Genomic DNA, 72089 nt, shown 5'->3' on the forward strand with positions numbered 1-72089 from the left:
CACGCGGCTCCGCTCCGTACACCTCGTACACACGCGGCTCCGCTCCGTACACCTCGTACACACGCGGCTCCGCTCCGTACACCTCGTACACACGCGGCTCCCCTCCGTACACCTCGTACACACTCGGCTCTGCTCCGTACACCTCGTACACACACGGCTCTGCTACATCCACACTGTAAACCCCTCCTGACCCCACACATAAACTTCAGCTCATCCAGCACAATGACAACCAGCACAGCAGAGTCCTGCATCCACTGAGGCCACTGATCATGTGACCCCTGACTCCTCCCCTCCTGTGACCTCATCACAGGTCCTGTGTGCACAGAACAGCCATATATGTGGTGGCGGCTCTGCAGGTGGAGGTATGTGGAGACCCCATTACTGGGCGCAGGGGCATTAACCCCTTCAGCACAGAGACTATTTTGGGGTCTTGTGTTGCCCCTTTATAAGAATCATAAGGTTTTTGTTCTGTTTCCTGTAATAGATACATACGACCCAACTATGGAGACAGGAAGGGAGGAAACGTATTGTCCTCATAGTACAGGACCCCTTTCTTGGCCCCACGTAGTGTAATGTTCCCATAGTACCGCCACCCCCCCCCCCACAGTATAATCAGAGGTATAGCTAAGGTCTGATGAGACCCGTTGTGAGATTTCGACCACCCCCCCATCCTGATATATACAGTGGGTACGGAAAGCATTCAGACCCCTTTACATTTTTCACTCTTTGTTTCATTGCAGCTATTTGGTAAATTCTAAAAGTTCATTTTTTTCTCATTAAAGTACACTCTGCACCCCATCTTGACTGAAAAAAACAGAAATGTAGAAATTTTTGCAAATTTATTAAAAAAGAAAACTGAAATATCACATGATCATAAGTATTCAGACACTTTGCTCAGACACTCATATTTAAGTCACATGCTGTCCATTTCCTTGTGATCCTCCTTGAGATGGTTCTACTCCTTCATTAGAGTCCAGCTGTGTTTAATTAAACTGATAGGTGTGTGCCTTTCCAAATCAAGTCCTGTCTATATAAGACCTCATAGCTCACAGTGCATGTCAGACCAAATGAGAATCATGAGCTCAAAGGAACACACCAAGGAGCTCAGAGACAGAATTGTGGCAAGGCACAGATCTGGCCAAGGTTACAAAAGAATTTCTGCAGTACTCAAGGTCCCTAAGAGCACAGTGGCCTCCATCATCCTTAAATGGAAGAAGTTTGGGACCACCAGAAGCCTTCCTTGACCTGGTGAGAATGGTAAAGAAGAACCCCAAGATCACTGTGGTTGAGCTCCAAAGATGCAGTAAGGAGATGGGAGAAAGCTCCACAAAGTTAACTATCACTGCAGCGCTCCACCAGTCGGGCCTTTATGGCAGAGTGGCCCGACGGAAGCCTCTCCTCAGTGCAAGACATATGAAAGCCCGCATAGAGTTTGAACAAAAACACATGAAGGACTCCCAGACTATGAGATATTAAGATTCTCTGTTCTGATCAGACGAAGATAGAACTTTTTGGTGATAATTCTAAGAGGTATGTGTGGAGAAAACCAGGCACTGCTCATCACCTGCTCAATACAATCCCAACAGTGAAACATGGTGGCAGCATCATGCTATGGGGGAGTTTTTCAGCTGCAGGGACAGGACGACTGCTTGCAATTGAAGGAAACATGAATGCGGCCAAGTACAGACATATCCTGGATGAAAACCTCTTCCAGAGTGCTCTGGACCTCAGACTTGGCCAAAGGTTCACCTTCCAACAAGACAATGACCCTAAGTACACAGCTAAAATAACAAAGGAGTGGCTTCAGAACAACTCTGTGACCATTCTTGACTGTCCCAGCCACAGCCCTGACCTAAACCCAATTGAGCATCTCTGGAGAGACCTGAAAATGGCTGTCCACCAACGATCACCATCCAACCTGATGGAACTGGAGAGAATCTGCAAGGAAGAATGGCAGAGGATCCCCAAATCCAGGTGTGAAAAAGTTGTTGCATCATTCCTAAGAAGACTCATGGCTGTACTAGCTCAAGAGGGTGCTTCTACTCAATACTGAGCAAAGGGTCTGAATACTTATGACCATGTAATATTTCAGTTTTTCTTTTTTAATAAATTTGCAAAAATTTCTACATTTCTGTTTTTTTCTGTCAACATGGGGTGCAGAGTGTACTTTAACCCCTTAAAAGCCCAGGGCGTACTAATACGCAACTGTGCCCTGGGCTTTAAGAGCCAGGTACGTATTAGTACGCCCTGTTGATTTCGTCCACAAAGCCTGGGTGTCAGCTATGTGCTAGGAGCGGTCCTGCAACGCTGCGATTGAAGTCGATCGCAGCATTGCGGGGGCAAGGGGAGGTGATCGCCGATACTCACCTCTCCTGCCGGCGTCCAACGCTGTCTGCCGCGGTTTCCCGGATGTTGCCATGACGACCCGATGCCGTCATAACATCTGGGTCACCAGACTGCAGGAGGATACTTTGGTCATGTGCAGTGCATGACCAAAGTATCTTCTGCATCTGCAGCACTGACAGCCTGTATAGCACAGGGATGGTGCTCCATCCCTATGCTATACAGGCGATCAGAGTAAAAAAAGTGAAAGTCCCATTGTGGGAAAAAGTATAAAAGTAAAAAAAAAGTGTTAAACAATGAAAAAAAAATAAAATAAATTTGTAAAAATATTTAAAAAAATCAAAAAAAGAATCCACCAAAAATAAAAATATAATGTACCCATCAATAAATATTATTATGAAAACAATAAAAGTTCACATATTTGGTATCGCCGCGTCCGGAACGACCTGACCTACAAAACTGTTCCACTAGTTAACCCCTTTAGTGAACACTGTAGAAAAAATAAATAAAAAAAATGAAGCAGAAAACAATGCTTTATCATCATACCGCCAAAACAAAAAATGGAATAACACGCAATCAAAAAGACGAATATAAATAAAAATGGTACCGCTGAAAACTTCATCTTGTCCCACAAAAAATAAGCTGCCATACAACTCCATCAGCCAAAAAATAGAAAAGTTATAGCTCTCAGAATAAAGCGATGCAAAATTTTTTTTTTTTCCATAAAATAGCTTTTATTGTGTAAAAGCACCAAAACATAGAAAAACTATATAAATGTGGTACCGCTGTAAACGTACTGACCCGAAGAATAAAGCTGCCTTATCAATTTTACGACATGCTGAACTCCATAAAAAAATGAAAAAAAACTCAATTCCTGAATTGTTGTTTATTGTTTATTCTGCCTCCCAAAAATCGGAATAGAAAGCGATCAAAAAACGTCACATGCCTGAAAATGGTACCAATAAAAACATCAACTCATCCCGCAAAAAAACAAGCCGTCACATGACTCTGTCGGCCAAAATATGGAAAAATTATAGCTCTCAAAATATGGCGATGCAAAAACTAGATTTTGCAACAAATGTGTCTTTTAGTGTGTGACAGCTGTCAATCATAAAAATCTGATATGATTCTGGTATCGCTGTAATCGCACCAACCTGAAGCTTAAAGTTGTCTAATCACTTATACCGCATGAGGAACGGCGTAAAATGTAAACTCTAGGGTTAAGGTTAGGGTTGGGCTAGGGTTAGGGTTGGGGTTAAGGTTGGGATTTTTTTCAAAAGTAAAAAAAAAAAAAATGACGATATGGCGACTAGTGTTGAGCACAAGTGCTCGCTACTTGAGTTTGCATTGGGTGCTCAGCTATGCACTGAGTATCGCGGGTGCTCGAGTGACATGCTCGAGTCTCTGCCCCATATGCTTCGCGGCCAAAAAACATTGCGGGGATTGCCTGTCATGCACGAGCGATCCCTATATGTTTTTTTTCGGGTGTCTAATAACCGTGAAACATGCCGGCGGGGACTCGAGCATGTCACTCAAGCACACACGATACATGGTGCATACCTGAGTACCCGATGCAAACTCAAGTAGCGAGCACTTGCGCTCAAGACTAATGACAACTTATTCAATATGATGACCTAATGTTATCAAATTCTGTGTCGTACCTCTGGGTTCAAAATGTTCACTATACCCCTTGAAGGGTGTAGTTTCCAAAATGGGGTCACTTGTGGGGGGTTTCTACTATTTAGGCACCCTACTATTTAGGCGTCCACTCTCAGTTCCGCCAATTTTGCGTTTAAAAGACCACGCAGTGCTCCTCCCCTTATAAACTCTGCCATGCGCCCAAACACTGTATTTTCCCCACAAATGGGGTATTGGCGTACTCAGGAGAAATTGCACAAAAGTTTTTGGGGTCCATTTTCTCCTCTTACCTTTGTGAAAATAAAAAAATTGAGGCTAAAACATCATTTTTGTGGAAAAAGTTTGATTTTTTTATTTTCACGGCTCCATGTTATAAACTTCTGTAAAGCACTTGGGGGTTCAGGGTGCTCACCACACATCTAGATAAGTTCCCTGAGGGGTCTAGTTTCCAAAATGGTGTGACTTGTGGGGGGTTTCCACTGTTTAGGCACATCAGGGGAACATCCGCTAATTAGTCAAGCAAATTTTACATTCAAAAAGTCAAATGGTGCTCCTTCCCTTCCGAACCCTGCCGAATGCCCAAACAGTGGTTTTCCCCCACATATGGCATATGGAGTATCAGTTTACTCTGGAGAGATTGCACAACAAGTTGCATGGTGCAATTTCTCCTGTTACCCTTGTAAAAATGCAAAACTAGGGTCTGAAAAACATTTTTGTGGGAAAAATGTGAACATTTTATTTTTACGGCTCAATAATATAAACTTCTGTGAAGCACCTGGGGGTTTAAGGTGCTCACCACACATCTAGATAAGTTCCCTGAGGGGTCTAGTTTCCACAATGGTGTCACTTGTGGGGGGTTTCCACTGTTTAGGCACATCAGGGGCTCTCCAACGCAACATGGCGTCCGCTAATTATTCAAGCAAATTTTACATTCAAAAAGTCAAATGGCGCTCCTTCCCTTCCGAGCATTGCCGTGCGCCAAAACAGTGTTTTTTCCCCACATATAGGGTATCTGCGTGCTCAGGGGAAATTGCACAACAAATTTTGGGGTCTATTTTTTCCTGTTACCCCTGCAAAAATAAAAAAAAATTGGGTCTAAAGTAACATTTTTGTGAAAAAAGTTAAATATTAATTTTTTTCTTCCACATTCCAAAAATTCCTGTGAAGCACCTGAAGGGTTAATAAAGTTCTTAAATGTGGTTTTGAGCACCTTGAGGGGTGCAGTTTTTAGAATGGTGTAACTTTTGGGTATTTTCTGTCATAAAGACCCCTCAAATTGACTTCAAATGTGATGTGGTCCCTAAAAAAATGGTTTTGTAAATTTTGTTGGAAAAATGAGAAATCGCTGGTCAACTTTTAACCCTTATAGCTCCCTAATAAAAAACTATTTTGGTTCCAAAATTGTGCAGATGTAAAGTAGATATGTGGGAAATGTTATTTATTAACTATTTTGTGAGATATATCTGTCTGATTTATGGGCATAAAAATTAAATTTTTGAAAAAGTGATATCGATGAAATTTTACCAGAATCATGAAGTACAATATGTCACGAAGAAACAACCACAGAATCAGGGGGATCCGGTGATGCGTTCCAGAGTAATTACCTCATAAAGTGACAGTGGTCAGAATTGTAAAAATTGGCCTGATCATTAACGTTCAAACCACCTTTGGTTGTAAAGGGGTTAATGAGAAAAAAAAATGAACTTTTTAGAATTTACCAAATGACTGCAATGAAACGAAGAGTGAAAAATTTAAAGGGGTCTGAATACTTTCCGTACCCACTGTATATGTATGTCGCTTATCATTGACCCCAACCTGGTATATGTCCCCTGTTCTCCTCTGTTCTTCAGTGTATAGAAAAAAATAAACTATTACACTCACCAGGGGCGAACATAGAAGTGATGGGGCCCCATAACAGAAGTGTAATGCACTCCCCATAATCCTCCATACAGTATAATGCACAGCCCATAGTCATTCATGCAGTATAACGCACAGCCCATAGTCATCCATGTAGTATAATGCACAGCCCATAGTCCGTACATGTAGTATAATGCACAGCCCATAGTCCGTACATGTAGTATAATGCACAGCCCATAGTCCGTACATGTAGTATAATGCACAGCCCATAGTCCGTACATGTAGTATAATGCACAGCCCATAGTCCGTACATGTAGTATAATGCACAGCCCATAGTTTGTACATGTAGTATATTGCACAGCCCATACTCCGTACATGTAGTATAATGCACAGCCCATAGTTTGTACATGTAGTATATTGCACAGCCCATAGTCCGTACACGTAGTATAATGCACAGCCCATAGTCCGTACACGTAGTATAATGCACAGCCCATAGTCCGTACACGTAGTATAATGCACAGCCCATAGTTTGTACATGTAGTATAATGCACAGCCCCTGGTCCGTACATGTAGTATAATGCACAGCCCCTGGTCCGTACATGTAGTGTAATGCACAGCCCATAGTCCGTACATGTGGTATAATGCACAGCCCACAGTCATCCATGTAGTATAATGCACAGCCCATAGTCCGTACATGTAGTATAATGCACAGCCCACAGTCATCCATGTAGTATAATGCACAGCCCACAGTCATCCATGTAGTATAATGCACCGCCCATAGTCATACATGTAGTATAATGCACAGCCCATAGTCCGTACATGTAGTATAATGCACAGCCCATAGTCCGTACATGTAGTATAATGCACAGTCCATAGTCATACATAGTAGTATAATGCACAGCCCATAGTCCATACATGTAGTATAATGCACAGCCCATAGTTTGTACATGTAGTATAATGCACAGCCCACAGTCTGTACATGTAGTATAATGCACAGCCCATATTCTGTACATGTAGTATAATGCACAGCCCTTAGTCCGTACATGTAGTGTAATGCACAGCCCATAGTCCGTACATGTAGTGTAATGCACAGCCCATAGTCCGTACATGTAGTATAATGCATAGCCCATAGTCCGTACATGTAGTATATTGCACAGCCCATAGTCCGTACATGTAGTGTATTGCACAGCCCATAGTCTGTACATGTAGTATAATGCACAGCCCATATTCTGTACATGTAGTATAATGCACAGCCCTTAGTCCGTACATGTAGTGTAATGCACAGCCCACAGTCATCCATGTAGTATAATGCACAGCCCATAGTCCATACATGTAGTATAATGCACAGCCCATAGTCTGTACATGTAGTATAATGCACAGCCCATATTCTGTACATGTAGTATAATGCACAGCCCACAGTTATCCATGTAGTATAATGCACAGCCCATAGTCCGTACATATAGTATAATGCACAGCCCACAGTCATCCATGTAGTATAATGCACAGCCCATAGTCCATACACGTAGTATAATGCACAGCCCATAGTCATACATGTAGTATAATGCACAGCCCACAGTCATCCATGTAGTATAATGCACAGCCCATAGTCATCCATGTAGTATAATGCACAGCCCATAGTCATCCATGTAGTATAATGCACAGCCCATAGTCATCCATGTAGTATAATGCACAGCCCACAGTCATCCATGTAGCGTAATGCACAGCCGATAGTCCGTACATGTAGTATAATGCACAGCCCATAGTCCGTACATGTAGTATAATGCACAGCCCATAGTCCGTACATGTAGTATAATGCACAGCCCATAGTCCGTACATGTAGTATAATGCACAGCCCATAGTCCGTACATGTAGTATAATGCACAGCCCATAGTCCGTACATGTAGCATAATGCACAGCCCATAGTCCGTACATGTAGTATAATGCACAGCCCATAGTCCGTACATGTAGTATAATGCACAGCCCATAGTCCGTACATGTAGTGTATTGCACAGCCCATAGTCCGTACATGTAGTATAATGCACAGCCCATAGTCCGTACATGTAGTATAATACACAGCCCATAGTCCGTACATGTAGTATAATGCACAGCCCATAGTCCATACATGTAGTATAAAGCACAGCCCCTGGTCCGTACATGTAATATAATGCACAGCCCATAGTTTGTGCATGTAGTATAATGCACAGCCCATACTCTGTACATGTAGTATAATGCACAGCCCATAGTCCGTACATGTAGTATAATGCACAGCCCATACTCTGTACATGTAGTATAATGCACAGCCCATAGTCCGTACATGTAGAATAATGCACAGCCCATAGTCCGTACGTGTAGTATAATGCACAGCCCATAGTATGTGCATGTAGTATAATGCACAGCCCATAGTCCGTACATGTAGTATAATGCACAGCCCATATTCTGTACATGTAGTATAATGCACAGCCCATAGTCCGTACATGTGGTATAATGCACAGCCCATAGTTTGTACATGTAGTATAATGCACAGCCCACAGTCATCCATGTAGTGTAATGCACAGCCCATAGTCTGTACATGTAGTATAATGCACAGCCCATAGTCCATACATGTAGTATAATGCACAGCCCATAGTCCGTACATGTAGTATAATGCACAGCCCCTGGTCCGTACATGTAATATAATGCACAGCCCATAGTTTGTGCATGTAGTATAATGCACAGCCCATAGTCCGTACATGTAGTATAATGCACAGCCCATATTCTGTACATGTAGTATAATGCACAGCCCATAGTCCGTACATGTAGTGTATTGCACAGCCCACAGTCATCCATGTAGTATAATGCACAGCCCACACTCTTACATGTAGTATAATGCACAGCCCATAGTCCGTACATGTAGTATAATGCACAGCCCATAGTCCGTACATGTAGTATAATGCACAGCCCATAGTCCGTACATGTAGTATAATGCACAGCCCATAGTCCGTACATGTAGTATAATGCACAGCCCATAGTCCGTACATGTAGTATAATGCACAGCCCATAGTCCGTACATATAGTATAATGCACAGCCCATAGTCCGTATATGTAGTATAATGCACAGCCCATAGTCCGTACATGTAGTATAATGCACAGCCCATAGTTTGTACATGTAGTATAATGCACAGCCCATAGTCCGTACACGTAGTATAATGCACAGCCCATAGTCCGTACACGTAGTATAATGCACAGCCCATAGTCCGTACACGTAGTATAATGCACAGCCCATAGTTTGTACATGTAGTATAATGCACAGCCCCTGGTCCGTACATGTAGTATAATGCACAGCCCCTGGTCCGTACATGTAGTATAATGCACAGCCCATAGTCCGTACATATAGTATAATGCACAGCCCATAGTCCGTACATGTAGTATAATGCACAGCCCATAGTCCGTACATGTAGTATAATGCACAGCCCATAGTCCGTACATAGTAGTATAATGCACAGCCCATAGTCCATACATGTAGTATAATGCACAGCCCATAGTTTGTACATGTAGTATAATGCACAGCCCATAGTCTGTACATGTAGTATAATGCACAGCCCATATTCTGTACATGTAGTATAATGCACAGCCCATAGTCTGTACATGTAGTATAATGCACAGCCCATAGTCTGTACATGTAGTATAATGCACAGCCCATAGTCATCCATGTAGTATAATGCACAGCCCATAGTCCGTACATGTAGTGTAATGCACAGCCCACAGTCATCCATGTAGTATAATGCACAGCCCATAATCCATACACGTAGTATAATGCACAGCCCATAGTCCGTACATGTAGTATAATGCACAGCCCACAGTCATCCATGTAGTATAATGCACAGCCCACGGTCATCTATGTAGTATAATGCACAGCCCATAGTCCATACATGTAGTATAATGCACAGCCCATAGTCCGTACATGTAGCATAATGCACAGCCCATAGTCCGTACATGTAGTATAATGCACAGCCCATAGTCCATACATGTAGTATAATGCACAGCCCATACTCTTACATGTAGTATAATGCACAGCCCATAGTCCGTACATGTAGTATAATGCACAGCCCATTGTCCGTACATGTAGTATAATACACAGCCCATAGTCCGTACATGTAGTATAATGCACAGCCCATAGTCCGTACATGTAGTATAATGCGCAGCCCCTGGTCCGTACATGTAATATAATGCACAGCCCATAGTTTGTGCATGTAGTATAATGCACAGCCCATATTCTGTACATGTAGTATAATGCACAGCCCATAGTCCGTGCATGTAATATAATGCACAGCCAATAGTTTGTGCATGTAGTATAATGCACAGCCCATAGTCCGTACATGTAGTATAATGCACAGCCCATATTCTGTACATGTAGTATAATGCACAGCCCATAGTCCGTACATGTAGTATAATGCACAGCCCATATTCTGTACATGTAGTATAATGCACAGCCCATAGTCCGTACATGTAATATAATGCACAGCCCATAGTTTGTGCATGTAGTATAATGCACAGCCCATAGTCCGTACATGTAGTATAATGCACAGCCCATATTCTGTACATGTAGTATAATGCACAGCCCATAGTACGTACATGTAGTGTATTGCACAGCCCATAGTCCGTACATGTAGTGTATTGCACAGCCCACAGTCCGTACATGTAGTATAATGCACAGCCCATAGTCATCTATGTAGTATAATGCACAGCCCATAGTCCGTGCATGTAGTATAATGCACAGCCCATAGTCCGTACATGTAGTATAATGCACAGCCCATAGTCCGTACATGTAGTATAATGCACAGCCCATAGTCTGTACATGTAGTATAATACACAGCCCATAGTCCGTACATGTAGTATAATGCACAGCCCATAGTCCGTGCATGTAGTATAATGCACAGCCCATAGTCTGTACATGTAGTATAATGCGCAGCCCGTAGTCCGTACATGTAGTATAATGCACAGCCCACAGTCATCCATGTAGTATAATGCACAGCCCATAGTCATCCATGTAGTATAATGCGCAGCCCATAGTCCGTACATGTAGTATAATACACAGCCCATAGTCCGTACACGTAGTATAATGCACAGCCCATAGTTTGTACATGTAGTATAATGCACAGCCCCTGGTCCGTACATGTAGTATAATGCACAGCCCCTGGTCCGTACATGTAGTATAATGCACAGCCCATAGTCCGTACATATAGTATAATGCACAGCCCATAGTCCGTACATGTAGTATAATGCACAGCCCATAGTCCGTACATGTAGTATAATGCACAGCCCATAGTCCGTACATAGTAGTATAATGCACAGCCCATAGTCCATACATGTAGTATAATGCACAGCCCATAGTTTGTACATGTAGTATAATGCACAGCCCATAGTCTGTACATGTAGTATAATGCACAGCCCATATTCTGTACATGTAGTATAATGCACAGCCCATAGTCTGTACATGTAGTATAATGCACAGCCCATAGTTATCCATGTAGTATAATGCACAGCCCATAGTCCGTACATGTAGTGTAATGCACAGCCCACAGTCATCCATGTAGTATAATGCACAGCCCATAATCCATACACGTAGTATAATGCACAGCCCATAGTCCGTACATGTAGTATAATGCACAGCCCACAGTCATCCATGTAGTATAATGCACAGCCCACGGTCATCTATGTAGTATAATGCACAGCCCATAGTCCATACATGTAGTATAATGCACAGCCCATAGTCCGTACATGTAGCATAATGCACAGCCCATAGTCCGTACATGTAGTATAATGCACAGCCCATAGTCCATACATGTAGTATAATGCACAGCCCATACTCTTACATGTAGTATAATGCACAGCCCATAGTCCGTACATGTAGTATAATGCACAGCCCATTGTCCGTACATGTAGTATAATACACAGCCCATAGTCCGTACATGTAGTATAATGCACAGCCCATAGTCCGTACATGTAGTATAATGCGCAGCCCCTGGTCCGTACATGTAATATAATGCACAGCCCATAGTTTGTGCATGTAGTATAATGCACAGCCCATATTCTGTACATGTAGTATAATGCACAGCCCATAGTCCGTACATGTAATATAATGCACAGCCCATAGTTTGTGCATGTAGTATAATGCACAGCCCATAGTCCGTACATGTAGTATAATGCACAGCCCATATTCTGTACATGTAGTATAATGCACAGCCCATAGTACGTACATGTAGTGTATTGCACAGCCCATAGTCCGTACATGTAGTGTATTGCACAGCCCACAGTCCGTACATGTAGTATAATGCACAGCCCATAGTCCGTACATGTAGTATAATGCACAGCCCATAGTCTGTACATGTAGTATAATACACAGCCCATAGTCCGTACATGTAGTATAATGCACAGCCCATAGTCTGTACATGTAGTAGTATAATGCACAGCCCATAGTCTGTACATGTAGTATAATACACAGCCCATAGTCCGTACATGTAGTATAATGCACAGCCCATAGTCTGTACATGTAGTAGTATAATGCGCAGCCCGTAGTCCGTACATGTAGTATAATGCACAGCCCACAGTCATCCATGTAGTATAATGCACAGCCCATAGTCATCCATGTAGTATAATGCGCAGCCCATAGTCCGTACATGTAGTATAATACACAGCCCATAGTCCGTACATGTAGAATAATGCACAGCCCATAGTCCGTACATGTAGTATAATGCACTGCCCATAGTCCGTACATGTAGTATAATGCACAGCCCATAGTCCGTACATGTAGTATAATGCACAGCCCACAGTCCGTACATGTAGTGTATTGCACAGCCCATAGTCATCCATGTAGTATAATGCACAGCCCATAGTCATCTATGTAGTATAATGCACAGCCCATAGTCCGTACATGTAGTATAATGCACAGCCCATAGTCCGTACATGTAGTATAATGCACAGCCCATAGTCTGTACATGTAGTATAATACACAGCCCATAGTCCGTACATGTAGTATAATGCACAGCCCATAGTCCGTACACGTAGTATAATGCACAGCCCACAGTCATCCATGTAGTATAATGCACAGCCCATAGTCCGTACATGTAGTATAATGCGCAGCCCATAGTCTGTACATGTAGTATAATACACAGCCCATAGTCCATACATGTAGTATAATGCACAGCCCATAGTCCGTACATGTAGTGTAATGCACAGCCCATAGTCCGTACATGTAGTATAATGCGCAGCCCATAGTCCGTACATGTAGTATAATGCACAGCCCATAGTCCGTACACGTAGTATAATGCACAGCCCCTGGTCCGTACATGTAATATAATACACAGCCCATAGTCCTTAGATGTAGTATAATGCACAGCCCATAGACCGTACATGTAGTATAATGCACAGCCCCTGGTCCGTACATGTAGTATAATGCAGAGCCCATATTCTGTACATGTAGTGTAATGCACAGCCCATAGTCCGTACACACAGTATAATACACAGCCCATAGTCCGTACATGTAGTATAATGCACAGTCCATAGTCCATACATGTAGTATAATGCACAGCCCATATTCCATACATGTAGTATAATGCACAGCCCATAGTCATACATGTAGTATAATGCACAGCCCCTAGTCCGTACATGTAGTGTAATGCATAGCCCATAGTCCGTACATGTAGTATAATGCACAGCCCATAGTCATACATGTAGTATAATGCACAGCCCACAGTCATCCATGTAGTATAATGCACAGCCCATAGTCTGTACACGTAGTATAATGCACAGCCCATAGTCATACATAGTAGTATAATGCACAGCCCATAGTCATACATGTAGTATAATGCACAGCCCATAGTCATCCATGTAGTATAATGCACAGCCCACAGTCATCCATGTAGTATAATGCACAGCCCATAGTCATACATGTAGTATAATGCACAGCCCATAGTCATCCATGTAGTATAATGCACAGCCCACAGTCATCCATGTAGTATAATGCACAGCCCATAGTCCGTACATGTAGTATAATGCACAGTCCATAGTCATACATGTAGTATAATGCACAGCCCACAGTCATCCATGTAGTATAATGCACAGCCCACAGTCCGTACATGTAGTATAATGCACAGCCCATAGTCCGTACATGTAGTATAATGCACAGCCCACAGTCATACATAGTAGTATAATGCACAGCCCACAGTCATCCATGTAGTATAATGCACAGCCCATAGTCATACATGTAGTATAATGCACAGCCCACAGTCATCCATGTAGTATAATGCACAGCCCATAGTCCGTGCATGTAGTATAATGCACAGTCCATAGTCATACATGTAGTTTAATGCACAGCCCACAGTCATCCATGTAGTATAATGCACAGCCCATAGGCATCTATGTAGTGTATTGCACAGCCCATAGTCATACATGTAGTATAATGCACAGCCCACAGTCATCCATGTAGTATAATGCACAGCCCACAGTCCGTACATGTAGTATAATGCACAGCCCATAGTCCGTACATGTAGTATAATGCACAGCCCATAGTCCGTACATGTAGCATAATGCACAGCCCATAGTCCGTACATGTAGTATAATGCACAGCCCATAGTCCGTACATGTAGTATAATGCACAGCCCATAGTCCATACATGTAGTATAATGCACAGCCCATAGTCCGTACATGTAGTGTATTGAACAGCCCATAGTCCGTACATGTAGTATAATACACAGCCCATAGTCATCCATGTAGTGTAATGCGCAGCCCATAGTCCATACATGTAGTATAATGCACAGCCCATAGTCCGTACATGTAGTATAATGCACAGTCCATACTCTTACATGTAGTATAATACACAGCCCATAGTCCATACATGTAGTATAATGCACAGCCCATAGTCCGTACATGTAGTATAATGCACAGCCCATACTCTTACATGTAGTATAATACACAGCCCATAGTCCATACATGTAGTATAATGCACAGCCCATAGTCCGTACATGTAGTATAATGCACAGCCCATAGTCCGTACATGTAGTATAATGCACAGCCCATAGTCCGTACATGTAGTATAATGCACAGCCCATAGTCCATACATGTAGTATAATGCACAGCCCATAGTCCCTACATGTAGTATAATGCACAGCCCATAGTCCCTACATGTAGTATAATGCACAGCCCATAGTCCATACATGTAGTATAATGCACAGCCCATAGTCCCTACATGTAGTATAATGCACAGCCCATAGTCCGTACATGTAGTATAATACACAGCCCATAGTCCGTACATGTAGTATAATGCACAGCCCATAGTCCGTACATGTAGTATAATGCACAGCCCATAGTCCGTACATGTAGTATAATGCACAGCCCATAGTCATACATAGTAGTATAATGCACAGCCCACAGTCATCCATGTAGTATAATGCACGGCACATAGTCATCCATGTAGTATAATGCACAGCCCATAGTCCATACATGTAGTATAATGCACAGCCTATAGTCATCCATGTAGTATAATGCACAGCCCACAGTCATCCATGTAGTATAATGCACAGCCCACAGTCATCCATGTAGTATAATGCACAGCCCATAGTCTTACATGTAGTATAATGCACAGCCCATAGTCATCCATGTAGTATAATGCACAGCCCACAGTCATCCATGTAGTATAATGCACAGCCCACAGTCATCCATGTAGTATAATGCACAGCCCACAGTCATTCATGTAGTATAATGCACAGCCCACAGTCATTCATGTAGTATAATGCACAGCCCACAGTCATTCATGTAGTATAATGCACAGCCCACAGTCATCCATGTAGTATAATGCACAGCCCATAGTCCGTACATGTAGTATAATGCACAGCCCATAGTCATACATAGTAGTATAATGCACAGCCCACCGTCATCCATGTAGTATAATGCACGGCACATAGTCATCCATGTAGTATAATGCACAGCCCATAGTCCATACATGTAGTATAATGCACAGCCTATAGTCATCCATGTAGTATAATGCACAGCGCACAGTCATCCATGTAGTATAATGCACAGCCCATAGTCCGTACATGTAGTATAATGAACAACCCATAGTCCGTACATGTAGTATAATGCACAGCCCATAGTCTGTACATGAAGTATAATACACAGCCCATAGTCCGTACATGTAGTATAATGCACAGCCCATAGTCCGTACACGTAGTATAATGCACAGCCCCTGGTCCGTACATGTAATATAATACACAGCCCATAGTCCTTACATGTAGTATAATGCACAGCCCATAGTCCGTACACGTAGTATAATGCACAGCCCCTGGTCCGTACATGTAATATAATGCACAGCCCCTGGTCCGTACATGTAATATAATGCACAGCCCATAGTTTGTACATGTAGTATAATGCACAGCCCATATTCTGTACATGTATAATGCACAGCCCATAGTCCGTACATGTAGTGTAATGCACAGCCCATAGTCCGTACATGTAGTATAATGCACAGCCCATAGTCATCCATGTAGTATAATGCACAGCCCATAGTCTGTACACGTAGTATAATGGATAGCCCATAGTCATACATGTAGTATAATGCACAGCCCACAGTCATCCATGTAGTATAATGCACAGCCCATAGTCCGTACATGTAGTATAATGCACAGCCCATAGTCCGTACATGTAGTATAATGCACAGTCCCTAGTCATACATGTAGTATAATGCACAGCCCACAGTCATCCATGTAGTATAATGCACAGCCCATAGTCATCCATGTAGTATAATGCACAGCCCACAGTCCGTACATGTAATATAATGCACAGCCCATAGTCATACATGTAGTATAATGCACCGCCCATAGTCATACATGTAGTATAATGCACAGCCCATAGTCCATACATGTAGTATAATGCACAGCCCATAGTCCGTACATGTAGCATAATGCACAGCCCATAGTCCGTACATGTAGTATAATGCACAGCCCATAGTCCGTACATGTAGTATAATGCACAGCCCATAGTCCATACATGTAGTATAATGCACAGCCCATAGTCCATACATGTAGTATAATGCACAGCCCATAGTCCATACATGTAGTATAATGCACAGCCCATTGTCCGTACATGTAGTGTATTGCACAGCCCATAGTCCGTACATTTAGTATAATGCACAGCCCATAGTCCGTACATGTAGTATAATGCACAGTCCATACTCTTACATGTAGTATAATACACAGCCCATAGTCCATACATGTAGTATAATGCACAGTCCATACTCTTACATGTAGTATAATACACAGCCCATAGTCCATACATGTAGTATAATGCACAGCCCATAGTCCATACATGTAGTATAATGCACAGCCCATAGTCCATACATGTAGTATAATGCACAGCCCATAGTCCGTACATGTAGTATAATGCACAGCCCACAGTCATACATAGTAGTATAATGCATGGCACATAGTCATCCATGTAGTATAATGCACGGCACATAGTCATCCATGTAGTATAATGCACAGCCCATAGTCCATACATGTAGTATAATGCACAGCCTATAGTCATCCATGTAGTATAATGCACAGCCCACAGTCATCCATGTAGTATAATGCACAGCCCACAGTCATCCATGTAGTATAATGCACAGCCCACAGTCATTCATGTAGTATAATGCACAGCCCACAGTCATTCATGTAGTATAATGCACAGCCCACAGTCATTCATGTAGTATAATGCACAGCCCACAGTCATCCATGTAGTATAATGCACAGCCCATAGTCCGTACATGTAGTATAATGCACAGCCCACAGTCATTCATGTAGTATAATGCACAGCCCATAGTCATCCATGTAGTATAATGCACAGCCCATAGTCATCCATGTAGTATAATGCACAGCCCACAGTCATTCATGTAGTATAATGCACAGCCCACAGTCATTCATGTAGTATAATGCACAGCCCATAGTCATACATGTAGTATAATGCACAGCCCACAGTCATCCATGTAGTATAATGCACAGCCCATAGTCCGTACATGTAGTAGTATAATGCACAGCCCATAGTCCACACATGTAGTATAATGCACAGCCCATAGTCCGTACATGTAGTATAATGCACAGCCCATAGTCATACATGTAGTATAATGCACAGCCCACAGTCATTCATGTAGTATAATGCACAGCCCACAGTCATTCATGTAGTATAATGCACAGCCCACAGTCATCCATGTAGTATAATGCACAGCCCATAATCATCCATGTAGTATAATACACAGCCCATAGTCCTCCATGTAGTATAATACACAGCCCATAGTCCGTACATGTAGTAGTATAATGCACAGCCCATAGTCATCCATACAGTATAATGCACAGCCCATAGTCATTCATGTAGTATAATGCACAGCCCATAGTCATACATGTAGTATAATGCACAGCCCACAGTCATCCATGTAGTATAATGCACAGCCCATAGTCATCCATGTAGTATAATGCACAGCTCATAGTCCACACATGTAGTATAATGCACAGCCCATAGTCATCCATACAGTATAATGCACAGACCATAGTCATCCATGTATTATAATGCACAGTCCACAGTCATCCATGTAGTATAATGCACAGCCCATAGTCCGTACATGTAGTATAATGCACAGTCCATAGTCATCCATGTAGTATAATGCACAGCCCACAGTCATCCATGTAGTATAATACACAGCCCATAGTCATCCATGTAGTATAATGCACAGCCCATAGTCATCCATGTAGTATAATGCACAGCCCACAGTCCATACATGTAGTATAATGCACAGCCCATAGTCATCCATGTAGTATAATGCACAGCCCATAGTCATACATGTAGTATAATGCACAGCCCACAGTCATCCATGTATTATAATGCACAGTCCACAGTCATCCATGTAGTATAATGCACAGCCCATAGTCCGTACATGTAGTATAATGCACAGCCCATAGTCATCCATGTAGTATAATGCACAGCCCACAGTCATCCATGTAGTATAATACACAGCCCATAGTCATCCATGTAGTATAATGCACAGCCCATAGTCATCCATGTAGTATAATGCACAGCCCACAGTCCATACATGTAGTATAATGCACAGCCCATAGTCATCCATGTAGTATAATGCACAGCCCATAGTCCATACATGTAGTATAATGCACAGCCCATAGTCATCCATGTAGTATAATACACAGCCCATAGTCCTCCATGTAGTATAATACACAGCCCATAGTCCGTACATGTAGTATAATGCACAGCCCATAGTCATCCATACAGTATAATACACAGCCCATAGTCATCCATGTAGTATAATGCACAGCCCACAGTCCATACATGTAGTATAATGCACAGCCCATAGTCATCCATGTAGTATAATGCACAGCCCATAGTCCATACATGTAGTATAATGCGCAGCCCATAGTCCTCCATGTAGTGTAATACACAGCCCATAGTCCGTACATGTAGTAGTATAATGCACAGCCCATAGTCATCCATGTAGTATAATACACAGCCCATAGTCCGTACATGTAGTAGTATAATGCACAGCCTATAGTCATCCATGTAGTATAATGCACAGCCCATAGTCATCCATGTAGTATAATGCACAGCCCATAGTCATCCATGTAGTATAATACACAGCCCATAGTCTTACATGTAGTATAATGCACAGCCCACAGTCATCCATGTAGTATAATGCACAGCCCATAGTCATCCATGTAGTATAATGCACAGCCCACAGTCATTCATGTAGTATAATGCACAGCCCACAGTCATCCATGTAGTATAATGCACAGCCCACAGTCATTCATGTAGTATAATTCACAGCCCATAGTCCATACATAGTAGTATAATGCACAGCCCACAGTCATCCATGTAGTATAATGCACAGCCCACAGTCATTCATGTAGTATAATGCACAGCCCACAGTCATTCATGTAGTATAATGCACAGCCCATAGTCCGTACATGTAGTATAATGCACAGCCCATAGTCATACATAGTAGTATAATGCACAGCCCACAGTCATCCATGTAGTATAATGCACGGCTCATAGTCATCCATGTAGTATAATGCACAGCCCATAGTCCATACATGTAGCATAATGCACAGCCCATAGTCCCTACATGTAGTATAATGCACAGCCCATAGTCCGTACATGTAGTATAATACACAGCCCATAGTCCATACATGTAGAATAATGCACAGCCCATAGTCCCTACATGTAGTATAATGCACAGCCCATAGTCCATACATGTAGCATAATGCACAGCCCATAGTCCCTACATGTAGTATAATGCACAGCCCATAGTCCGTACATGTAGTATAATGCACTGCCCATAGTCCGTACATGTAGTATAATGCACAGCCCATAGTCCGTACATGTAGTATAATGCACAGCCCCTGGTCCGTACATGTAATATAATGCACAGCCCATAGTCCGTACATGTAGTATAATGCGCAGCTCATAGTCCGTACATGTAGTATAATGCACAGCCCACAGTCATCCATGTAGTATAATGCACAGCCCACAGTCATCCATGTAGTATAATGCACAGCCCATAGTCCGTACATGTAGTATAATGCACAGCCCATAGTCATACATAGTAGTATAATGCACAGCCCACAGTCATCCATGTAGTATAATGCACGGCACATAGTCATCCATGTAGTATAATGCACAGCCCATAGTCCATACATGTAGTATAATGCACAGCCCATAGTCCCTACATGTAGTATAATGCACAGCCCATAGTCCGTACATGTAGTATAATACACAGCCCATAGTCCATACATGTAGTATAATGCACAGCCCATAGTCCGTACATGTAGTATAATGCACAGCCCACAGTCATCCATGTAGTATAATGCACGGCACATAGTCATCCATGTAGTATAATGCACAGCCCACAGTCATCCATGTAGTATAATGCACAGCCCACAGTCATCCATGTAGTATAATGCACAGCCCATAGTCCATACATGTAGTATAATGCACAGCCCATAGTCCGTACATGTAGTATAATGCACAGCCCACAGTCATCCATGTAGTATAATGCACAGCCCATAGTCATACATGTAGTATAATGCACAGCCCACAGTCATGCATGTAGTATAATGCACAGCCCATAGTCATACATGTAGTATAATGCACAGCCCACAGTCATCCATGTAGTATAATACACAGCCCATAGTCATCCATGTAGTATAATGCACAGCCCACAGTCATTCATGTAGTATATTGCACAGCCCATAGTCATCCATGTAGTATAATGCACAGCCCACAGTCATTCATGTAGTATAATGCACAGCCCATAGTCATACATGTAGTATAATGCACAGCCCACAGTCATCCATGTAGTATAATGCACAGCCCATAGTGCGTACATGTAGTATAATGCACAGCCCATAGTCATACATGTAGTATAATGCACAGCCCACAGTCATTCATGTAGTATAATGCACAGCCCACAGTCATCCATGTAGTATAATGCACAGCCCATAGTCATCCATGTAGTATAATACACAGCCCATAGTCCTCCATGTAGTATAATACACAGCCCATAGTCCGTACATGTAGTAGTATAATGCACAGCCCATAGTCATCCATACAGTATAATGCACAGCCCATAGTCATTCATGTAGTATAATGCACAGCCCATAGTCATACATGTAGTATAATGCACAGCCCACAGTCATCCATGTAGTATAATGCACAGCCCATAGTCATACATGTGGTATAATGCACAGCTCACAGTCATTCATGTAGTATAATGCACAGCCCACAGTCATACATGTAGTATAATGCACAGCCCATAGTCATCCATGTAGTATAATGCACAGCTCATAGTCCACACATGTAGTATAATGCACAGCCCATAGTCATCCATACAGTATAATGCACAGCCCATAGTCATTCATGTAGTATAATGCACAGCCCATAGTCATACATGTAGTATAATGCACAGCCCACAGTCATCCATGTAGTATAATGCACAGTCCACAGTCATCCATGTAGTATAATGCACAGCCCATAGTCATCCATGTAGTATAATGCACAGCCCATAGTCATCCATGTAGTATAATGCACAGCCCATAGTCATCCATGTAGTATAATGCACAGCCCACAGTCATCCATGTAGTATAATACACAGCCCATAGTCCTCCATGTAGTATAATACACAGCCCATAGTCCGTACATGTAGTAGTATAATGCACAGCCCATAGTCATCCATACAGTATAATACACAGCCCATAGTCATCCATGTAGTATAATACACAGCCCATAGTCCGTACATGTAGCAGTATAATGCACAGCCCATAGTCATCCATACAGTATAATGCACAGCCCACAGTCATTCATGTAGTATAATGCACAGCCCACAGTCATCCATGTAGTATAATGCACAGCCCACAGTCATCCATGTAGTGTAATGCACAGCCCATAGTCATCCATGTAGTATAATGCACAGCCCACAGTCATCCATGTAGTATAATGCACAGCCCATAGTCCGTACATGTAGTATAATGCACAGCCCATAGTCATACATAGTAGTATAATGCACAGCCCACAGTCATCCATGTAGTATAATGCACGGCACATAGTCATCCATGTAGTATAATGCACAGCCCATAGTCATACATGTAGTATAATGCACAGCCCACAATCATTCATGTAGTATAATGCACAGCCCATAGTCATACATGTAGTATAATGCACAGCCCACAGTCATCCATGTAGTATAATGCACAGCCCATAGTCATACATGTAGTATAATGCACAGCCCACAGTCATTCATGTAGTATAATGCACAGCCCATAGTCATCCATGTAGTATAATGCACAGCCCACAGTCATTCATGTAGTATAATGCACAGCCCACAGTCATTCATGTAGTATAATTCACAGCCCATAGTCATACATGTAGTATAATGCACAGCCCACAGTCATCCATGTAGTATAATGCACAGCCCATAGTCCGTACATGTAGTAGTATAATGCACAGCCCATAGTCCACACATGTAGTATAATGCACAGCCCATAGTCCGTACATGTAGTATAATGCACAGCCCATAGTCATACATGTAGTATAATGCACAGCCCACAGTCATTCATGTAGTATAATGCACAGCCCACAGTCATTCATGTAGTATAATGCACAGCCCACAGTCATCCATGTAGTATAATGCACAGCCCATAGTCATCCATGTAGTATAATACACAGCCCATAGTCCTCCATGTAGTATAATACACAGCCCATAGTCCGTACATGTAGTAGTATAATGCACAGCCCATAGTCATCCATACAGTATAATGCACAGCCCATAGTCATTCATGTAGTATAATGCACAGCCCATAGTCATACATGTAGTATAATGCACAGCCCACAGTCATCCATGTAGTATAATGCACAGCCCATAGTCATCCATGTAGTATAATGCACAGCTCATAGTCCACACATGTAGTATAATGCACAGCCCATAGTCATCCATACAGTATAATGCACAGACCATAGTCATCCATGTATTATAATGCACAGTCCACAGTCATCCATGTAGTATAATGCACAGCCCATAGTCCGTACATGTAGTATAATGCACAGCCCATAGTCATCCATGTAGTATAATGCACAGCCCACAGTCATCCATGTAGTATAATACACAGCCCATAGTCATCCATGTAGTATAATGCACAGCCCATAGTCATCCATGTAGTATAATGCACAGCCCACAGTCCATACATGTAGTATAATGCACAGCCCATAGTCATCCATGTAGTATAATGCACAGCCCATAGTCATACATGTAGTATAATGCACAGCCCACAGTCATCCATGTATTATAATGCACAGTCCACAGTCATCCATGTAGTATAATGCACAGCCCATAGTCCGTACATGTAGTATAATGCACAGCCCATAGTCATCCATGTAGTATAATGCACAGCCCACAGTCATCCATGTAGTATAATACACAGCCCATAGTCATCCATGTAGTATAATGCACAGCCCATAGTCATCCATGTAGTATAATGCACAGCCCACAGTCCATACATGTAGTATAATGCACAGCCCATAGTCATCCATGTAGTATAATGCACAGCCCATAGTCCATACATGTAGTATAATGCACAGCCCATAGTCATCCATGTAGTATAATACACAGCCCATAGTCCTCCATGTAGTATAATACACAGCCCATAGTCCGTACATGTAGTATAATGCACAGCCCATAGTCATCCATACAGTATAATACACAGCCCATAGTCATCCATGTAGTATAATGCACAGCCCACAGTCCATACATGTAGTATAATGCACAGCCCACAGTCCATACATGTAGTATAATGCACAGCCCACAGTCCATACATGTAGTATAATGCACAGCCCACAGTCCATACATGTAGTATAATGCACAGCCCATAGTCATCCATGTAGTATAATGCACAGCCCATAGTCCATACATGTAGTGTAATACACAGCCCATAGTCCGTACATGTAGTAGTATAATGCACAGCCCATAGTCATCCATGTAGTATAATACACAGCCCATAGTCCGTACATGTAGTAGTATAATGCACAGCCTATAGTCATCCATGTAGTATAATGCACAGCCCATAGTCATCCATGTAGTATAATACACAGCCCATAGTCCGTACATGTAGTAGTATAATGCACAGCCTATAGTCATCCATATAGTATAATGCACAGCCCATAGTCCGTACATGTAGTATAATGCGCAGCCCATAGTCATCCATGTAGTATAATGCACAGCCCATAGTCATCCATGTAGTATAATACACAGCCCATAGTCTTACATGTAGTAGTATGGCTAAGGGCACCGTGTACTCGCTGATTTAAAAAAACGAAAACATTACACTCACCTTCTCTCCGCTCCTTCGCCGCGCGGTGTCTTTTCTGGAGCTGCCGCTGACTTCAGCTGGAAGCGACAGGAGAGCATGATGTTACTTCCACGCGCCCCTAATGACGTACATGCCGATGTCAGCTGCTGGCCTCTGATTGGTCGGCAGCGTGTATTGTGGCACTTCAGCTGAATGTCAGTCCGAGAACACACATCCAGCTGCAGCAGGGGCTGGTGGTGGCTGGGCCCGGTCACAGGAGCGACTGCGGACATTAAGCCTCTCAATATAATGCTCTCATAGTACCTCTATTTCCCCACACTGTGTAATGTTCTCACAGTACCGCCATCTTCCCACATACAGTATAATATTCCCACAGTACCGCCATCTTCCCACATACAGTATAATGTTCTCACAGTACCGCCATCTTCCCACACACTGTATAATGTTCTCACAGTACCGCCATCTTCCCACATACAGTATAATGTTCTCACAGTACCGCCATCTTCCCACATACAGTATAGTGATCCCACAGTACCGCCATCTTCCCACATACAGTATAATGTTCTCACAGTACCGCCATCTTCCCCATACAGTATAATGCTCTCATAGTACCTCTATTTCCCCACACTGTATAATGTTCTCACAGTACCGCCATCTTCCCACATACAGTATAATGTTCTCACAGTACCGCCATCTTCCCACATACAGTATAATATTCCCACAGTACCGCCATCTTCCCACATACAGTGTAATGTTCTCACAGTACTGCCATCTTCCCACATACAGTATAATGTTCTCACATTACCGCCATCTTCCCACATACAGTATAATATTCCCACAGTACCGCCATCTTCCCACATACAGTATAATGTTCTCACAGTACCGCCATCTTCCCACACACTGTATAATGTTCTCACAGTACCGCCATCTTCCCACATACAGTATAATGTTCCCACAGTACTGCCATCTTCCCACATACAGTATAATGATCCCACAGTACTGCCATCTTCCCACATACAGTATAATGTTCCCACAGTACCGCCATCTTCCCACATACAGTATAATGCTCTCATAGTACCTCTATTTCCCCACACTGTATAATGTTCTCACAGTACCGCAATCTTCCCACATACAGTATAATGTTCCCACAGTACCACCATCTACCCACATACAGTATAATGTTCTCACAGTACTGCCATCTTCCCACATACAGTATAATGTTCTCACAGTACCGCCATCTTCCCACATACTGTATAATGTTCTCACAGTACCGCCATCTTCCCACATACAGTATAATGTTCTCACAGTACCGCCATCTTCCCACATACAGTATAATGTTCTCACAGTACCGCCATCTTCCCCCATACAGTATAATGTTCCCACAGTACCGCCATCTTCCCACATACAGTATAATGCTCTCATAGTACCTCTATTTCCCCACACTGTATAATGTTCTCACAGTACCGCCATCTTCCCACATACAGTATAATATTCCCACAGTACCGCCATCTTCCCACATACAGTATAATATTCCCACAGTACCGCCATCTTCCCACATACAGTATAATGCTCTCATAGTACCTCTTTTTCCCCACACTGTATAATGTTCTCACAGTACTGCCATCTTCCCACATACAGTATAATGTTCCCACAGTACCACCATCTACCCACATACAGTATAATGTTCTCACAGTACTGCCATCTTCCCACATACAGTATAATGTTCTCACAGTACCGCCATCTTCCCACATACAGTATAATGTTCTCACAGTACCGCCATCTTCCCACATACAGTATAATGTTCTCACAGTACCGCCATCTTCCCCCATACAGTATAATGTTCCCACAGTACCGCCATCTTCCCACATACAGTATAATGCTCTCATAGTATCTCTATTTCCCCACACTGTATAATGTTCTCACAGTACCGCCATCTTCCCACATACAGTATAATATTCCCACAGTACCGCCATCTTCCCACATACAGTATAATATTCCCACAGTACCGCCATCTTCCCACATACAGTATAATGTTCTCACAGTACCGCCATCTTCCCACATACAGTATAATGTTGTCACAGTACCGCCATCTTCCCACATACAGTATAATATTCCCACAGTACCGCCATCTTCCCACATACAGTATAATGTTCTCACAGTACCGCCATCTTCCCACATACAGTATAATATTCCCACAGTACCGCCATCTTCCCACATACAGTATAATGTTCCCACAGTACCGCCATCTTCCCACATACAGTATAATGTTCCCACAGTACCGCCATCTTCCCACATACAGTATAATGCTCTCATAGTACCTCTATTTCCCCACACTGTATAATGTTCTCACAGTACCACCATCTTCCCACATACAGTATAATGTTCTCACAGTACTGCCATCTTCCCACATACAGTATAATGTTCCCACAGTACCGCCATCTTCCCACATACAGTATAATATTCCCACAGTACCGCAATCTTCCCACATACAGTATAATGTTCTCACAGTACCGCCATCTTCCCACATACAGTATAATGTTGTCACAGTACCGCCATCTTCCCACACACAGTATAATGTTCTCACAGTACCCCCATCTTCCCACATACAGTATAATATTCCCACAGTACTGCAATCTTCCCACATACTGTATAATGTTCCCACAGTACCGCCATCTTCCCACATACAGTGTAATGTTCTCACAGTAACGCCATCTTCCCACATACAGTATAATGTTCCCACAGTACCGCCATCTACCCACATACAGTATAATGATCCCACAGTACCGCCATCTACCCACATACAGTATAATGATCCCACAGTACCGCCATCTTCCCACATACAGTATAATGCTCTCATAGTACCTCTATTTCCCCACACTGTATAATGTTCTCACAGTACCACCATCTTCCCACATACAGTATAATGTTCTCACAGTACCGCCATCTTCCCACATACTGTATAATGTTCCCACAGTACCGCCATCTTCCCACATACAGTATAATGTTCTCACAGTACCGCCATCTTCCCACATACAGTATAATGTTCTCACAGTACCGCCATCTACCCACATACAGTATAATGTTCCCACAGTACCGCCATCTTCCCACATACAGTATAATGTTCCCACAGTACCGCAATCTTCCCACATACAGTATAATGTTCTCACAGTTCTGCCATCTTCCCACATACAGTATAATGTTGTCATAGTACCGCCATCTTCCCACATACAGTATAATGTTCTCACAGTACCACCATCTACCCACATACAGTATAATGTTCCCACAGTACCACCATCTACCCACATACTGTATAATGTTCCCACAGTACCGCCATCTTCCCACATACAGTATAATGTTCCCACAGTACCGCAATCTTCCCACATACAGTATAATGTTCTCACAGTTCTGCCATCTTCCCACATACAGTATAATGTTGTCATAGTACCGCCATCTTCCCACATACAGTATAATGTTCTCACAGTACCGCCATCTTCCCACATACAGTATAATGTTCTCACAGTACCGCCATCCCCCTCACATACAGTATAATGTTGTCACAGTGCCGCCATCCCCAATTTTATTTTATGTTTTAACACTTGGTTTTCTTTTTTTAGTGTTTTTCATGTAATATATGGAAGCCTACAGGAAAATGCTAAACAACTGTACATGGAGACATTAGCATCAAATAACTCCTGTCTTGGTGTTCTTACAAACAAGCTCCTATAAATGAGATCTAACGTGATAAAAGATTATAACCTGGGAAAGACGGGAAACATTCATGTAGACAGCCGGTGATGATGTAGTTAGTGACGGACTCTGGCCAAATTTGTTTCTAGAGCCGTATTAGAAGATGAAGATCTCGTCCTCATCATGAAGTTGTTATTTCTCATGTCACGTGTAATGTATATGACAAGAATTAGCATTATGGAAGATGAGTCTATAAGAAATGTATTCAGCTGCAGACTCCGAGGAAGAAACTGCTTGTTGTCTGTGGCCTAAAATATATAGGTTTTATTAGTATGTCAGGGACAAAAGCAGAATGTTGTAAAATAATAAAAATACCATTGCTGCTTGGGTTTCTGGGTGATTCTTACTGAAGCAGTGGCCAACTTAGTCAGCAAATCAACTTATGTTCCAGTCCATAAAAGACTAGAGAATATAACATCTACACATCTTCTGATATATTTCCCTTATTGTCTCCAGTAATTGTATTATTACACAGGATCTTTATGATGTTACATCGGCTCATCTTCTTCTCATTCAGGTCTCTACAATATCGGATCCTCTCAGTGAAGATCTTCTATATTAAGAAAATTTTTCTGAATCACCTATCAAGGATGGATATGGACAGAGACAAGATGGCAGAGAGAATATTGCACCTCACCCTAGAGATCCTCTTCCGGCTTACTGGAGAGGTGAGAGATTCTGATGACGTCACATTACATCATTCTTATCTATGGGAATAACAGATGGACAGAACTGGAGAGGTGAGGACTCTGAAAATGTCTGGAGGGAGATTTATTAATGTGTCTCTCCATAACTAGGATTACACAGTAGTGAAGAAGACCTCTAGTGAGCGCTGTCAGGACCCTGTGTCTGAGGGATGGGGAAGACCCCTGAGCCCAATCACAGGACCTCCATCTCACCCCCTGATACATGAGGACATCAATGACCAGAAGATACTAGAACTCACTTACAAGATGATTGAGCTGCTGACTGGAGAGGTGACACTGCTGGGAATGCTGGGACATTATACAGTAATGCTATGAAGGGATCGAGGGGATGACGGTATCATTGTATGTGTCAGGTTCCTATAAGATGTCAGGATGTCACCGTCTATTTCTCCATGGAGGAGTGGGAGTATTTAGAAGGACACAAAGATCTGTACAAGAACGTCATGATGGAGGTTCCCCAGCCCCTCACATCACCAGGTAATAGACAGGACTAAATACACACAGCCTATAATTATCTTATCTAATTATGTGTAAAAAATGAATTCAGTCCCTGTATGTTTCCTCCAGATCTATCCAGTAAGAGGACAACACCAGAGAGATGTCCCCGTCCTCTTCTTCCACAGGACTGTAAACAAGAAGATCCCAATGTTCCTCAGGATCATCAGGTAGATGGAGAGAAAGTGTCATGAGATCTCCCCTATGATGTGTAGGTGGCTGTGAAGGTCTTGTGCTCAGTCTTGTTTTATCCACCAGTATTATGTGTTTTATATTTGTGTAATGAGAACGGTGGAGATGGCAGGATTAGAGCTGATCATGGATGTGACTTCTCCATCTGTCTGTGACTTTTACAATATTTGTTCCAGGGTGAAGATCTGACCCATATTAATACTACAGGGACATATGTGAGGGGTGATGAGCGGTATAAGGAGGAGATTCCCACATATGACTACCCAGGTGAGTAGTAACCACCAAATGCAGTGAAGTCACAGATTCTTCTCAGTCACTGGCTGTGGCTGCTTTATCGGTGGTATAGTCCAGCCTTGTCATAATCGTGTGATCACCATTTTACCTCTAGACCACAACATTTTCCTCCATCCAAAAATGTTCACATTACTTTGTATAGTTGTGAAAGCCCTTTTCTATGGAACTTACAACCTGGAGGATCCACCTACCCCCAGGGATTAGTAGACACTGACCATTACCTGCCCAGATCTGTAAACTACAAAGCCAAATGGCAGCGTACGCAGAATGTGCTGACAAGTGAGAAAATCACTTGAAGAAAAATTATGATGGACCTGTAAGAGAAAGTGGAGGGTAATGATGCTGTTTGCTTCCTAGATCCCTGATATCTTATTGGATGAATCTACCTCCTCTCCCTTCTGTGCTGCTGAATGTGCTCATATGGTCCCTACAAGACCAGGTCCAGTCTTTCTGGCCAAACTTCACTTTTTTGATCGACAACATTAAATGTGCAGTGAGGGCCAAGTGTGAATTTCTGTACAATAACAACAGAGTTTCCCTTTATCCTGACTTTTCAATTTCTTGTCAAACCAACTAACTTCAAACAGGATTGTGATAAACTATACAGAAAACATTACACCTGTGCCATGATATATCTCTAAGCTGTGCGTGGCTGATGGATGTAATATACATTTATTCACGCCTGCAGGAGATGTGGTGGCTCCAGCCCTGGTTTCATGGATTCACTCCACGTCATAAATTCCATTATGCTTTCAATCCTAAGGAATTCAGATTACTGCACAATCTCTCCTGAAATGGGGGCGCTAATACTTTCTCTACTCTCCTGCTCAGGAGTCATAGTAGCTTCAATGGTCCACAATAAATGCGTGCAATTCCGGTTTAGTGTTGGAGCTCTCCCCTGATACATACATTGTTGTTTGGGATGTAACGTATCTTTTATTCTGTATTTTTTTCCAGGTTCATTTTGTGTGATAGCTTTATTGTGGTGGGATTTGCCTCTGTAACTTCCTGGTAGTCTTTAAAAGAAGGTCTCCATTACGTCTTCCCAATGCCCGAGGGCTAAACTTAAGACTCCTCAGCTCTGCACTATTTATAAAAAGTTCTCCTTCAATGTCTAATATTTCTTCTTGAAACTCATCTGACAGAAAATATTGGCCCTTACGATAGTTTAGATTACGAAGAACCACCGAGCCCTATACTTGTTACTCTTTTTTTTACTGATGGAGACTGTTGAGTTTGATCATTTCAGTAGATGTGTTATTGTTTATAGTCACTGCTTTTGACTACAGTAGTTAGTGCCCAAAATACTCTGATTTAACCTCTTCCCGCAGCCAGTTTTCTGTTCCCAATCAGGCCCCATTTTTTAAATCTGTAACTCTGAGTATATAGATATGAAATATGAATAGCATAACCGCTGTAGAAAATAGAAATAAATGAAAAAATTTTTGAAAATTTTTTTTTAGCGCATGTAAATATGAAGTATGGAAAATGAATAGCATTACTGCTGTAAATAAATGAGAAATCTTAGCGCATAAATTGGCCAATTCATGTGTACCTGACAGCCGCGGTAAGGCGTTTCTCGATGTCAGGACCTACCAATGTGAATACCTCTCTAAGAGACCTCAGTCTGCTTATGTGTGGGAAAGACAGATCCTGATGCATTTAAAACCACCTGCGGCATGGGGGTGGGGGTGGAGTGCTCAGTCAACGCTAAATCTAGTAACAAAGAAAATGACGGCACTTCCACTTCAAGAAATAGGTGTGAACAGGTGCTTACTAAGAGCAGCTACCTCCATATATAATGAACAAATAAAGTAGCACACTGTAACTCTGAGTATATAGATATGAAATATGAATAGCATAACCGCTGTAGAAAATAGAAATAAATGAAAAAATGTATTTGTTCATTATATATGGAGGTAGCTGCTCTTAGTAAGCACCTGTTCACACCTATTTCTTGTAGTGGAAGTGCCGTCATTTTCTTTGTTACCATTTTTTAAATCTGACATGTGTCACTTTATGTGGTGATAACTTTGGAATTCTTCACAAAGCATAATAGGAAACAAATGGACTTTACAAATTATTTTCCAACTTCTCTTGAATGTGACAATGCCCTATATATGGTTGTACACTACTGGGAGGCAGGTTAAGAAGGAAAGGAGCGACATTTAGCTATTTGAAGGCAGATCTTGCTGGAATAGATTGCAGACACAATGTGAAGGGGGCACTGTTCATGGTCACCTGGCTACTCAAAACATGGCTACCACAAACAAACTTGGCGCTATATACTCCATTTTCCAGATCCCAGGGATTGCCTTGCTCATCACCTTTTAAACCCAAGAAGAATAGTCCCGTAGCCAGGTCAGAACCAGGAGGGCAGAGAAAATACAAAATCAGAAGACACAAGAGTAGTCAGTAAACGGGCCGAGGTCACAACAGGAAACAAATACACAAACCAGGAGCTGAGCACAGAGGACTGAAGTAGAGGAGGACAAGGCTGTATCTGGCAGCTTCCGGCAATATGCTTCCAGCTTTAGTAGGGTGTGGTGCTTTCGAATTGGCTGAAGCAGGGAGGAGGTTACTCCATCTGCATCACACACAACCCATACTGCCAGACTGGATGGTACTACAGCTCCCAGGCATCCTAATGGTAGTGGCTGGATAAGTTCTGTGCCACCCAGAGCTTCTGGTTCTAACATCCCTCATCACCAGTGCCACCTGCAGAATGATTAAGGTGGCTCCTGGTGACAGAAGCAGACGTCACAGAAGCAGACGTCGCAGGAGCAGATCCCAGAGGAGATGGGACACACCATTTACAGAAACCTTAATATGACAAAATGGCAGAAAACCAGAGCAGTAGAAATCACCATAAAGTGGCTCCATTTTGGAAATTATAACCCTCAGTGAATTAATATATAGGAGTAGTGACTATTTTGACTCCACAGGCACCTTCTGGAAATTAGCACGCAGTGGATAATGAAGAGTGAAAATTGCAAATATACTATTTTAATACCCAACACATAGTGGCCAGATTGTGCTCCAGGAGACACACAGCGTAAATTAAGTGGGTTCTTCTCACTATAGTAATGCCAAATACATGGATGATAATTGTGGTTTGGGTGCAAGACTCAGAAGCGAGGGGGAGATTTGACTTTGGGAGAGCGGATATTACTGGATTGGGTTATTGATGAGTAGAAGTTTTTATTGGTATTATTTTCGCCTACATAACATTTTTTGATGGCGTCTTATTCCATATTTTGGAGCCTGAATGAGCAAACAGTTGAACACCACGCTCTACTGGTTCATCCTATGAGGTTTTCACGTTTCACTGTTATTCTGTCAATAACTTGTCATTTCTACAGACATTTTAAGTAGAAATGTTCAAAAATATAAATTTCAAGGATATTTTATTCAAAATTGATAATTGTTTTTTTTTCTTGGCAGATGACTGTACCAGGAAATCAGAGGGACAGGAGATTTTTAAATCTGACGATCTTGAGATCCCGCAGGATACAATTGAAGTGAATATCATTACTCCAGATATACCATCATCGCTTCACAGCAAACATCAATCATCTGATCCTATGATACAGGTCCTGTCTTCTGATTCATTACAGACTACTAAGGAAAGTCAAAATAAAAAAATAAGCATTAAAAAACGAACTGCTCCTAAAGCAAAGAAGACTTTTTCACTTTCAGAAAATGGAAATAGGTTTACCCTCGAAAAGTCTATTCTTAAACATCAAAAAATTCACACAGTGGACAATAGATTTTTTTGTTCCAAATGTGGGAGATGTTTTAACCAGAAATCAGATTTTGTGAAGCACCAGAAAACCCACACAGGGGAGAAGCCTTTTTCATGTTCAGAATGTGGGAAATGTTTTAGCCATAAATCAGTTTTGGTTAACCACCAGAGAACCCACACAGGGGAGAAGCCTTTTTCTTGTTCAGAATGTGGGAAATGTTTTAACAATAAATCGGTTTTGGTTAATCACCAGAGAACCCACACAGGGGAGAAGCCTTTTTCATGTTCAGAATGTGGGAAATGTTGTAACCAGAAATCAAATTTGATTAATCACCAGAGAACCCACACAGGGGAGAAGCGTTTTTCATGTTCAGAATGTGAGAAATGTTTTAACCAGAAATCAGAATTTATTAACCACCAGAGAACCCACACAGGGGAGAAGGCTTTTTCATGTTCAGAATGTGGAAAATATTTTAATCGTAAAATGATTCTTGATAGCCACAAGAGAACTCACACAGGGGAGAAGCCTTTTTCATGTTCAGAATGTGGGAAATGTTTTAACCAGAAATCAGCTTTGGTTAATCACCAGAGAACCCACACAGGGGTGAAGCCTTTTTCATGTTCAGAATGTGGAAAATGTTTTAATCTTAAAATGACTCTTGATTGCCACAAGAGAACTCACACAGGGGAGAAACCTTTTTCATGTTCAGAATGTGGGAAATGTTGTAACCAGAAATCAGATTTGATTAAGCACCAGAGAACTCACACAGGGGAGAAGCCTTTTTCATGTTCAGAATGTGGGAAATGTTTTAACCATAAATCAGCTTTGGTTAATCACCAGAGAACCCACACAGGGGAGAAGCCTTTTTCATGTTCAGAATGTGGAAAATGTTTTAATCGTAAAATGATTCTTGATTGCCACAAGAGAACTCACACAGGGGAGAAGCCTTTTTCATGTTCAGAATGTGGGAAATGTTTTAACAATAAATCGGTTTTGATTATTCACCAGAGAACCCACACAGGGGAGAAGCCTTTTTCATGTTCAGAATGTGGGAAATGTTGTAACCAGAAATCAGATTTGATTAAGCACCAGAGAACTCACACAGGGGAGAAGCCTTTTTCATGTTCAGAATGTGGGAAATGTTTTAATCAGAAATCAGCTTTGGTTAATCACCAGAGAACTCACACAGGGGAGAAGCCTTTTTCCTAATCTTTTTCTTTTTAATCCAATACATTTGAGATTTTTTTCATTAGTTTTTTTTTTTTTAAAAACAAGAAACCAGTACATACAATAATAAAATAACATACCATAGGGATCACATATATGCATCTCTCCTATATATCCTTTCAGCTTGCCCATTACCATCTGATAACTTGCAGTTACTATATCTTACAATTAACATTCCACATTCTTGAAATCTCTTATATAACCATAATATTGTAATAAACATTATAATCCTATACACATATAGGTGTGCTATATTACCCATACCACATGTTAAGGAATTCCAGTACACATTACAATGAAACATTAGACCTCGCCAATACCCCCCTTCTCCCATAAGTCAAATTGTCTCTCCAACAATAACCCCCTTGATGGCATTCCAGGTGTATCCAACCATAAGCCCCATATTTTCTCAAATGTATTCATTCAGTTATGTTTTTTATATACCCCTTTTTCTAATCTGATATTATTTATCCTATTTTTGAGTTCACTAATTTCTGGAGGTGAGGGGTTAATCCATTTGGATGCAATATGTTTCCTAGTTTGAAATAAAATATGCAGCATCTGAAACAACAGATACTGGAAGCCTGTGCTAGCATTTCTTCTGCGGTGTTGCTATCAGTGTGTCAAGAGTGGGAGAAGAGGGTTGCATTGACAATCCAACACAATGGGCAGCACTTTGAACACATTTTATAAGTGGTCATAAACTTGTAAAAAATTCATGAAAGAATAAAGTTACTTTAAAACCAAGCACACCATTGTTTTTCTTATGAAATTCTCAATAAGTTTGATGTGTCACATGACCCTCTTCCCATTGAAAAAAATAAAGTTGGATCCAAAATGGCAGAATTCAAAATGGCCGCCATGGTCACCACCCATCTGAAAAAGTTTTCCCCCTCCCATATACTAATGTGCCACAAACAGGAGGTTGATATCACCAAACATTCCCATTTAATTTAGGTGTATCCATATAAAAGGCCCACCCTGTATATATATCAGTAAATCGTCAGCATAGAGTGAATCTCGTTCATCTAAGATACCATATTTAAAGCCTACAATATCCGGACTAGCACTCAACATACAGGCCACAAGTTCAATGGCCATCGCGGAAAGGAGGGGAGACAGGGGGCATCCCTGCCGTGTGCCCCTCCCCAATGTGATTGTAGCAGATAAGAGACCGTTAGTCCAGAGTACAAAACCTGTATGTATGATAGGAATTTGGGACCCACCCCAAACCTTTTCAGAACCTCCCACAGGTATATCCATTCTACGCCATTGAATAATTTCACCGCATCGAGAGAAAGAATAGCTTTATGTCCTATTATTACATCTGATTTCTGAATATTCAAAAAAAGCCTTCGTAAATTCATTGCTGTGGTCCAGTTTGGCATAAAGCCTGATTGATCCTGATGAATAATCTCTGTAATAATGTGAAATAATCTATTTGCCAGGGCCTTTGCAATAATTTTAGTGTCTACCGATAGAAAAAAAAATGGGACGATATGACAGCTTAGATTTTGGTGTGTGACCCGATTCTAATGCTTCATTAAAAGTATCTAATAGTTTAGGGATTAGGAGATCCTTGTATTTTTTAAAAAACTCACATGACAGTCCATCAGAGCCGGTGCCTTTTCAAAGGCAAGGGACTGTAATGCATCCTCAAGTTCAGACATTGTCAGTGGGTTTCCTAGGAGCTACTTTCCTCTTTAAACTTAGGTAATTTTATATTTTCAAGAAACAATCCAAGTTCGTCCTCTTTTCCTCTATATCTTGATTCATAAATACTAGAATAGTAAGTATGAAAGGCATTTAGCACATTGTTTCCTGTTGTGGTGTCTCCATTTTCCGTGACATAAGATTGACCCTCCTGTGATTTATCTACGGTAGAAAGAAGATGACCCACACTTTCCCCCTGCTCAAAATATTTTTGCTTTATAAAGAACTGCTTGTTTTCTGCCTTAGAGATAAGATGATCATGAAATAATCTCTGAGCTGCCTCTTACTCCCGGCCATTACCATCTGACGGGTTTAGGATGCCTCAGCCTGTTGTACCCCATTTTGGAGATCTTGTGTGAATTCTTTAATTTTAGCTTTGTATCTAATAATATCTCTTATAAGTGTTCCTCTAACATCAGCCTTCATGGCCTCCCATAGTTTTATTATTATTATTTTTTTTTTAACATTTTATTGGTTTTATTGTAAAGATAATACAAAACAAATCCAAACATAAACACAAGAAAAAATCAATCCAGATGGGTCTTGCTGTTGATTCTTGAGCTTTCAGCCATACGTTGTGACATAGACCAATCCTTCCTTTCTAATTTGTTCTTATTCTCATCCTCCTTCCTTTCCCTGATCTACATGCTATTGATTATTAATCTTTGCCTAACTATTTCACACCTTTATGCAAGTTGGTTTCTCATTATGTGTTCTAATATCTATTACTTTTCCCAATAGATTCTTATGTATCAAACAATATTTGCAGAATAAGAATACAAAAATACTTAGGTATACTAATAGATCATAGACTGAACATGAGTCAACAGTGTGATGCAGCAGCAAAAAAGGCAAATACAATTCTGGGATGTATTAACAGAAGCATACAGTCTAGATCACGTGAAGTCATTATCGGACTTTACTCCTCTTTGGTCAGACCTCATCTGGAATACTGTGTCCAGTTTTGGGTACCACATTTTAAATAAGACATTGACAAACTGGAGCAAGTTCAGAGAAGAGCGACCAGAATGGTGACCGGTCTGCAAACCATGTCCTATGAGGAACGGTTACAGGATTTGGGAATGTTTAGCTTGCAAAAAAGAAGACTGAGAGGAGACTTAATAACTGTCTACAAATACCTCAAGGGCTGTCACATTGTAGAAGGATCATCTTTATTCTCATTTGCACAAGGAAAGACTAGAAGCAATGGGAGGAAACTGAATGGGAGGAGACACAGATTAGATATTAGAAAAAACTTTTTGACAGTTAGGGTGATCAATGAGTGGAACAGGCTGCCACGAGAGGTGGTGAGTTCTCCTTCAATGGACGTCTTCAAACAGAGGCTGGACATACATCTGTCTGAGATGATTTAGTTAATCCTGCTATGAGCAGGGGGTTGGACCAGATGACCTAGGAGGTCCCCTCAAACTCTACCATTCTATGATTCTATGAATCATTTGTTGGGTCTTGTAGGAGTTTTCTTAGGGACCCTCTCAATGTCTCAGTGTGATATCAAACAGAGTTAACAAATGACGTTACAATATGTGATTTCTTCTTGATTACAGTGTTTTCCAATAAAAGTTTTCCATTTAACAAAGTATTTGCTCATGAGTTTATTTTTTTCTGCTTCTATTCTTTCTAAATATAATAGATTTTTTAATTGTAAGGTGAAATCCTGTAAAGTCGGGATTGAAGGTTCTAACCAGCAGCCTAGTAACATACGCTTTGCCAATAGAACCAAAACATAGAATAATGGGGGGAATCTTAAATGAGGAACTTCCTTCTTTCGTTTTCTCTCTAGGCCAGTAGTGAAACACTATCATCGTAAGAGGGAGTTGTGTTTTAAAGTTCCACATTTCTTTAATGCAATCTAGAATAGCCCCCAGAAGATGCGTAGTTTTGGACACAGCCAAAAGTCCATGTAACAAGTCCGTAGAAGGGGTTTTACATTTAGTACAATAAGTAATTCTATTAGGTTTAATGTGTGTTTTGGGGAGATCAAAGGCATATCTTGCTTTATGAATAATCTTAAATTGGGTTCCCCTCCACATCTCATTAGTTATTGCTTTACTGTTTTTCCCCAACCTTCTCTTATCTTAACTCCAATGTCTTGATCATGAAATTGTTTCTCCCAGTGTTTGAAAAAAAATTCAGTATTTACTCCCAACATCACATCCCTCATTGCATTGTATAAGAAAGAGATAGATGATGACGTCCTTGTGGCCCTCACTAAGCAATCAAAGTCATTAGTAGTAATTTCTAGGGAGGTGTCTTTCAGGTGACTCAGGATAGAGTGTCTAGTTTGTTCCAATTGTAATGTCTGATTAGGGCTTAGATGAAATTTCTCAATCCACTCATCCATCTTGATTTTTGATGTTGATCTCTCGTTTATTTAAAAAAAATTCTATGATATCCTCTTTTAAAGAATTACCCACCAACATTAGCCAAACGGTTCAATCGTCACAGGCATTTCATTGCTCCCTCTATTACCCCTGTTCTCAAGTGCACACATATCGGAGAATGGTCTGAGATTCCCTTGGGTAAATATTTCACTTCATGAATTAACGGATTCAGAGATTCTGTTCCAATTGCCAAGTCAGTCTTTGACAAGGAATGGTGTGACATTGAGTAGCATGAATATTGTCTAATTGATTTCTCTGTCTCCAAATATCCACATACCCAATTTCTGAAAATAATCTAGCCATCCCCGTAGAGGAGGCCGGGTCAGGTATGTTACCTGTATGCAGCCTATTCCAATGTGGGTGGAAATAATTATTGAAATCTCCCATCAACAAAACTGGAGTCGTAGGAGAGTCCAAGGTAAAGTATAATACGTTTTTAATAATTTTATCCTTATATGGAGGAGGTTTATATAAAGCTTCTAAAATTATTTTAATTCCGTATATATAGCCTATTATACCAATATACCGTCCTTCAGTATCCATGACAGTTTTAAGGCATTTAAATGGGATTGATTTATGAATCAAAACAGATACCCCTCCTTCATGAGAAGAAAATACTGAATGAAAAGCATGGCCTATCCACACCCTATTAATGATTTGTTTTATTTCATGGGTCAAGTGTGTTTCCAACAGACAATAGCTGGTTGGTATTGATGTAACCAGTATATACCGCACACCTCTTAGTTGGTTCTCCCATGCCCCACACATTCAACGCTATAATATTTACATGCTTAGCCATATGTGCACAGGGAAACAGAATAACCAGTAGACCGTTTTGAGCTGTTCCTCCACCCTCCCTTCTTTTTTGCACGCACCCCTTTTTAACACATAACATAAATAACTTCTAACATTGCTATACAACCAATCAAATATTACTGACATTTCTTCCCGACCGGGCCAAGTTGGCGTTCATCATTTCTCACCTCACCAGGGAGGCATTGGCGTGGGTAAACACTCTGTGGGAAAGAGGGGATCCCCTGGTATCTGATCTCCTGGCTTTCCTCGCTGCCTTCCGGAAGGTCTTTGATGAACCCGGACGAAGATCTTCTACTGCCTCCTCTCTTTTCCGTCTCCGCCAAGGGAGTCTCACTGTGGGCCAGTATGCCATAAGTTTCCGAACCCTCGCATCTGAACTTGCCTGGAACAACGAGGCCCTGGTGTCCACCTTTTGGGAGGGTCTTTCCGGACGAATTAAGGATGAGCTAGCCGGTCGTGACATCCCTTCCACCCTGGACGACCTGGTGTCATTAGCTACCCGGATTGACATCCGTTTTCTGGAACGTGCTACGGAGACTACCAGGGAGAGAAGATTTCCATATCTCACTCCAACATTCCAAAGGCCAGCTTCGCAACCAGCTATTCCCCAGGCATGTTTGCCTGAGCCTATGCAAATTGACCAAACCAAGATGGTCAAGTCTCACCTGGAGACACGAAGAGCCGAGGGGAGTTGCTTCTACTGTGGCAGTATAGAGCATCTGATCCATTCTTGCCCGGTGAGGCCAGGAAACTACAGTGTCTTGGACCGCTCGGAGAGGTCATCCTAGGCAAGAGTAAATCCTCTCCGTCCTTGACTTTGTCTGTTGCTATCCCCAGTGGAGAGACCCGCTTCTTCAAGACTGCCCATCTGAATTCCAGAGCCGCTGGGAATCTCATTCAACAGGCTGTTGTGGAGCGGTATCAGATTCCCACCATACGTATGGCTGAACCGTTGATGGTTGCCTACGTGGATGGGAGGCTTCTTCCGGAGACCATCTTGCTCGTCACAGAGCCTGTAACCCTTCAGGTGGGAATTCTGCACTCAGAGAGGATCTCCTTTCATGTGCTATCCGGTCTCTCTCACCCCCTCTTGCTTGGTCTACCCTGGTTACAAAGACATGAGCCCATCTTGAATTGGAGATCTGGTGAAGTGCTCCATTGGGGTCAGAAATGCCATGAGTCCTGTCTGGTTCCAGTTCGTCCTGCTCGACCCCCGTCTACTCCGGCTAATCTACCTGGTCTGCCGGCACCCTACTGGTCCTATGCTGACGTCTTTGACAAAAAGGAAGCGGAGACACTACCACCTCATAGGCCGTATGATTGCCCCATCGACCTTGTACCTGGTGCTTCTCCTCCCCGCGGGCGAATCTACCCCTTGTCTCTGGCTGAGACCCGGACCATGTCTGAGTACATAGCAGAGAATCTTGCTAGGGGATTTATCCAGAAATCCACCTCTCCGGCTGGAACAGGATTCTTCTTCGTCAAGAAGAAAGATGGCTCTGTACGTCCCTGTATCGATTATAGGGGCCTCAACCAGATTACCATCAAAAATAAGTACCCCCTGCCTCTCATCTCGGAGCTGTTTGACCGCCTTAAAGGCGCAAAGATCTTTACCAAGCTCGATCTTCGTGGGGCGTAAAATTTGGTCCGGATCCGCCAGGGAGACGAGTGGAAGACGGCATTCAACACCCGGGACGGTCACTACGAATACCGCATGATGCCCTTTGGTCTCTGTAATGCTCCAGCCGTCTTCCAGGAGCTGGTTAACGACATCTTCCGTGATCTCCTGTATTCTTGCGTGGTGGTGTACCTGGACGATATCTTGGTTTTCTCCCAGGATCTGCCCTCACTCTGCAGGGATGTTCGTCAGGTTCTGCTAAGGCTCCGGAGGAATCGCCTATATGCTAAATTCGAGAAGTGCCTCTTTGAGCAGACCTCCCTACCGTTCCTGGGCTATATTATCTCCGAGACTGGGCTGCGGATGGAGACCGGGCTGCGGATGGATCCTGAGAAGGTGTCTGCCATCTTGAAGTGGCCTCAACCGGAGGGGTTGAAGGCGATTCATCGATTCCTGGGCTTCGCAAATTATTACCGCCTCTTCATTCCTCATTTCTCCTCCCGGACTGCTCCCATCTCAGCGCTCACCCGTAAAGGAGAAAATCCCAGGGAATGGACCTCCAAAGCGGAGAAGGCCTTCGTCTCCCTTAAACAAGCCTTCTCTTCAGCTCCTGTGCTGCACCATCCGGATTGCAACAAGCAGTTCTTCTTGGAGGTTGATGCATCCTCCTCCGGAGCCGGAGCGGTGCTCACCCAGAAATCCTCGTCCGGGAGAATGGTAACCTGTGACTTCTTCTCCAATCTCTTCTCCTCGTCCGAGCGCAACTACTGCATAGGAGACCGAGAACTGCTGGGCATCAAATTGGCACTGGAGGAGTGGCGTCACCTGCTAGAGGGGGCTCTGCACCCGGTGGTCATCTACACTGACCACAAAAACCTGGCATATCTACAAAATGCGCAGACTCAATCCGAATTAGGCTCGATGGTCTTTGTTCTTCGCCCGTTTCAACTTCACTCTACATTACCGCCCTGCTGACAAGAACATTAAAGCCAATGCTTTGTCTCGATCCTTCCTGTGCTCCAACCAAGAGGAGGAGCATATGCTTATCATCGATCCCTCCAAAGTGATGAATGTGGCTCCGTTGGACCTGTCTCGTCTCCCACCCAAATTATTTTTGGGAACTTTTTCAAATGGTCCAACAAATGTTATACACAGAGGTCAATCCAGGAACGTGATATGGTTGGATAAGAATTTTGTTTTTTCTCTAGATAATCCATCCCCTAAGGATTCTGGACTTTATCAATGTTACGTTTTAACTAAAAATAATTACAAACAATGCAAAGATATAAATGTAAATGTTTGGTCAGCAGTAGATAATGTATGTACACAGACAAGGTTTCAACCATCTACTCCTTTCCAATTCAATCAATTCCAATCTAAACCTCTATTGAGAGATGGAGTATTTTTTTTGTCTTGTGATAATTATCACTGGGTAAAATGGTGATGGTCTTTTTTGGAAGAAATTTAAACTGGTACATTAACAGGTGGATATGGCAGAAGAAAGGTGTATAGATATCCGAGCTTCTCCATATGAAATGATGATCTGGTGATCAGAGGGTTAATGGAAATATTTTTTATTAATTAACTACATTCATACGCATTTCACGGACGTCCTGTCCGCTTCCTCAGTGAGTAGCTGATGGCCGGAAGACCTCCCATTTAAAGGGCACCTCCTCCAAAATGGAGGTGCCCGTGCAAGGTTGTTGCTTTGTGTGCTAAACTTTGCTTCAGCCCTCAGGTCCTCCTACCAGTCCAGTCCGCCAGCCTGACTACCAGTCCAGTCCACCAGCCTGTCTACCAGTCCAGTCCGCCAGCCTGACTACCAGTCCAGTCCACCAGCCTGACTATCAGTCCAGTCCGCCAGCCTGAACACTAGTCCAGCCCGACAGTCTGCTTGCTGCTCAGTCCGCCAGTCTGTCTATGGGCCTGGCCCGTCCGCTAATCAGGAGCCTCTACCTGTCTCCGCCAGCCAGTATACTCTCCAGCCTGACGGTCTGCCTACGGTCTTCCCCGCCTGTAACCTGCCTGTTAACTGCCGTGCTTACCAGCCAACCTACCTGGAGGCTCCTGTATGTCACCTGCCAGCTACCCGTGGTGTCTGCCAGTCCGTCTACCTGGATCACCCGTCAGCCTGCCTGCCAAGCTCATCTGCTGTACCAGTCAGTCCCTGCCATCTGACCCGTGGGAGTCACCTGCTCTCAAACAAGGTCGGTCCCAGAGTGGCACCTGGTCCCTCTGCTCGGTCCTTCCCTGGTTCACCAAGTCGATTGAGCCGCCGTGCGACCTTGGTCGGTCCGAGTTGATATTTAGTTACGCCCCTCTGGCCCCTCCTTGCTTGCACCGCAGCACAGAGGTTCCACCACCCGGATCCGTAACAGTTTGCACAGGCCATGGAACCCGGTGGCCCCCAGGCTCCTTTGCTTGCTGAACTGTACCAGGAGGTTTCTCGTCAGAGATCACAACAGGAAACCATCCTGACCTACCTGCGGAATGTCAACTCCCGCCTGGACTCGCTGTCCATCCCCCCTGTGTCCGCTTCAAGCCGAGCGGCACCCGCTCAGGTGGCGTCTCAGCCTACCAGTGCCATGGCATCCAGCTCTGGACCCTGGCTCTCTGCACCTCCTCATTTCGGGGGTGACTCCGTTTTATGTCGGGGTTTTCTGAACCAGTGCACACTGCACTTTGAACTTTTGGCGCATCAGTTTCCCTCCGACCGGGCCAAGGTGGCGTTTATCATGTCTCACCTCACAGGGGAAGCATTGGCATGGCTAAACCCTCTATGGGAGAGAGGGGATCCCCTGGTGTCTGATCTTCCAGGCTTTCCTCACTGCCTTCCGAAAGATCTTCGATGAGCCCGGACGTAGGACGTCTACTGCCTCCTCACTGCTCCGTCTCCGCCAAGGGAGTCTCACCGTGGGTCACTATGCCATACAGTTCCGTACCCTCGCCTCTGAGCTCGCCTGGAACGACGAGGCCCTGGTGTCCACCTTCTGGGAGGGTCTTTCCAGACGAATCAAGGACGAGCTAGCTGACCGGGACATTCCTACCACCCTGGATGACCTGTTGTCACTAGCTACCCAGATTGACATCCGTTTCCTGGAACGAGTTAAGGAGACTACCCGGGAGAAAAGATTTCCTCGTCTTGCTCCCATTTTCCAGAAACCGGCCTCCCAACCAGCAATGCTTGCCCGAACCCATGCAGATTGACCAGACCAAGATGGTCAAGTCCCGCCAAGAGACACGCCGAGCCGAGGGGAGCTGTTTCTACTGTGGTAGTAAGGAGCACCTGATCCGCTCCTGTCCGGTGAAGCCGGGAAACTCCAGTGTCTAGGACCGCTTCGAGGGGTCGTCCTAGACAAGAGTAAAACCTCTCCGTCATTGACTCTATCTGTTTGTATATTTCCAGTGGCAAGACATGCTTCTTTGAGACAGACTTCCTGGATTCTGGATCCGCCGGGAATCTCATCTCACAGGCGGTAGTGGAGCAGTATCAGATTCCTACTATACGTGTGGCTGAACCATTGTCGGTCGCCGCTGTGGACGGGAGACTTCTTCCAGTAAACATCCTACTCGTCACAGAGCCTGTAATCCTTCAGGTGGGAATGCTACACTCGGAGAAGATCTCCTTTCACGTGCTGTCCAGTCTCTCTCACGCTCTCCTGCTCGGTCTGCCCTGGCTTCAGAAACATGGGCCCGTCCTGAATTGGAGATCTGGTGAAGTGCTTCGTTGGGGTCAGAAATGCCATGAGTCCTGCCTGGTTCCGGTTCGTCCAGCTCTACCTCCGTCTACCCCGGCTAATGTACCAGGTCTACCGTCACCTTACTGGTCTTATGCAGAAATCTTCGACAAGAAGGAAGCAGAGACACTGCCACCTCATAGACCATATGACTGCCCTATCGACCTGGTACCCAGCGCCTCTCCACCCCATGGGCGTGTCTACCCCTTGTCGTTGGCCAAAACTCGGGCCATGTCGGAGTACATCGAAGAAAATCTTGCTAGAGGATTCATCCAGAAATCTACCTTCCCGGCTGGAGCAGGATTTTTCTTCGTAAAGAAATAGGATGGCTCTCTGCGTCTCTGTATTGATTATAGGGGACTCAACCAGATTACCATCAAAAATAAGTATCCCCTGCCGCTCATCTCTGAACTGTTCGATTGCCTTAAAGGCGCGAAGAGCTTCACCAAGCTCGATCTTCGCGGGGCGTACAACTTGGTTCGGATCCGCAAGGGAGACGAGTGGAAAACGGCATTCAATACCCGGGACGGCCACTACGAGTACTGTGTGATGCCCTTCGGTCTCTGTAACGCTCCAGCTGTCTTCCAAGAGCTAGTTAATGACATCTTTCGTGATCTCTTATACTCATGCGTGGTGGTATACCTGGACGACATCTTGGTCTTCTCTCCGGACCTATCCACACACCGGAGGGATGTTCGTCAGGTTCTGCTTAGGCTCAGGCAGAACCACTTATACGCAAAATATGAGAAATGTCTCTTCGAGCAAACCTCTCTTCCGTTCCTGGGCTATATTACCCCTAAGACTGGTCTACGGATGGACCCCGAGAAGGTCTCTGCCGTCTTAAAGTGGCCCCGACCGGAGGGGTTGAAGGCGATTCAGCGATTCCTGGGCTTCGCTAACTATTACCGCCTCTTCATCCCACATTTCTCTTCCCGGACTGCTCCCATCTCAGCGCTCACCCATAAGGGAGCAAATCCTAAGGAATGGACGTCCGAAGCGGAGGAGACCTTCCTCTCTTTAAAACAAGCCTTCTCTTCTGCCCCAGTGCTGCACCGTCCGGATTGCAACAAAGTTTTTTTTGGAGGTTGATGCTTCCTCTTCCGGAGCAGGAGCGGTGCTCACCCGGAAGTCTCCATCCGGGAGAATGGTAACCTGCGGCTTCTTCTCCAATCTCTTCTCCTCGTCCGAGCGCAACTACTCCATAGGAGATTGTGAGCTGCTAGCCATCAAATTAGCGCTGGAGGAGTGGCGCTACTTGCTGGAGGGGGCTCTGCACCCCGTGGTCATCTACACTGACCACAAAAACCTTGCTTATTTGCAGAACGCCCAAAGACTAAATCCACGTCAGGCCAGGTGGTCTCTATTGTTTGCTCGATTCTGCTTCACTCTGCATTACTGCCCGGCGGACAAGAACATTAAGGCTGACGCTCGATCCCGCTCATTTCTGTCTTCCGACCAAGAGGAGGAGCCTCTACATATCATTGACCCCTCAAAAGTTATGACTGTTGCTCCGTTTAACCTGTCTCACCTTCCACCCGGTAAGACCTTTGTAGCGGTTCCGGATTGAAAGAAGGTTCTACTCTGGGGTCACTCATCCAAACTAGCCGGTCATGCTGGCCAGAGGAAGACCTTTCTGCTCGTCGCCCGACATTATTGGTGGCCTTCCCTGCGCAAGGATATTGCGGACTTTGTCACGGCTGGTTCCTCTTGTGCCCGTAACAAGGTTCCCAGGCACCTTTCATCCAGCCGTCTCCTTCCTCTTCCCGTGCGTTCCGCGCCGTGGCAACACATTGCAATGGATTTCATCACGGATATCCCTGTTTCTGCCGGTTGTACTGTCATTTGGGTGGTCGCTGACAGCTTTTCTAAAATGGCCCACTTCATCCCTCTGCCTGGTCTTCCGTCTGCATTTGTGCTGGCTAAGGAATTCATCCATCACATCTTCCGTCTTCATGGCCTACCCCTCCACATTGTGTCCGATCGCGGGGTTCAGTTCACTTCGCACTTCTGGAGAGCTACGTGCAAGCTACTGGATGTCTCTCTGGACTTCTCTTCAGCTTATCATCCTCAGTCTAATGGTCAAGTGGAACGTATCAACCAGATCCTTACCAGCTTTCTTCGGCACTTTGTCAACGCTCACCATGACGATTGGGTTGAGCTCCTACCCTGAACCGAGTTTTCTATAACAACAATGAGAGCGAGTCTTCCACCAAATCTCAGTTTTTTGTGGTGTACGGTCGACACCCCCGGATTCAGTTTTCCGTCTCCTCTTCAGTGGACAATCCTCCGCGGAGTCTCTCATCAGCGAATTTTCTGCAATTTGGGAAGACACTAGATCTGCGCTTCTTCAGTCCTCCGAGCGGATGAAGAGACATGCTGACAAGAGACGTCTGGATCCGCCTCAATTCTGTCCGGGAGACAAGGTCTGGCTTTCCTCCAAATATGTTCGTCTCAAGATACCATCTTATAAGTTGGGTCCGCGGTTCATTGGTTCGTTCAAGGTTCTGAACCAAATTAATCCCGTGGCTTTCAAGCTGAAACTCCCGGCCACCTTACGGATTCCCAACTCCTTCCACGTATCTCTCCTCAAACCAGTTGTCCTTAATTATTTCTCTGACGATCCAGGTACCACCTCAGCTCCGGTCTCCACTGAGGACGTCTATGAGGTAGAGAACATTTTGGCCACCAAGAGGGTAAGAGGAAAAACCTTCTTTCTTGTGGATTGGAATGGGTTTGGCCCAGAGGAGAGGTCTTGGGAGCTCAGGGAGAACATTCATGCCCCTCATCTTCTTAAAAAATATTTTGCGGGCCTAAAGAAGAGGGGGCATAAAGGGGGGGTACTGTAGCATCGGCATCTCTGCCTCCTGCCAGGCAGAGACGCTGTTCCCCTCACCGCCTCGGTCCCGGTCTGGTGTCTTCCTGCTCCCCTGCTCCTGCTGCTGCGGCGTGCACCGCGCGCAGCTTCCCGGGCACCGTGCTTAGGGTGTTCGCGCGCACGCTCCATCCCTCTCAAAGGGGCCATGCGCGCCATCCTAAAGAGTCCCCGGCCAATGGCCGGAGGACTTCTCCTATATGATGCACCTCCTCCAAAATGGAGGTGCCTGTGCAAGGTTGTTGTTATGTGTGCTAACACTTGCTTCAGCCATCAGGTCCCGCCAGTCTGTCTATCAGTCCAGCCCGCCAGTCTGTCTACAGTCCAGCCCGCCAGTCTGTCTAAGGGTTCTGCCCGCCTGTCTGCCAATTACCAGCCTCGCCTGCCAGCCTGCTCACCTGGAGCACCTGCCTGTTACCTGTTGTGCCTGCCAGCCAGCCTACCAGGAACACCTGCCTGTAACATGCCGTGCCTGCCAGCCAGCCTACCAGGAACACCTGCCTGTAACCTGCCGTGTCCGCCAGCCAGCCTACCAGGAACACCTGCCTGTAACCTGCCGTGCCCGCCTGCTTGCCTACCTGGACCACCCGTCAGCCTTCCTGCCGTGCTTTTCCGCTGTACCAGTCAGCTCCTGTCATCTGACCCGTGGGAGTCACCTGCTCTCACACAAGGTCGGTCCCAGAGTGGCACCTGGTCCACCTGCCCGGTCCCTCCCTGGTTCACGGAATCGACTAAGCCGCCGTGTGACCTGGGTCGGTCCGAGTAGGCACTTAGTTACGCCCCTCTGGCCCCTCCTTGCACCGAAGCACAGAGTTTCCACCACCCGGACCCGTAACAGGGAAGAGGCATCAGTGTATCAGTTGGAAAGGAATATGATCCTGGCTGCTGAATTCAGGATGGATTGGAGAGGGGAAGGTTTAGAAAGAGGGAGCCCAATTAGTAAAGAGTTGCAATAGCCCAGACGAGAATGAATAAGAGCTACAGTAAGAGTTTTTGCCGAGTCAAGGGTAAAAAAAAGTTCTAATTCTAGAGATGTTTTTGAGGTGCAGATGACACGAGCGAGTGAGTGATTTGATGTGAGGAGTGAAGGAAAGATCTGAATCGAGTATGACCCCCAGACAGCGGGCATGTTGCTGGGGAGTAATGGTGGAGCCACAAACGGGAATAGCAATATCAGGCAAAGGTAGGTTAGTGGAGGGAGGAAATATGAGTCGTTCAGTTTTTGACAGATTAAATTTTAGATAGAGGGAGGACATAATGTTAGAGACAGCGGAAAGACAATCACTGGTATTTTGTAATAATGCAGGGGTGATGTCCGGAGAAGAGGTGCATAATTGGGTGTCATCAGCATAGAGATGGTACTGAAAACGGAATCTGCTGATTGTTTGTCCAATAGGAGCGGTGTATAAGGAGAAAAGAAGGGGGCCTGGGACTGATCATTGAGGAACCCCGACAATAAGGGGAAGTGGAGAGGAAGAGGAGGCAGCAAAAGACACAGTGAAGGAACGGTCCAAATTTTTCTTGGATAGCTTCTCACTGTATTCATCGATCCCCCACAAAATAGCTCTTTATGCTCTAAATTTTCACTTTTCACATGAAAAAATACAGTAATTTTTCATCAGATTTACAATAATTTGTTTTGGATGTTGTATATTTGCTCATACAAAACAATTATTTTTCGTTTAATGAAACATATTACATGCAAATCAATGGAGTTTCAATGGGGGCAAAATACTCCCCCTCTTTAGCCAACTTAGTTATGAGCTGGTGGGAGGAGTCGTATGTATACAGCGTGGACAATCCATATAGAGACTTTATATGGTGGTACGGTAGATACATCGATGATATGATCATCATATGGAATTCCGATGTATCTGCTGTACAAAATTTGATTTCAATTGCAACCCATTTTACTTAAGGCTTACTTTCCATCAAGAACGGACACACATTTTTTTGTATTTAAATCTGGTTGGCATTCCCTCTAAAACTATGATCACCTCAACTTTCAGAAAAAGTATAGCAGGTAATACAATCCTGCACACAAAGAGTCATCACCCAAAACATACAACTAGAGGTGTACCTGTAGGGGAGATGATCTGGGCAAAACGTAATTGTAGCATGGAAACTGACTATATAAGAGAAGTAAGAAACATCAGAAATAGACAATCCGAGAGAGGTTATAGCAATTGGAGGCTAAATAGAGCCGAAAAAATAGTTGAAGACAAAACCCGGTTCAAACATAAATCTAATCAATCAGATCATAAGGACGTCTCCGCTACACTTGTCCTGCAATACAGCAGTCAGTTTTCATAATTAAAAGGATCGATTATAATAATTTATCCATTTTGAAGGAGGACCCAGATATAGCTAAAATAATCAAAGGTGGGTGTAGTAATATCCAGAAAAGCACCATCTTTGGATCGAGCCTCTTAGTTTTTTGACAACTACACCAGCTGCTCCCTCTAGTTTTCTACACTTTAAGGGTTTTTTCAAGTGTGGAACAACATCCGGCAAAACATGCAAATACTCCCACAAATGTCAGAATTTTACTGACTGAAGTAACAAAAACACCGATCAGATCAAAATGTCTCTTAATTGCAACACGAGCAGTGTAATATACAAGATGGACGCACGGCCGGCAACCTACAATATGTCGGCAGCACAAAATGCCCGTTAAAGGCTGGAATCAGAGAACGTATTAATGATATCGAGAACAAAGGTGCAAATAGAAACATATCACAAATCTCCAAACATTTTGTACAGGAACATCAAAGTCATCTCGGCACATTAATCATTTATGCAATTGATAAAACACATAAACCCCTTAGAGGTGGTGATACGGAGAAGATACTGAGAACCAGAGAGGCATGGTGGTCTGTCAGCGAAACACCGGGGTACCGCATGGTGTAAACCTGAGAAGGGACATCATTTGTATTACATCTCCATCTCCACCCTCCTCTTCCTCTCACACTTCTTATCGCCATTTGCGGTTTTTCCATCTCTTGATCACCAGGATTAGTGCCTCCATTAGTCTCTCCATCTGCCTTGAAACACTGCAGCCTCGGGTCTTGACATACAGAAAAACTCAGTTCTTTATGGGGGCTATATACAAGTTTACTGAAAAGACGGCCCGTAAATCCACGCTGTGACTAGTCTGTCTCTCCCTGAATGATCTGTTCTTCCGCAGCATATGGCTGACACGCCAACTTGTCTCCACCTTAGATATCCAGCGATTGTTAGCGTGCGGCTTCCACACATGTTCTTCTAATAGGAGTTTTTTCCTATCCCGCTGATTTTGAATCATTGTCTAAACCTCTGTTTCGTATTCATTGCAGTCTATTGTTAGATTACCGGTCTTGTGTATTTTGATGCCATATAGTAAGTAAATGTCGTCACTAAGAATTCTTATAAAACACAAAAAAAACAGAAAATATATAAAAATATACTATATTATCGTAATTGTGCTCCTCTTTATGCGTGTACACACAGTCACTGAGTGTTTCAATCAAATTTATGTAGCATGCATTAGAAATAATAAATCAATACCAAATTTTATTTAGCTGAAATTGAAATTATTTAAGCTACTGTACAGTAATATGGAGTCACTTATTGTACATAAGGGTTTATCATCTCTCCATAGCTAATATGAGATCACATATACTCACAATAGATTGGCAGCAGGTTTATACGTCTGTATTTATATTACGATTAGTTCTATGTATGGCTGCCTCACTTAAAGCGCACCTGTCAGCAGGATTGTGCAAACTAAAGTACATACACAGTCAGGTGGGCGACATTACACTGATTGACATGATACCTTTGTTGATGAAATCCGTCCAGTGGTTCTTGTGTAATCTTTATATTCATTTCTGAGATAATGATATGCTCGTGCTCTGGGGCGGACATTTGGGGAGGGGCTTTATCTTGGTGCTCGGCTTGTGTATTCATTTGTCTGCTTTCTGATAGGTCACTGCGTTCAGTGACCTGCCCCCTATTTTAAATAATGCAATTGGGTATATGAAAGTCTGACATTTATATGCTGTTATGTTCTGCTACCAGAGCTAAGGAAAGAGAGGAGATCTGTCCCTACGATAGAACTCAGCTTAATCCCTACGATGTAACAGGGAACCTGATCCTGCGATCAGACCTGCTAAAGTCCTAAGCTAGTCTGTACGGAGACCTATAGATGTGGGGAAGGAATCCCTACAAGTACTAAGGACTGGGAGGAAAATGGGACACCTCCTAACAGAAATAGTAGCAGACAGACGAACAAACAAAATATATAGAACATAGAGGTCCGTAGACCAAGCAAACTAACAGAGTTAGATACAGAGCACAGGCTAGCTAGAAAGTAGTTATACAATGAAGTCCAGCAAAGCCAGAAGGGCAGAGCAGGATTAAATAGGCCAACAAGGTCATGTGACCAGCAAAGGAAAAAACCTAAGAGCAAGGTTCTAACAGTACCCCCCCTTCTAAGAGGATCCTCCGGATCCCCTAGGACCAGGCTTATCAGGAAATCTCCTGTGAAACGCTCTAAGTCTGGACGCGGAAACATCATCTGACCTCACCCAAGAGTTATCCTCGGGTCCGAAACCTTTCCAGGCCACAAGATACTGCAAACTACCTCTATACCGTCTAGAGTTAAGGATGCGAGAAATTTCATATTCCCCGTCCTCCACCACCGGAGGAACAGAGGCAGAGGCGTCACCATCCGACACAACAGCTTTTTTTAACAGAGAGACATGAAATACCGGATTAATTCTCCAGGAGGTAGGAACCTTCAACCTAACAGCAGATTGGTTGACAACCTGAAGCACCTTAAAGGGCCCTACAAACTTGGGACCCAATTTCTTAGAAGGAATCCTCAACCGCAGATTCCTAGAGGACAACCAAACCATGTCACCAACAGCGAACAAAACCTCCTGTCGTTTCCTATCAAAGTAGTCTTTAGATTTTCTGTTGGCCTCCTGAAGATTACCACGCACATCCGTCCAAACTCTCTCCAAATCACCGGAAAAATTCTCCTCCTCAGGCACGGCAGATCCCAACTTGGAGAACGACCCAAACGACGGATGTCTCCCAGAACAACAAAAAAAAGGCGAACAACCAGCAGAAGAAGATGTATGATTGTTCAGAGCAAATTCAGCAAGTGGCAGAAACTCAGACCACCCCTCTTGATTGTCTGCCACAAAACAACGCAAGAACTGCTCAACATCCTGGTTTTTCCTTTCTGTCTGGCCATTAGATTCAGGATGATATCCGGACGAGAACGACAAATGAACTCCCAACCTGTCACAAAAGGCACGCCAAAAACGAGCCACGAACTGAGGACCCCTATCAGAAACAATGTCAGTAGGAACGCCATGAAGTCTGACAATTTCCTTGACAAAGGCCTTAGCGAGAGTTTTAGCGCAGGGCAGTTTGACGAAGGGAACCAAGTGACACATCTTGCTAAAACGGTCCACGACCACCCAGATGACAGTAAAACCCTCAGAGGGGGGAAGGTCAGTTATAAAGTCCATAGCCAAATGTGTCCAAGGAGCACTGGGAACCTCCAAAGGACAAAGCAACCCCGCAGCAGGAGTATGTGAGGACTTAGATCTAGCACATATAGTACATTGACGCACCCACTTAATGACTTCCTTCTGCCATCCAGGCCACCAAAAACTGCGACCCACCAGTCTCTTGGTCTCAGAGATTCCGGGATGACCTGCCAACCGAGATTCGTGACACTCAACAAACAAATCTCTCCTAAAGGTCCCAGGCACAAACAACCTCCCATGAGGAGTGTTAGATGGGGCATTCTCCTGTGCTTTAAGAATCTCATCTTCCAAAACGGAGTCCAAAGCAGCTATCACAACACCTTCTTGTAAAATGTTCTCCTCTTTCTCAGCACCAACTATGGGAGAAAAACTGCGAGACAAGGCATCCGCCTTAACATTCTTAGTACCAGGGATGTAAGTAACGGAGAAATTAAACCGCGAGAAAAACAGTGCCCACCTAGCCTGACGGGCATTCAGGCGCTTGGCAGCATCAAGATATATCAGATTTTTATGATCCGTAAGAACCTGAACGGGAAATTCCGCACCTTCCAAGAAGTGACGCCAGTGTTCAAATGCGAGTTTAATAGCCAATAATTCCCGATTACCAATATCGTAATTCAGTTCAGTCTCCGAAAATTTTTTTGAAAAAAAGGCACAGGGATGTAATCCATCCCCGTTATCCTGAGACAATACTGCGCCAACCCCCACAGAGGAAGCATCAACCTCAACCAAAAACGGCTTAGTCACATCAGGCTGCATAAGGATGGGAGCAGAGGTGAACCTCTCCTTGAGATACACAAAAGCTTCAATGGCCTCAGAAGACCACTGAACCGCATCAGCACCTTTCCTGGTGAGATCGGTCATAGGTTTGACAATACTAGAAATTTTTTTTATGAATTTTCTGTAATAATTGGCGAAACCTAAAAACCTCTGTATCGATTTCAAACCAATAGGCCTAGGCCATTCCTGCACAGCCTGAACTTTAACCGGGTCCATCTCAAAACCTTCGCTGGAGATAATGTAACCCAAAAAAACTAATTCTCTGTACAGCGAACTCACATTTCTCCAGCTTAGCAAAAAGCGAATTGTCCATTAATAACTGTAATACCTCATGTACGCTCCGCCAATGAGACTCCAGATCCGGCGAATAAATCAAAATGTCATCCAAATGCACAACCACATTTTTGCCGATCAAAGGTCTAAGGATGTCATTAATAAGATTCTGAAAGAATGCAGGAGCATTAGTAAGACCAAAAGGCATAACCAGATTCTCAAAATGACCCACAGGAGTGTTAAAAGCAGTCTTCCATTCGTCACCCTCCTTCATGCGCAACAGATTGTATGCCCCCTTAAGGTCAATTTTAGAGAACCACTTGGCCCCCATTAACTGGTTAAACAGATCAGGAATCAATGGCAGTGGGTAAGGATTGCGTACAGTTATTTTGTTAATCTCACGAAAATCCAGACAAGGACGTAAACCGCCGTCCTTTTTTTTTACAAAAAAAAATCCAACCGCCACAGGAGACTTAGAGGGCCTAATGTGACCGGCGGCCAAACTTGACTGTATGTATTCCTCCAAAGCCTTCCTCTCAGGAATAGTAAGGTTAAATAAACGACTTTTAGGAAGAGTCGCTCCAGGGACAAATTCAATAGAACAATCATAGTCTCTATGGGGAGGCAAAACCTGCGATTCCTTCTCAGAAAAAACTCTCCAAAAATCCTGAATAGGAACAGGCAATTCTCCCCTATCCAAAGCTGCAATACGCCCGTTACAACACTTGTCATAACATTTATGGCTCCAGGATTTAATTTCACTGGTAGACCAATCCAGTACAGGATTGTGAAATTTTAACCAGGGCAATCCCAATATTACTGGAGAAGGCAAGTTATTCAAAACTGCCAAATCCAATTTCTCATGGTGAACACCATTAATAGTGAGAGGAAATTCACAGACCTTGAGAGTAATATTCTTCAAAGGGGAACCATCCACAGAAACCACAGCAATGGGGGATGATAAAGGTTCGGGTTTTAAATTGAGTCTTTCCAAGAATCCCCCATCAATTACATTCAGAGTAGACCCACAATCAACAAACACCCGAAATTCCATTAATTTTTCCTGAGCAATCGTGGAAGCAGCTAAAAATACACCCTTGGAATTTAAACAGGCAATACGGGCATGACTGACCATTTTTTTTTCTTTCTTCATACGAAGCTCACAGCCTTTAATCAAATGACCAGATTTTCCGCAATAGAAACACAAGCCTTCAGAAAATCTACGGTCTTTTTCTTGAGAGCGAGGTGCCACCGATCCAATCTCCATCGGTTCACCACTGTTAGTACACACATTCTCATAACCAGAAACTGACATAGCAGAGGATTTGCTCTCATTAACCCTTGCACGCAGTCTCCTATCCACCCGTATAGCTAATTGCATAGCCTGTTGCAAATCTTCAGGTGTAGGATAAGCAATTAGCAGGTCTTTAACCCTTTCATTGAGCCCAGCAAGAAATAGACTTTTCAGAGCAGAATCGTTCCACCCTGTTTGAGTAGACCAACGACGGAAATGAGTACAATATTTTTCCACATTACCTGATCCCTGTTTCAAACGTCTCAACTCAGTCTCAGCTGATGCGACACGGTCAGGATCATCATATAATAGTCCCAAAGCAGAAAAAAAACTATCCACTGAACTGAAGCATGTATCACTAGGTTGCAAAGAAAAGGCCCACTCCTGAGGCTCTTTGCGCAAAAGTGACATTATGAACCCTATGCGCTGGGATTCATCCCCAGAGGACTTGGGTCTCAAACGAAAATACAATAAGCAAGCATTTTTAAATGAAAAAAATTCTCGGTGTTCACCAAAAAATAAATCCGGCAAACATACCTTAGGCTCCAAGAAATGTGCTCCAGGACACTGCTGACGGAGCTCGGCCACCTCCAGAGAGAGTCCCTGCAGGCGATGAGCCAAATCCTGAACCGACACCATGATGGAACAGAAAAATCTTTCCTTAGAGAATTTGCAGGCTGGACTTACTGTTATGTTCTGCTACCAGAGCTAAGGAAAGAGAGGAGATCTGTCCCTACGATAGAACTCAGCTTAATCCCTACGATGTAACAGGGAACCTGATCCTGCGATCAGACCTGCTAAAGTCCTAAGCTAGTCTGTACGGAGACCTATAGATGTGGGGAAGGAATCCCTACAAGTACTAAGGACTGGGAGGAAAATGGGACACCTCCTAACAGAAATAGTAGCAGACAGACGAACAAACAAAATATATAGAACATAGAGGTCCGTAGACCAAGCAAACTAACAGAGTTAGATACAGAGCACAGGCTAGCTAGAAAGTAGTTATACAATGAAGTCCAGCAAAGCCAGAAGGGCAGAGCAGGATTAAATAGGCCAACAAGGTCATGTGACCAGCAAAGGAAAAAACCTAAGAGCAAGGTTCTAACATATGCATCAAAATGGCACCTACGCCCGCGCATGCGCAATAGCGTCTCTCATTTGCCGATAGAAGCTACTGCAAAAGCGCGGCCGGCGGTGCCATATTGTTGGAGGAAAAAAAGAATTGCCTACAGCAATATGGCGCCTGCGCATGCTCAGTATCACATACTAGAAGTAGATTAAAAAAACTCCAGCACCTTCTCCATATCCATCACAAGAGATGTGAAGTTAAAACGTTCATTTTATTAGTTCCATTAAAAAGCGCCATATGTAAGGCAGACCTTACGCGTTTCCAACCAAACAGGGGTTCTTAATCATAGGTTACATTGCTGTAGTTAAAAGACATATATATATATGGACTGAAAACAAAAGAGAAAATAGGGTTGAGACCAACAAAGAAAAGGAAGTTCATTAGTGAATGAAAAACCTTCTGAGGATAATTGCTCAGTAATATGCATAAATTAAACTTATGTGCATGGTATGCTGGCAAATTATGTACACCATTAGAAAAAAGTATCAAAAAATGTACATTAGATCATTGCGAAATCATTGCGAAAATTGAGACCATTGGGAATGCGAGAGTTAAGTTTAAGAATCCATGAGGCTTCTCTGGCTTCAGTTTTGTCCACATTAAGCTTGAGGAAGCGAGAGGAGAAGAAGGAGGATATGGCTGATAGACATGTTGGAATTCTGGACAGCAGAGAGGTGACATCTGGGCCAGAGAGGTAGATCTGGGTGTCATCAGTGTACAGATGGTACTGGAAGCCATGAGATTTTATGAGCTTTCCCAAGCAAAGGGTATAGATGGAGAAGAGTAGGGGTCCTAGGACAGAGCCTTGAGGGACTCCAACAGAGAGGGGGTGGGGTGAGGAGGTAGTGTGGGAGACACTAAATGTGCGTTTAGAAAGGTATGAGGATTTCCAAGATAGGGCAAGGTCTTTGACACCAAAGGAAGAGATGATCTGTAGTAGGAGGCAGTGGTCAACTGTGTCAAAGGCGGAGGACAGGTCAAGAAGAAGGAGTACAGAGAATTGTCTTTTAGCTTTGGCTGTAAGTAAGTCATTAGTAATTTTGGTAAGGGCAGTTTTGGTGGAATGGTGGGGTCAGAAGCCAGATTGTTGGTTGTCGAAGAGAGAGTTAGATGAGAAGTGAGAGGAAAGTTCAGCGTAAACGTGTTGCTCAAGCAGTTTGGAGGCAAATGGGAGCGATATGAGGCGGTAGCTGGACAAGGCGGTTGGGTCGAGGGATGGCTTTTTGAGCATGGGAGTGATTGTGGCATGTTTGAAGGCAGGGGGAAGTTACCAGAAGTTAGTGATAGGTTGAAGAGATGGGTTAGGGATGGGATGAGTGTGGGGGTGAGGTTGGGGAGGAGGTGGGATGGGATGGGGTCAAGTGCACAAGTGGTGAGGTGTGATTTGGAGAGGAGATGAGTGAGGTCTCCTTCCTGATGTTGGAAAGGGAGGTTATGGGGGAAGGGCAATGATCTGGGAAACAAAGGTGTTGTGGTGGTCGGACAGTAAAGACTTGCCGTGTTTGGTCAATCTTGTTTTTGAAGTGTGTGGCAAACTCCTCAGCAGAGATGACGGAGGTCGGAGGGGGCAGTGGAGGGCGGAGGAGAGAGTTGAAAGTGTTGAATTATTGTTTGAGGTTTTAGGATAAGGAAGATGAGGGTTGTGAAGTAGGCCTGTTTAACAGAGGTGAGGGCTGATTTGAATGCGAGTGTTGCTTGTTTGAATGCAGTGAAGTCATCTTGTGAATGTGTTTTTTTCCAACGCCGCTCCGCAACCCTGGATGGTTGCCGAAGCTGTTTAGTGAGGTTGTTGTGCCAGGGTTGCCTATTGACTCGTCGCGCTCTGCCGTAGACAAGAGGGGCGACCGAGTCAATAGCTGATGCGAGAATGGCATTGTAGAAAGCAGTGGCGCTCTCTGTGTCGTGGAGTGAAGATATGGATGTCAGTGGTAGAATAGAGTCAGAGAGTGTGTGAGCGTCTAGATGTGCAAGGTTTCTGTGGACGTGTGCTAGTTGCTGGACATGGGTGACAAGCGAGGAACACAGGGATGAGAAAGTGAGTAGATGGTGGTCAGATAGGGGTGGGGGGGGTTGTGAGGTTAGATAGGGAGCAGAGTCAGGTGAAGATGAGGTCTAGTGTGTGTCCGTCTGTGTGGGTGGCTGAGGAGGACCACTGAGTAAGTTCAAAGGATGAAGTAAGCGACAGGCGTTTGGATGCTGTTGACTGGAGAGTGTCAGTGGGGATGGGGAAATCGCCCATGATGATTGTGGGAATGTGAGCAGAGAGAAAGTAAAGAAGCCAGGTGGAGAATTGATCAATACAGGCAGTGACCGGGCCCGGAGGTTGGTATATGACAGCCACTTGGAGGTTGGACGGAGATTAGATGCGGACAGAGTGGACTTCAAAAGAAGAGAGAATAAGGGAGGGTAGTGGTGGGATGGGATTAAATGTGCAGTTGGTAGAAAGGGGAAGACCCACTCCTCCACCATGTCTGTTACCAGGGCGAGGAGTGTGGGTGAAATGGAGGCCACCATAACACAGCACAGCAGGGGAGGCAGTGTGAGAGGGTGTCAACCATGTCTCTGTGATGTCCGGGAAGGAGAGATGATGAGAGGTAAAGAGGTTGTGGATAAAATAGAGCTTGTTGCAGACAGAGTGGGCGTTCTAGAGTGCTCCAGAGAGAGGGAGCATGGGGGTGGGCATCAGGGGCACGGGTTTTATGTAGGAGAGGTTGCGGTAGTTTGCAGTTGGTTGTAAGCGATATGAGGGGGAATTGATGGGAGGTGTAAGTTGTGGGGGTCCAGGATTGGGAGATATGTCACCAGCAGTGAGGAGAAGCAAAGAGAGGGAGAGCAGGTGGGAGAAGGAGAGTGTCCGGCTTGTTTTGTTTTTAGGTAGGATAGATTTGAGGTTGAGGAGCAGGTCTGCAGATGAGGTCATGTGGGGAGATATGAGGGAAGGAGAGATGATTATTTGGTTAGAGGGTGCTGGGGTTTAGGGATAGCGAAGGAGAGTAAGGCTTAGTGGTGCAAAGACAGTAAGGGTATATGTAAGCATAATGAAGGTTTAAGTGTGAATGAGAAGGAGAAACTAAGCACAATCAATAAATAGTTACTCATACCTTCTGGTCACTTCTGGCCCCATTTCCGGCACATTTCCGTCAGCTACTTTGGAAACTGCTACTTAGGATAACTGTTCAGAGACCATGCATGGTCAGAGACCAGGCCCTCTAAATTTATACCTCTTAGCTAATTACACATGAAAGAAACCAGGTGTGAATAGAAGGGAGGAGGCACAGGGAGACAGCTAAGAATTATTATTATCCTATTGTAGTATAGAAAAAAGATGTAATTAAAATCATAATTTAAAACATATTAAAAACCTTAAAACAACATCATTAAGTTACAGTGCCTCCACCCTTACAAAAATGAACCAAAACCAAAACTTTCGTTTAACACAGATGGTGCCAAGGTCCCTAGTCGAAAAATCCACTTACTTTCTACTTGGCCGGTATCCTCTTAATATTGCCCCCTCTCGAACCCAGATGTACCTGATCAATGCCTTTAACTTTTAGTAAACTGGCATCCCCGTTATGACACATGCGGAAATGTTTGGGTAATGTCTTTAAATTCTCAATGTCTTCTTCCATATTTGATTTTTCTATATCTCTTATATGCTCTCTGATACATGTTCGAAGTTCTCTCGTAGTGAGGTCTATAAAAAAAATTCCGCAGGGACAGAGTGCATGGTAGATTACCCCTTTAGAACTACATGTGAGATGGTTCTGAATATCATATACCCTAGTGCAATCTGAATTTTGGAATTGTTTAGTTTTAACCATATTTGGACAGGCTTTGCATCTGCCACAAGGAAAAACGCCTTTGGTTGCCAACCACGTCTCACTCTTTTTCCTCTGATCCCCCTCATAATGGCTGTGTACTAGTAGGTCTCTCAAGTTCTTGGAACGTCGTGCTGTTATTGCAGGGTTTGCAGGTAAGCAATTCTTCAGAACGGGATCAACTTGTAGTACTCGCCAATGTTTTTTAATAATTACTACAAATTCAAACCATTGGTTACTATAGTTAGCAATCAATCGTACCTGTTTTTTGTCCATGTCACTATCCTTAACTTTCTGATTTTGGTACAATAGTTAGTTTCTAGAGATTTTCTTAGCTCTTAAATAGCCTTGGTTAATTTTTCTCCAACTATAACCTCTCGCCCGGAATCTACATCGTAGATCTCTTGATTTTTCCTCAAAGGCTTTCTCTTCAGAACAAATTATTTTAATCTGTAAAAACTGGCCTACTGGGATTCCCTTAATGGTAGAACTAGGATAAGATGAACTGGAATGAAGTAATGAATTTGTAGCAGTACTCTTTCTGTAATCATTCGTTGACAAATTTCCATCTGATTCAGTGTGGATTTTGATGTCCAGAAACTCCACATCTCGACCTGTTTTAAAAGTAAAGTTTTAAATTTCATTTGTTGTTGTTGAGTCTGAATATTACTTCATTCAGGGCGGACAATGACCCTTCAAAAATAAACCACACATCGTCAATAAAACGCATCCAGTGATGTAAATTTTCTATGCCCGGTATCAAGTCGTCCAAAAATATCTCTCGCTCCCATGCCCCTAAAAATAAGTTCACGTATGAAGGGACACATGTGGCCCCCGTAGCTGTTCCTTGTGGTTTTAAATGCACTTTATTATTAAAAATGAAACAGTTATGGGTTAAAACGAAATCAAGGAGAATCAAGATTAGTTCCGCCATGTCAGATTCAATGTTACCCCCTCTCAGAAAACACGCAACTGCAGTTAGCCCGTCGGTATGCCTAATGGAGGTATACAGAGATTCAATATCAGCTGTTACCATAATCATGTTCTCAGTCAGATGCATGTTGTCTAATCTCCCTAAAGCCGCCGTGGTGTCTTTAATATAAGACGGTAAAGTGGTTACCAGAGGTTTTAAAAAATAATCAATGGTTTGCCCAATTACCTCACAAAGGTCTCCAATGCCCGCTACAATGGGACTTCCAGGGGGATCCATTGGATCCTTATGAATTTTCGGAATTAGATATAGAGTTGGCAATCTTGGATTTGGTTCTTTGATCACATCGACCATTTTTTTAGGGATCATTCCTTCTCAGTGAGCTCTCTCTAGAATGTTGATCAATTCCATCTGAAAGGCCGACATAGGTTTAGCTGGTAATTTCCTATAACAGTTGGTATCATTCAACAATTTATATGCCTGTTTTTCATGCACAGTATTAGGCCAGATAACTAAGTTACCACCTTTATCGGCCCCCTTAAATACAACAGCTTTCCAATCTTGCATTTCTTTTAATGCTGTTTCATCTGCATTGCTCAAATCTGAGTAAGTTTTTTAGTGTTAAGTTTCTCAATTTCTGCTGATACAAGTTTGGTGAAAATGTCTACTGCTAGGCATAAATTTAGAGCCGAAATTTTTTTGGATTTATTGAAAAGTTGTATGGGGAAAGTACTTACCTCTGCTGCAATAGTCGTATTTTCTTCTGCTAGTGATTCCAAGATACGTGAAGCCTCAATTTCTTCTTTAGTGGTAAAAATTTCTTCATTGTTGGTTTTATGGTGAAGTTTTTTCAATATAAGTTTTCTGGCGAACAAATGAAAATCTTTGATTGCTAGAAATGGGTCTAAGGGTTGAGACGGAGAAAAGGTTAATCATTTTTCTAACACATTTATTTGTGCCTCAGTGAGAATATGGGTCTAGAGATTAATCACCTTAAGTTTATCATTCCTTGGTTTCTACCTCCTCCATGAGTAGGTGCTCTAAAAAATTTTTTCTTATCAAAATATCTCATTTTCTGACCACAATAACTGGCACCATCCGGTCCATCCTGGTCCCTATTGGATGATGTGCTTTCTGCTGCTGATGCGAATTTGAGGATATACTTCGCGTCAAGGATGTTTTTCTATTCAATTTCCAGAATTGCCATCTGTATACTTTATTGCAGGGGCGGAACTACCGCCCGTGCAGCCGGTTCATTGAACGGGGGCCCCGAGGGAGAGGGGGCCCCTCCAGCCTCCAGCAGGGCCGCCATCAGGGCATGACTGCCCTGACTCCAGTATGGGGCCCGGCCGGTAGGGGCCCCCTCGGGGGCCCCCCTCTTGTGCGTCTCTCTCCTCATGGGGCCCCCGGCCCCATGCTATGCGCCGGGTCCGGGACATTTCAGCGCTGAGCTGCGCTGTTGCAGCAGCGCTTTCATGATTCTCCTGACTTCCGGTCATGTGACGGCGCCGTCACATGGCCGGAAGTCAGGAGAACCTGGTGTCAGCGATTTGGACGAGCGCCAGGATTCTGCAGGGATCGCATGGGGGTAAGTATAACAAGTTTTATTTTTTTTAAAATACAATTAACTAGGAGTGGAGAGATGGGAGATGCACATGTGTGTGTGTGTATGTGTGTGTGTGTGTGTATATGTATGTGTGTGTGGGGGGGGAGATGGGAGATGCACATGTATGTGTGTGTGTGTGTGTGGGGGGGGGGAGATGGGAGATGCACATGTGTGTGGGGGGGGGATGGGAGATGCACATGTGTGTGGGGGGGGATGGGAGATGCACATGTGTGTGGGGGGGGTGGGAGATGCACATGTGTGTGGGGGGGGTGGGAGATGCACATGTGTGGGGGGGGGGGTGGGAGATGCACATGTGTGTGGGGGAGATGGGAGATGCACATGTGTGTGTGTGGGGGGAGATGGGAGATGCACATGTGTGTGTGTGGGGGGAGATGGGAGATGCACATGTGTGTGTGGGGGGGGAGATGGGAGATGCACATGTGTGTGTGGGGGGGAGATGGGAGATGCACATGTGTGTGTGGGGGGGGGAGATGGGAGATGCACATGTGTGGGGGGGGAGATGGGAGATGCACATGTGTGGGGGGGAGATGGGAGATGCACATGTGTGGGGGGGGAGATGGGAGATGCACATGTGTGGGGGGGGAGATGGGAGATGCACATGTGTGGGGGGGGATGGGAGATGCACATGTGGTGGGGGGGGAGATGGGAGATGCACATGTGGGGGGATGAGAGAGGTGCACATGTGGTGGAGGGGGATGAGAGAGGTGCACATGTGGTGGAGGGGGATGAGAGAGGTGCACATGTGGTGGAGGGGGATGAGAGAGGTGCACATGTGGTGGAGGGGGATGAGAGAGGGGCACATGTGGGGGAGGGGGACGAGAGGGGCACATGTGGGGGAGGGGGGTGAGAGAGGGGCACATGTGGGGGAGGGGGATGAGAGAGGGGCACATGTGGGGGAGGGGGTGAGAGATGTGCACATGGGGGGGATGAGAGCTGCACATGGGGGAATTGGGAGTAGGGGGATAATGAGCTGCACATAACGAATGTGGGGTGGGGGAGAGTAAATGATAAATGATGATGGGGTGGGGAGAGCACGGACATGATATAATGAATTGGGGCAGGGGGTGCATGTAAATATTGAATGCGGGGAGCAGGAAGTATAGAGTAGGGGGCGTTGCGGATGCAGGAGTGTGACTGGTAAAAAATTGGCGGAAAGAGTAGAGGTTCTAATTAAATTATATATTAAGTGCCTATTTACAGTTAATGGGGGCACAGTGGTGGATTACAATTTATATTTGGAATGGTAGGTTGCATAATAACTAACCATATATTGATGGTGGATGCACGTCTGTATTCAGCTGCGTAATGTAGAAGTTGGGGAATGTGCTCTAGATAACTGTGTTATTTTATGCAGAGACGAGTCCTGGCTGGAAGACGTGATGGCGGTCTGTGCTGGATGAAGGAGAAAAGCGAAGATGAAGGACTTCACCTAGAGACGTCACCGGTGAGTCAGTCTATTACATGTACACTGTGTATAATGTCACTGGTGATCACTGTATTACCTGTACACTGACACTATATACAGAGCTCCTGTGTATAATGTCACTGGTGATCACTGTATTACCTGTACACTGACACTATATACAGAGCTCCTGTGTATAATTTCACTGGTGATCCCTGTATTACCTGTACACTGACACTATATACAGAGCTCCTGTGTATAATGTCACTGATGATCACTGTATTACCTGTACACTATATACAGAGCTCCTGTGTATAATGTCACTGGTGATCACTGTATTACCTGTACACTGACACTATATACAGAGCTCCTGTGTATAATTTCACTGGTGATCACTAGATTACCTGGACACTTACGTTATACATACCATGTATAGAGCTCCCGTGTATAATGACACTTATGGTAATATTAGTAATGTGGTGGTAATATTAGTAATGTAGTGGTAATATGTGGTCTGGTCATGGTGTGGCAGTTTTTCTCCCTTCTGTGTGGTATTATTCGGTCACTATGTTGTGGTAATATGTGGTCTGGTCATGGTGTGGCGGTATTCCCTGTATGTGGTATTATTGGTCATTTAAAAAAAAATGTATATGACACATTCCCTTAAAGAAAACTAAATAAAAATATATCTAAAAAGAGTACTGGATATTTTAAGAAAATTTTAATAGGTTAGAGTAGGGCCCGCCCAGAAGAGTCTACCTTATCGTGGTGGCGGCTTTAAAAATCTTTTGGCCAAAACAAAAGCTGATGGCTATTTATGTGGCGCCGTCACATGGCCGAACGTCAGGAGAACCTGGTGGCAGCGACGTGGACGAGCGCCAGGATTCTGCAGGGATTGCATGGGGGTAAGTATAACAAGTTTTATTTTTTTTAAATACAATTAATTAACTAGGAGTGGGGGGGATGAGAGATGCACATGGGGGGGGGGGTGAGAGATGCACATGGGGGGGTGAGAGATGCACATGGGGGGGGTGAGAGATGCACATGGGGGGGTGAGAGATGCACATGGGGGGGTGAGAGATGCACATGGGGGTGGATGAGAGATGCACATGGGGGTGGATGAGAGATGCACATGGGGGTGGATGAGAGATGCACATGGGGGGGTGAGAGATGCACATGGGGGGGTGAGAGATGCACATGGGGGGGTGAGAGATGCACATGGGGGTGGATGAGAGATGCACATGGGGGTGGATGAGAGATGCACATGGGGGTGGATGAGAGATGCACATGGGGGGGTGAGAGATGCACATGGGGGGGTGAGAGATGCACATGGGGGTGGATGAGAGATGCACATGGGGGGGTGAGAGATGCACATGGGGGGGTGAGAGATGCACATGGGGGGGATGAGAGATGCACATGGGGGGATGAGAGATGCACATGGGGGGATGAGAGATGCACGGGGGGTGAGAGCTGCACATGGGGGGGATGAGAGCTGCACATGGGGGGGTGAGAGATGCACATGGGGGGTTATGTTTACATAACTTTGTTGCCTTATGAAGGGCAGGGGGGGCCCCCCAAAATTTCTTGCACAGGGGCCCACTACAGTCTGTGTCCGCCCCTGCTTTATTGGATTCATAATCCTCGTGATCTCTGGTGAATTTTTTCAATTAGACTTGACTTATATTATGTTCTCATTTTTCCAAGTCCTTCTCAATATTTTTATGGCATTTTTCAAGATTCTCAGTTGACATATCTTTATGCATGACTTTTTCTATTTTTTCAATCTCATTATCCATTTCCACCAATAGAGAGGTATTTTTGTCCACTATGATCTTAATGAACAAAATGGAACATGTAGTTGTTACTGTGATCCATTTACTAACAAGGGTTTCATCTTCAAGTTCAAAAGTGGGAAAAAGCTGGATTCTCAGACTCCTAGGAATTATTTTTTGATCTAGATAATTCTCAAGTGAAGTTTTGATCCACCAAAGTTTGGTTTTCTTGAATAATAGATTTTTGTATTGACGTATGGTTTCTTTATTTGAGGTGGAGGTGTCACTAAAACCACATGTACTACCTTTTTAAAAAATTTCTCTAGCCTTAGATTGCCAGACCAGATCTGTAGCTTTAAGATCCATTTTGCATTTAATCAAACAATTTTTTACTTGGACACTCTGTAACGACAGAAATAATTCATATATCAAAAAAAGTCCAATATCACCAAGAATTTAAATTTAGTGGTCACCCTACATGTGGAACAGCATAAAAAAACAATTCCTGAACTGTTGGTTTTTGTTTATTCTGCCTCCCTAAAAATTGGAATAGAAAGCGATCAAACAATATTACGTGCCCGAAAATGGCACCAATAAAAATGTGAACTTGTCCTGCAAAAAACAAATCCTTTCATGACTTTGTCGGTCAAAATATGGAAAAATTATAGCTATCAAAATATGGCGATGCAAAAACTAGTCTTGGCAAAAATAAGTGTATTTTAGTGTGTGACAGCAGCCAAACATAAAAACCCGATATAAATCTGGTATCACTGTAATCGCACCGACCCAAAGAATAAAGTAGTCTAATCACTTATACCACATGAGGAACGGCATAAAAAATAAAATCAATTCTACACCTGCTGCTGATTTGTTCATTCTGCCTCCCAAAGATCGAAGTAAGGCTTGGCTCACATTTATCTTGCGTTTTGCGCTGAGGGCTTACACCAAGGTTTCTGTGTAAATCTCTGAAATACGTGATTCAGGTGGAACCCCCGGCGGAAGACTCCCTGTAATGAGGCAGATGGAGGCACCGTGGACGCAGTCTGGCCTGTGATCCCACGGTGTCTGTCTTTTAATTAGATGTGCATAAAAGTGCCGTTAGCCACAGTTTTGTGAACCTCTGAAAAAAAGGACACTGCTAAACAGAGGCCAGACAAAGTCCAGAGTAAATCTGCTGCCTCAATGGATCCCTCGGGGTAGAGTTAGGGTTGTGTTAGGGTTGGGGTTAGGATTACGGTTAGGATTAGGGTTGTGTTGAGGTTAGGGTTATGATTTTTTCAAAAGTAAAGAAAAAAAATAACGATATGGCGACTAGTGTTAAGCGCAAGTGCTCACTACTTGAGTTTGCATCAGGTGCTTGGGTATGCTACGAATATCACAGGTGCTCGGGTGACATACTGATATACAGCAAAAAAAACCACGTGGGGATTGCCTGCCATATATGAGCAATCCCCACATGTTTTTTTTTGTGGGTGTCTAACAACTGTGAAACATGCGAGGCAGGGACTTGAGCGTGTCACTCGCGCACCCAGGATGCTTGGTGCATACCTGAGTACCCGATGTAAATTCAAGTAGCAAGCACTTGCGCTCAAGACTAATGACAACTTATTCAATATGATGACCTTACTATACCCCTTGATAAAATCCTTGTGGGGTCTAGTTTCCAAAATGGGGTCACTTGTGTCTTTTTTTCGCTGTTTAGGCACATCAGGAGCGCTCCAAACGCGACATGGCGTCCGCTCTCGATTCCAGACAATTTTGCGTTCATAAAGTCACACAGTGCTCCTTCCTTTCTGAACCTGCCGTGCGTCCAAATGGTGTTTTTGCCCCACATTTGGGGTATCGGTGTACTCAGAAGAAATTGCACAACAGTTTTCACGGTCCATTTTCTCCTTTTACCTTTGTGAAAATAAAAAATTTGGGGCTAAAAGATCATCTTTGTGGAAAAAGTTTTGTTTATTTTCATGGCTCTACGTTATAAACTTCTGTGAAGCACCTGGGGGTTTAGGGTGCTCACCACACATCTAGATAAGTGCCTTGAGGGGTCTAGTTTCCAAAATGATGTCACTTATGGGGCGTTTCCACTGTTTAGGCACATCAGGGGCTCCCCAAACACGGCATTGCGTCAGCTAATTATTTAAGCAAATTTTACATTCAGAAAGTCAAATGGTGCTTCTTCCCTTCCGAACCCTGCCGTGCGCTCAATCCGTGGTTTTGCCCCACATATGGGGTATCGGCTTACTCAGGAGAAATTGCCCAACAAACGGTATTGTGCAATTTCTCCTGTTACCTTTATGAAAATGTAAAATTGGGGGCTGAAAAGCATTTTTGTGGGAAAAATGTAAAATTTTTATTTTTATGGCTCAATGTTATAAACTTCTGTGAAGCACCTGGAGGTTCAAGGTGCTCACCACACACCTAGATAAGTTCCCTGAGGGGTCTAGTTTCCAAAATGATGTCACTTATGGGGATTTTTCACTGTTTAGGCAAATCAGGGGCTCCCAGAACGTGACATGCTGTCCGCTAATTATTCAAGCAAATTTTAAATTAAAAAAGTCAAATGGCGCTCCTTCCCTTCCGAGCCCTGCCATGTGCCCAAACAATGGTTTTCCCCGACATATGGGGTATCTGTGTGCTCAGGAGACATTGCACAACAAATTTTGTGGTCCATTATTTTCTGTTACTCTTGCAAAAATAAAAATAAAAAAATTTCTAAAGTAACATTTTTGTGAAAAAAAGTTAAATGTTCATTGTTTTCTTCCACATTCCAAAACTTCCTGTGAAGCCCCATAAAGTGTCACTTCTGGGTATTTTCTGTCATAAAGGCTCCTCAAAGTCATTGCAAATGTGATGTGTGTAACATACCTGGCGGCGTCCTTGCATGGTGGTCCATCTCCCACTGTGCAAGAGAGCGCACTTGATCTCCTGTCCAGAGTGTCTCTCTGGCTTCCCTCCATGCTGTCTGTTTGTGTCTGTCTCTGCTGCTTAAGGGCGGCGCCCGATCACTTCCTGCTTTTTGTACCTGCTGTGGGTCACACCCCTTGTGCGTCCTCAGCCTATTGCTGTCTGACACTTGGTATATAGCTCAGCAGCTCCCTTCTATCGCTGCCTGAGCATAGTGTTTTCCTTCAGTGTGTGCTTGCACTCTGAAGGTGCCAGGTCCCGTCTTTGTTTCCTTGTCTGCCTTTCCTGGAGGCTGTATTTCCAGGCCTGTCTGAACTGAGTCCTGTATGTCTCCTGCTTTTTGTATCAGTTCCCGTGTCTGAACTTAGTCCTGTATGTCTCCTGCTTTGCGGTATCAGCTCCCGTGTCTGAACTGTGTCCTGTATGTCTCCTGCTTTGCGGTATCAGCTCCCGTGTCTGAACTGAGTCCTGTATGTCTCCTGCTTTGCGGTATTAGTTCCCCTGTCTGAACTGAGTCCTTTCCGTGTATCTTGTCTGTCCTGTCTGTACACGCTCCTAGCCTGTTCCTCCCGCCTTCTAGGGGCCGATTACCTAGACCCGCTCCTGTATCTTGTCTGTCCTGTCTGAACACGCTCCTTGCCTGTTCGTCCCGCCTCTCTGGGGCAGTATTCCCAGACCCGCTCCTGTATCCCGCTGCAGTGTCGGTCTCCTCCGTACACTCAGTTCCAGTCTGAACTCTCTCCTATCCTTTACCTGTTTTGCCTCTATGTCCGTTCCCTTCCTTTTTCTGCAGAGTCTGAACTCGTACCTAACTCCTGCCTGTTGTCTCTGTACTCCCGTTTGTGAGTTTGTGTTCCACTCGCTACTTCACTGCAAGTACCCTGTGGGTGTCTGGCTCTGTCTTTCCCTTCCTGTCTGTTCCGTGTGAACAGAGTCCTGTCCTGCCCTGCTTCTGCCCGCTGCTCCGGCAGTCCTGTCCTGCCCTGCTTCTGCCCGCTGCTCCGGCAGTCCTGTCCTGCCCTGCTTCTGCCCGCTGCTCCGGCAGTCCTGTCCTGCCCTGCTTCTGCCCGCTGCTCCGGCAGTCCTGTCCTGCCCTGCTTCTGCCCGCTGCTCCGGCAGTCCTGTCCTGCCCTGCTTCTGCCCGCTGCTCCGGCAGTCCTGTCCTGCCCTGCTTCTGCCCGCTGCTCCGGCAGTCCTGTCCTGCCCTGCCTGTACCCCTCTGCCTGTAATGTTCCTGAGTCCCAGTGTGTACTGGGCCCTATCCCGCCTGTGTTCCTACCTGCTAGTGCCTCCCTGTCTGCACTCTAGCTGTGCTTGCCTGTACCCCCCCTGCCTGCTTACCCGCCTGCCTGCATACCAGTCGTGCCTGCCTATACCCACCAGTCTGTGTGCCAGCCTACCAGTCTGTTCCTGTATTCCCCTGTGTGGGTCAACAGCCGTGTCCGGGGTCTGTCCTGGAGTAGCACCTGGTCCCTCTGCTCGGTTCCTCCTTGGTGCACTGGCGTCGTATGCCGTCGTGCGACCCTGGTCGGATCGGGTGAATACCTAGTTACGCCCCTCCAGGCATTCACTCTCCGGCACGGTCCAGTGGAATCACTACCAATCACACGCACACGCCGCTTAGCCCGGGCGTGTGCATAACAATGTGGTTCCTAAAAAAATTTTTTTTAAATTATGTTGGAAAAATGAAAAATCGCTGGTCAACTTTCAACCCTCATAACTTCTTAACAAAAAAAAATTTTGGTTCAAAAATTGTGCTGATGTAAAGTAGACATGTGGGAAATGTTATTTATTAACTATTTTGTGTGACATATCGCTCTGATTTAAGGGCATGAAAATTCAAATTTCGCCAAATTTCAGATTTTTTCACAAAGTAACGCAAGTCTCATCGAAGACATTTTAACACTATCATGAAGTACAATATGTCACACAAAAATAATCTCAGAATCAGTGGGATCCGTTGAAGTGTTCCAAAGTTATTACCTCATAAAGTGACAGTGGTCAGAATTGTAAAAATTGGCCTGGTCATTAACGTGCAAACCATGTTTGGGGGTAAAGGGTTAACACAACAAAAAAAAATTGAACAAAGCAAATAATATATATCAAACCAAAGGAAAGTATCAAAAGTATCAGATAATTGTCTAGTACCAATAAGATGGTGACCTATCCATGCCAGGATATGAATGGCAGAACATTTGGGAATAATCAGAAACACCAAACATGAGTTTGGTCAAAAACCTTTATTTCATAAACAATTGGTTACATGGTGGCACTGCAGAAGCGGGTGCCCACACTACATAAAATACAGTGATTGTATAATACACAAACCGTTATATATGTACA

General features: G+C 43.9%; 1 protein-coding gene across 1 annotated transcript; it reads left to right on the forward strand.

The window, feature by feature from the left end:
• The first annotated feature begins 296 nt into the window (after positions 1-296).
• Positions 297-35856, forward strand: LOC141270509 (uncharacterized). Its single transcript, XM_073680521.1, has 7 exons — positions 297-362; positions 28972-29122; positions 29252-29431; positions 29515-29638; positions 29729-29826; positions 30025-30115; positions 33587-35856. The coding sequence occupies exons 1-7, from the start codon at positions 337-339 to the stop codon at positions 35095-35097; spliced, it is 2181 nt and encodes a 726-aa protein (XP_073536622.1). The 5' UTR covers positions 297-336; the 3' UTR covers positions 35098-35856.
• The last annotated feature ends 36233 nt before the right edge of the window (positions 35857-72089 follow it).

This window comes from Phyllobates terribilis, unplaced genomic scaffold (assembly GCF_046119375.1).
Source record: "Phyllobates terribilis strain yellow unplaced genomic scaffold, ASM4611937v1 Scaffold_5__5_contigs__length_657084704, whole genome shotgun sequence".
Classification (NCBI taxonomy): Eukaryota; Metazoa; Chordata; class Amphibia; order Anura; family Dendrobatidae; genus Phyllobates; species Phyllobates terribilis.

Bases quoted from the DNA above. Each gene is read 5' to 3' on its own strand.
- LOC141270509 (XM_073680521.1), top strand. From the start codon at position 337: ATGTGGTGGCGGCTCTGCAGGTGGAG. The intron at 29,123-29,251 runs GTGAGAGATTCT...CTCCATAACTAG, and splicing joins TCTTCCGGCTTACTGGAGAG to GATTACACAGTAGTGAAGAA. The intron at 30,116-33,586 runs GTGAGTAGTAAC...TTTTCTTGGCAG, and splicing joins TCCCACATATGACTACCCAG to ATGACTGTACCAGGAAATCA.